The 71,716-nt window shown below is 44.3% G+C and overlaps 1 protein-coding gene and 6 non-coding genes across 7 annotated transcripts; 3 read left to right on the top strand and 4 right to left on the bottom strand.

The window, feature by feature from the left end:
- TRNAV-CAC lies at window positions 1,527-1,599 on the bottom strand. Its single transcript has one exon. It is a non-coding gene; the product is annotated as a tRNA-Val (tRNA).
- LOC102174525 (neuroblastoma breakpoint family member 6-like protein) lies at window positions 22,018-38,037 on the top strand. Its single transcript, XM_018046578.1, has 6 exons — window positions 22,018-22,224; window positions 25,639-25,741; window positions 27,880-28,115; window positions 33,575-33,626; window positions 34,502-34,663; window positions 37,645-38,037. The coding sequence occupies exons 1-5, from the start codon at window positions 22,047-22,049 to the stop codon at window positions 34,647-34,649; spliced, it is 717 nt and encodes a 238-aa protein (XP_017902067.1). The 5' UTR covers window positions 22,018-22,046; the 3' UTR covers window positions 34,650-34,663; window positions 37,645-38,037.
- TRNAN-GUU lies at window positions 47,653-47,726 on the bottom strand. Its single transcript has one exon. It is a non-coding gene; the product is annotated as a tRNA-Asn (tRNA).
- TRNAH-GUG lies at window positions 56,919-56,990 on the bottom strand. The gene has a single exon. It is a non-coding gene; the product is annotated as a tRNA-His (tRNA).
- TRNAN-GUU lies at window positions 57,638-57,711 on the top strand. Its single transcript has one exon. It is a non-coding gene; the product is annotated as a tRNA-Asn (tRNA).
- TRNAE-UUC lies at window positions 58,052-58,123 on the top strand. The gene has a single exon. It is a non-coding gene; the product is annotated as a tRNA-Glu (tRNA).
- Window positions 66,341-66,412, bottom strand: TRNAE-UUC. Its single transcript has one exon. It is a non-coding gene; the product is annotated as a tRNA-Glu (tRNA).

The raw sequence follows: 71,716 nt of genomic DNA on the forward strand, positions 1-71,716 counted from the left end.
TACTCCCTCTCCCTTGGACACGTTCCCATCTGGTTCTCTATTCCACCAGCCACAGGGAAGGACTTTTCACCTCTGTGTCCTTGCAGAACACTTTATGATCCCTGCAGGACACAGGGAGCCAGGCAAGAGTGGAGGGGGCAGCTGCACTGACCCGATGGGTTTCCAGCAAAGTAGCAGGAAAATCCCATAGAAAGAGGAGCCTGACTGGCTACAGTTCATGGGGTTGAAAAGAGTCAGACATGACTGAGCCAGTGGGGGTGAGGACGAGGTGGTTCCACCAATCAGATGATCAAAACACCGCTGACTGCCCACCAAAGCAACCTGCAAGAGGCCAGAGGGCAGCCAGTGCTGCGGAGGGCAGAGGATGAAAGCCTAGACCAGCCTCCAAGCACAGGGCATGACAGGCCTGCCTGCACTTGGAAATCAGCTGAATAAAACACCATCTAGGATATTCTTTTAAAAAGTCTCTCAGGAGGGGCGTTGGTTGTTCAGTGGTAGAATTCTCGCCTATCACGTGGGAGACCCAGTTTGATTTCTGGTCAAGGCATTGTGGTCATGTTTGTTTGGGGCTTCCTTGGTGGCTCAGATGGTAAAGAATCTGCCTGCAATACAGGAGACCTGGGTTGGAAAGATCCCCTGGAGAAAGAAATGACAACCCACTCCAGTAGTCTTGCCTGGAGAATCTTATGGACAGAGGAGCATGGTGAGCTACAGTCCAAAGGGATCTCAAAAAGTCCGACATGACTGAGCAACTAACACACATACCCTCTCTACATCCAAAAGAGACCAAATTCCAGGTTCCTGAAGGGCCAAGAGGGCCCTCTTCTGGACGGCCAAGCTGTTCCCGTCCTTGGAAGACAGGTCCCACAGAAGATAGCTTTGAGAGGGACACCAAAGTAAAGGAACGATCCTGAGATGTCGGCATGTTATTATCAAGTGATGTCATAACTCTTACATGAGGAAAGAATATGATGTTAACTGGTTTGGTCCCTTCTCTTTGAATGGAAACTCTGTTAAGTAAAACTCTGGGTTTACCATGCCAGGAGGAAAAAGTGGAGGCCAGAGCTGGCCAGCCCAGGCTGTTCACGGCATCTCAGCTCCAACAGCCAGCCTGAGGTCAAGGAACCTGAGGCCTGGACTCAGCGGCATTTAGAAACTCTGTGCAGAAATGTTCTGCACTGGACCTTTAAGCAAAATATAGTTCCGATCTGGGCGGGAAGAGAGTGACTTGTGTGCGTGCAGACCCTGGAAGAAAGAAAGTTTTCCTGACCGGGAATCGAACTCTGGCCGCGGTGGTGAGAGAGCGGAATCCTTGCCATTCAGTAGACCACCAAGGAACTGTAGAGAAGAGGTTATTTCGCTTCTTCAGGAGAAAGATGAGTGTAAGAATCGTCAGAAAGCAGTGTAATCGTCAGAATACCTCAGCGGCCTGCTGCTGAGCCTGCTGCCTAACCTCCTGCCTTTCGCCTTTGCCGATGCAAATGCAAATCTCCGCGGTTGGGTGGTGGGGGTAGGGGAGAGCAACCTGTTTCCGTCCGGTTTCGATCCAGGGACCTTCCGCGTGTGAGGCGAACGTGATAACCACTACACTACGGAAACGGGTCAACTCCGTTACTTAACACTGTATCCATGAAATCCCGGATGCTGCCACCAGCATCCACACCACCAAATTGTAACACTCAAACAGGAACCTTGAAGCCCTGCTTTAGGGTTCCTCATCTCCCCTCAAGAGAGGACCCTCGGGCCCCCATAGGCTGCATTCGGGGTCCCGCACCCAACGTAGAGGCCTCAAACCCGTAACTCCGCACCCGAGCTCAGGGGTCGCCCCAGCCGATTGCCGAGCTCCCGGAAGCCGCAGGAGGCGGGGACGGTGGGTGCGTCTAGGCCAGGAGACTCCGCTGCCCAGCGGTGTGGAGGCCGCCCCTCCCGCGCCGCGGGCCCGCGCCTCGGTGGCCCTCGTCATGGCGCAGGCGGTCAGCATTCTGGGGTCTCAGGAACGGTCAACGCTTCCAATCCCCCGGGACCCGCCCTCTCCGCTGCTCCTTTGTTCCTGACTCCTGTGCTCTTTCACTGCATGTCGGCTGGCCGCTGCACTTTCTGGTGTTCTCCTGGAGAAAAGGAGTCTCTTTGGTGGTCTCTAAAATGTCACCCCACTGTCCCTGGGTGGGCTCAAGCCACCGACCTTTACGGTTAACAGCCGAACGCGCTAACCGATTGCGCTGCGGAGACAGCAGTACCGGCCATTCCTGGAGTCTTTGGAGTGGACACTTCTTCCTAGGATAAGACCCCTGCCCCCAGGGAAACGGTGCCATTTCCGTGCCTTCTACTGACCACAGATGCCAGAGCCCCCAGAGATACCAGGGGCCAGGACTCCAATCCTGCGGGCTTGAACCGAAATAGATCCACGGACAGCTGAACACAGGTGGGCTCCCGTGATGGCTCTTCCCACTTCCTCGCCTACACCCAACGAGTGAGAGTTTGCCCACCCTGGCATAGGCCTCCAGGGCTGTGCTTAGGTCTCCCGTGTCCACCAGGGGATTTCCACCAGAGTGGGCTTCCCTGGGGTTCAGACGGTGAGAATTCGCCTGCAGTGGAGCACACCCGCGTTCAATCCTTGGTTTGGGACTGTCCCCTGGAGGAGGGCGTGCAACCCACTCCAGTATTTTTGCCTGAAGAATCCCCATGGACGAGGAGCCTGGCGGGCTAAGCCCATGGGGTGGCAAAGAGTCGGACAGGACTTAGCGACTAAGCACTGAGGTCGCGGGGATGGTCGTTCTGTGTCCGCAGGCCGGCGACAGAGTCGGGCACTCACTTGGGATGCTCTAGGACTTGGATGAATACATTGTCATCTTTAGCCCTCGTCCCATGAAGAGCGTTGAGAATGGAAATACAGAAAAGTTTTCGAAGTGAATGGTTCTTTTTAAAAAGCCTTTATCCCAGTTTTTGGAATCTGCAGCATCCAGTGGGGTGAGCATTGGAAAGGCCCCGGGAGCAGCCCCAGCTGAGTGGAGCTCCCGCATTCCAGCCTGGGTAGCCTGCATTCTGTGAGGTCCACCTGGGAGCGGGAAAGGGCGAAAACCAAGCTGGGAAGTCTGGTTTGGGAGGAAGGCTTTGAGACCTCCCAGGAGGCTTGGGCAGGAATCCTTAGAGCTGAACATTGCTTCAGTCTGGTAGCAGAGTGGGGAAGGAGGGAAAGGGCTGGTGCAGGCAAGAATCAAGGAGGCCTAAGGAGAGGGGAGGAAGGAGAGAATAAAAGAATTTGTGCTTCTACCCTTCCCCCCTCCCTCTCTTGCCTTCTCTCTTCTTGGTCTTCTTCCCATCCCTACAACTGAGAAATCTTGATACACCCACTTCTGAGAAGAGAGACCCAACTATCTGTGCTCGGGTGCACAAATTCTGGGTTGTAAAAATAGTTCTGTCCTTATGTGGCCTTAGACAAATAAAGAAAATTTCTTGTGCCTCCCTTCTTTCTGTTTTAAAATGGGAGGAATGAAAGCATTTGTTGTCAGATGTGCCTGGGTTTAGAAACTACTGGATGAATCATATTATCAGCTGTGAAATCATTTTGTGTCACTATTCTCAGAATCTTTTGACAAACTCTACCCTTATATATTTTACCTTAAATTAACTTGATACTTCTAGAAATTTCTGTAAACGGAATCAAGCCAAAGGCTCCCGTGATTGCTCTTGCAGTTTGCTCCGTGAGTGTTCTTGAAGTTTGCTCAGATGTAGCTGGACCACCCTTCATTGCCAGTTCTCTGCTTGCAGATCAGGACTTATGTGCAGGCTGGAGGAAATGGGAAGAACAAACATCTTTACCCATCCCAGTTCTAACCTCACCTGATTCTGTCCTTGGCCCTTGTGAGAGCCTGGTTTTCCAGGTTTCCTGGCCATTCTGTGATCTCTCAACATCCTTTCTATGGATTTATTTTCTTCCTATATGAGTCAGAGTCCATTTCAGGTACCTGTGCCCATAAACCTTGAGCTTTCTTCAATTTTCCTGGAGGAGTACTTTGTCTTATTACCACTCAACATCTTGATTTTCAAAAAGAAGTTTCATCTTTTCACTCTGGAGCTGTGAACTTCCTCCTTATAATAAGAGCTTCCCCTTTGCCTCCTTCCTCCTTGAGTCAATCTCTCTGTCCAGTCTTGGAACAAAATACATCTGCAGGCAATACTAGCCATCTTTCTGTTTTTTGGCCAGCCAAAAACTAGTGCTACTTTTTTCTGTTCTGCGTATTGGACTAGGGAGCAAACAGTTTTAGGATACAATGAAGAACTAAAGATTATTCTGAGCCCTGATAGGATTTATACCTATTATACATGCAAATACTTCATGTGGTGGTATTTTGGGTACATAAATACTGTCTGTACTGTAAGACAACTTGGATGTGCATCCTCTATGATTCAGCAATCAGTGTTCTTGGGTACCTTGATATTTGTATGCCTTTTTTTAAACTGCAATTTCTGGGTTTGATATGTTAAGAAATGGGAGAGAAACTGACTCCACTGACCTGACCAAAGTGTCTCTGAGTGCCTAAGTGTTTGTTAGAGCTGTGCCTCATGTCCTCCACGACATGCGGTTGATCTTCAGTCACCCCAGGTGAATTTGGGTCTTCCCTAGTGGCTCAGCAGGTAAAGAATCTGCCTGCAATGCAAGAGACCCAGGACAAATCCCTGGGTTGGGAAGATCCCCTGGAGAAGGGAATGGCCACCCCTTCCAGTATTCTTGCCTGGAGAATCTCTTGGACAGAGGAAGCTGGCATGCTCCAGTCCATGGGGTCACAAAGTAAGACAAGACTGAGTGAGGTTCATTTCACTTCTAGGTGAGTATAGCTGGTTTCTCTGAGTGTTTGATATAAATGGTTATTTTTACTTATATTGCAAATCTAACAAATACACACTTGTTGTGAGAAAACCTTACCCCTCCCAAATCAGAAATGTATGAAGAAAAGGAGAGTTCTCTTGCCTCCATTCCCGCTTCACTGCTGACACACTTTACATGTTACAGATAAGAGGTGGTGGTGGCGGCTTTGGAGTGTAATCTGTACTATGGGAAAACTAAGGGACCCAGGAAATCCCACCTCCTGCCCTGACAGCCATCTGCCCTCTTGGAGCAAGGAGAAAAGGGTGAAGGCAAGGAAAAGGCAAATAACACTCTTATTTGCAGAAATTTTACCTCAAGATGGGACACTCTGCTTAACCAAGGCAGAATATGTGGTTCAGGATGGAGAGCAGGGGGCTCTTCCCTGGCACAAAACCGGAAGTGGATTTTACCTCATTTTCTGAGGTGAGAGTGAACTGAGCCTATCAAAGGAGAGGAGCAGAAAGAAAGCAAAAGGGATGTGCACCTATGCGGGTCAACTGTGTTCAAGTCTTGGGAGTAGGAAGGGGACATACAGAGGCTGAAGAAGCAGATACCCTTTCTCTGGCAGTGGAGAGAAGGTAGCTGCCAAAGAGGTTCCATGGTGGAACCTCTGGATCCTACGATCTGAGTTCACATCTCGTGGGACCTTTCTGTTTAATTAGAAAGGTTGTTCTGTGAGTAAACGGTGACGTGGAGGGGCTGCGATGTCGCTGATCAGCCGGGAATCCCAACAGCTTTGGGGTCGAGGCTTCCAGACCTGAATGGGAAGAACTGTGTCTTATTCAAGTTCTCTATTCTTTCGAATTTTTATCGGCCCTGTCCCAGTTTATTATGATTTTATTCAGAGTTTCTCACTCTTAAGTCTCCGTTAGACACTCAAAGCCACTGTTCAGTCAAGATTCGAACCTTCACTCATTGAAATCCCGTCCTTTGGTCCCAAGCTCAGCCCGAAAGAGGAGCGCGCGTCGCGGATTCCCGCGTCTGAGGAGACCCCAGGTCCCTGACCCACGGCCGCCCGGCCAGGCTGCTCCGGGCCGAAGGGGAGACGAGCCGCTGGGACTCCGGAGCCGGGGGGCTGGGTTCCTTTCGTCCTGCCGCGACTCTGCTCCACCGAGATGTCTCACGACATGACCGGATGGAAACACTTGTGTCCTCTACTGCTCGGCAGAAAAACATGGATGAGGCCCGTGATGGACTGGCCTAACTAGTTAAAATTTTCCCTTGGCAGTGCTAAGAAGCATCACTCTCATAATTTGGAACTTTCAGCGGTTACAAAGGACTCAATGACGCAGCTGTCTTTGTAGGACAGGAAAAGAAAGGTGTGAGGCTGGTGAAAGGATCCAAGGAAAGGCAGAGATCAGGAGGGAACACAGGATGAGCCAGAAGGGAGAAAGGGATTGGAAGGCAGAGGAGTGGGCGGTCGCTGGGTTGGGGTGACCACAGCGCCTCACTCAGGAGTAGCTCCCACCCTTTACTGAAGTGTCCCAGGACCCGATTCACCCGAAATCGCAAAGCTGCTGGCATGGCACTTGTTCTGGCAAAGTTCCCTTTGCGGTTCCCTGTGGAGCGGTGAGGTGGGCTGTGTGGGTCTGCAGGTGAGTGGAAGTCCTGGCTGTTGCCTTGGAGATGACTGGCGGGCAGGGAAACACGCACATTCCACTTTCCCCTTTGCAGGCCGGTCTGCAGCGTCTGGGGTGGGAAACTGGAAAATCGGAAGGTCAATATTTATTTAGAGATAAGGAGCTATATAGCCAAACAGTCAGTGAAAGGGGTTATCCCTGGATAAAAGGAACATGAGAAGGGATCAGGAGACTACTGTTTTGGGGCATGTGTAACTTTGTATTCAGTTCAGTTCAGTTGCTCAGTCGTGTTCAGTTCAGTCGCTCAGTCGTGTCCGACTATTTGCAACCCCATGAATCGCAGCACGCCAGGCCTCCCTGTCCATCACCATCTCCTGGAGTTCACTGAGACTCACATCCATCAAGTCCGTGATGCCATCCAGCCATCTCATCCTCTGTCGTCCCCTTCTCCTCCTGCCCCCAATCCCTCCCAGCATCAGAGTCTTTTGCAATGACTCAACTCTTTGCATGAGGTGGCCAAAGTACTGGAGTTTCAGCTTTAGCATCATTCCTTCCAAAGAAATCCCAGGGTTGATCTCCTTCAGAATGGACTGGTTGGATCTCCTTGCAGTCCAAGGGACTCTCAAGAGTCTTCTCCAACACCGCAGTTCAAAAGCATCAATTCCTCTATGCTCAGCCTTCTTCACAGTCCAACTCTCACATCCATACATGACCACAGAAAAACCATAGCCTTGACTAGACAGACCTTTAGTCAGCAAAGTAATGTCTCTGCTTTTGAATATACTATCTAGGCTGGTCATAACTTTTCTTCCAAGGAGTAAGCGTCTTTTAATTTCATGGCTGCAGTCACCATCTGCAGTGATTTTGGAGCCCCAAAAAATAAAGTCTGACACTGTTTCCACTGTTTCCCCATCTACTTCCCATGAAGTGATGGGACTGGATGCCATGATCTTCGTTTTCTGAATGTTGAGCTTTAAGCCAACATTTTTGCTCTCCTCTTTCACTTTCATCAAGAGGCTTTTTAGCTCCTCCTCACGTTCTGCCATAAGGCTGGTGTCATCTGCATATCTGAGGTTATTTATATTTCTCCCAGCAATCTTGATTCCAGCTTGTGTTTCTTCCAGTCCAGCGTTTCTCATGATGTACTCTGCATATAATTAAAAAAGCAGGGTGACAGTATACAGCCTTGATGTACTCCTTTTCCTATTTGGAACCAGTCTGTTGTTCTATGTCCTGTTCTAACTGTTGCTTCCTGACCTGCATACAGATTTCTCAAGAGGCAGGTTAGGTGGTCTGGTATTCCCATCTCTTTCAGAATTTTCCACAGTTTATTGTGATCCACACCGTCAAAAGCTTTGGCATAATCAATAAAGCAGAAATAGATGTTTTTCTGGAACTCTCTGGCTTTTTCCATGATCCACTGGATGTTGGCAATTTGATCTCTGGTTCCTCTGCCTTTTCTAAAACCAGCTTGAACATCTGGAAGTTCACAGTTCACTTATTGCTGAAGCCTGGCTTAGAGAATTTTGAGCATTAAACTTTGTATTACATATATATGATATTTTCTAAAGTTCATTGCTTGTATTTTGAATTTAAATTTGTATGTAGTCATATGTATCACTTTTTAAAAATTCTGGGTCTTGTGTCATGTGTAGGGGAATATTTTTCAGTGTAAAACCATGATTTTTTTTTTTTTTAAGTTTGGCATTCTTGAAGCAAGGAGTTGGACCATTATTGCTGTTTTGTTGAGCTGATCAGATTAGCTGATAAACTCAGATCCTTCCAGCCCAGGCAATTACTGCTGATCAAACAGGATTGCTTTACTTTCTCTTGGAGGCTCCACAGACACTGCAAGCCATCAGTAACTTAAATAAAACCACACCCAGACTTTATGCAGTGTTGTGCCAAAATGTAAGAGCTTACACTCAATGATGACATGCAAAGTGCCATGTGCCCAGGCATGGTCTACATGTTTTACATGGGTGCACTCATTTAATCCTTTCAACAGGCTTGTATCGTATCACCATCCTCATTTCATATATGAGAAAACTGAGACATGGAGAGCTTACTGAACTTGTCCAATTTCTCATTCAGTGCGTAGCATCTGAAAGGAGGAATTTGATCTGAAGCCCACTTGGCTCCACAAGATATGCTGCCAATCAAAGAGAAACACAAGCGGTAAAAATGCTTGACAGAAATTTAAGCCTGAATATTTCTTTTGGTAAAACAACGAGGAGTCATGTAACAGCCATTAAACTGTACTAAATATTCTCATGACCCACTTGCCTCCCAAACATCTTTCTTATCCCAACAGCATGCATGCCTGCTAAGTCGCTTCAGTTGAGTCTGGCTCTTGTGACTCTATTGACTGTAGCCCCCCAGGCTCCTCTGTCCATGAGATTCTCCAGGCAAGAATACTGGAGTGGGTTGCCATGTCCTCCAGGGAATTCTCCCAATTTGGGGATCAAATCCATATGTCTTATGTCTCCTGCATTAACAGGCAGGTTCTTTACCACTAGCTCTACCTGTGAACCCATTCCAACAGCAGTTCCCCCCAATTCTCCAACTTAAACACAATTCCTGCCAGAACTAGGTTTTCTCTCCCCTTTATCTTTTCCTCTCACTTACCCCATACGTCTTTCATAGCTCTTCTGTTCTTTCACTTCCAGGTCATTCATTGTCTAAATTTAAAAATGTTAAATACATATAAAGAAGTAAACAAGTAGTCATCCATAGTCCCAATTCCTGAAACTAACTACTATTAACATCTTTATGTATTTTTCTTCAAATCTATTTTTAAGTTATTTATATTTTTTGCAAAAATTTTATGGGCTGATTATATAAAATTCAAATGCTACAGAAAAAACAAATATGTAAAGTTTTGAAACCTCTTAAATTCAAAAAAAGTTTTGTTAATGTAGGTAAATATTGATAGAGTTGTTTTCTTATATCAACAGAAAAGCATCTACATATGCTTTTATAAAATAGAGCTCTTACAGATTCTATTTCTATTTTAAAATATACCACTTAATAGTACATATATTTAATGGAAGAAAAACAAAAATGCAAAAATTAAGAAATAGTTGAACTTTCAAGCAAATTGTTTATCATAAAAGAGAGGTTTCTGTGGTGGCTGAAGTTGTGGTAATGGTTGAGGTGGAACCTTCACCACTCCTCAAGGATTTCATGGTGGATTGAGAGGAGGTCATGGAGGCAAGGAGCTTGCAGATTTTGAATATAGGAAATACAACAAAGTAGCTGCATAGTCTACAAACAAGTCTTCGGAAATAGATGGATTTCTAGTTCTTCTTGGTCCTAAGAATTGGTTTCAGTCTTTGAGTGGAATGAAAAGAATTTGCTGTATATTTGTCATTAGCACTAGGTTGTTTGTTTGTTTTTCTGCTTAATTTCAAAGATACAATGCAGTTACCTTTGGAGGTTGGGAGAGGCTCATCTTAAAACATGAGCATTAAATATATCTGGTATAACAGAAGGTTAGGTAATTTCTTATGTATAGAACTCCAGTGGAAGTTGAAAGTATTTTTTCATCACTGAAAGGATCTATCTTATCACTAAATTGAATTTGGCAGTTGCTGCAAGTTGCCTGCAAATAGGACTGCGAAATTGGGAAAGGAATACAAAGGCAGTAAGTATATTGTCACCCTGTTTATTTAACTTATATGCAGAGTACACCATGCAAAGTGCCAGGCTGGATGAGTTATAAGTAGGAATCAAGACTGCCAGGAGAAATATCAGCAACCTCAGATATGCAGATGATATCACTCTAATGGCAGAAAACGAAGAAAAATTAAAAAGCCTCTTGATGAAGGTGAAAGAGAGTGAAAGATCTGGCTTAAAAATCAACATAAAAAAACTAAGATCTGGAGAAGGAAATGGCAACCCACTCCAGTACTCTTGCCTGGAGAAGCCCATGGAGGGAGGAGCCTGGTAGGCTATAGTCCATGGGGTCACAAAGAGTCGGACACAACTGAGCAACTTCACTTTCTTTCTTAAAAAAAAAAAAAACAAAAAAAAAAAACAAAAAAAACAAAACAAAACTAAGATCATGGCATCCTGTTTGACATCTTTATGGCAAATAGATGGGGAAAAGGTGGAAGCAGAGAGAGTTTCTCTTCTTAGGCTTCAAAATGACTGTGGATGGTGACTGCAGCATGAAATTAGAAGATGCTTGCTTCTTAGAAGGAATGCTATGACAAATCTAGACAGTGTATTAAAAAGCAAAGATATCACCTTGTCATCAAAGGTCCATATAGTCAAGGCTATGGTCTTTCCAGTAGTCATGTACAGATATAAGAGTTGGACCATAAAGAAGGCTGAGCACTGCAAAATTGATGCTTTGAAACTGTGGTATTGGCGAAGACTCTTGAGAGTCTCTTGGACAGTATGGAGATTATACCAGTCAATCCTAAAGGAAATCAACCCTGAATACTCATTGGAAGGAATGATGCTGAAACTCCAATACTTTGGCTACCTGATGTGAAGAACTGACTCATTGGAAAAGACCCTGATGCAGGGAAAGTTTGAAGGCAGGAGGAGAGGAGAAGAGATCAGCAGAGGATGAGATGGATAGATAGCATCACTGATTCAATGGACATGAACCTGGGCAAACTCTGGAAGATAGTGAGGGACAGGGAAGCCTGGCATGATGCAGTCCATGGGGTTGCAGAGTCAGACATGACTTAGCAACTGAACAACAACAGCAGGGTTGTGATGATACTGTGTTTTGAGCTACAGAAGGTTGTGTGTGTGTGTGGCGGGAGGGAGGTTAGTCTGTCAATATCTTTCTTTTTTAGAAATCCTGTAATATCCCTTTTGAGGCAGCTTATTTTGTCAATTAATTAGGGTGCTGGATGGTAGAGAATTTTGTCAGTCAAGTATGTACATATAGTAAATATTCTTTCTTAGGTAAAGGTAACAGTTTTATATAGTTGTAAAATCCCATTTGGAAAAGACCCTAATGCTGGGAAGGATTGGGGGCAGGAGGAGAAAGGGACGACAGAGGATAAGATGGCTGGATGGTATCACCGACTCAATGGACATGGGTTTGGGTAGACTCTGGGAGTTGGTGATGGACAGGGAGGCCTGGCGTGCTGTGATTCACGGGGTCACAAAGAGTCGGACACGACTGAGTGACTGAACTGAATTGACTGAAAATTCCAATATATTCTATTGCCAAAGAAACATTAAGAACTTTGTACAGCTGTATAAAAAGCAACTAACTTTTTAGAGACTAAACATTTTAGAGTTAGCAAAAAATTAAAAAGAACCCTCTAAAGGCTAACAACAACAATAGACATTTAAACATAATTTAAGACATTAAGACTTGGAATGATTCTTATTACTTAAAAAAATTAATTTCTTAAGATAAAATTGGGAAATAATGACATTTTAAAAATTAATTTAAGACATTAAAACTTGGAACGATTCTTATTACTTTAAAAAATTAATTTCTTAAGACATAATTTGAAAATAATGCATCCATTTCAAGTTTGATGACTTTTGACAAATCAATGTACCCATGGAACCACTACCCTGTTCAAGAAAAAAGAACTTCCCCACTACTCCAGAATGTCCTCCTGTGCCCCTTTGCAGTCAATCTCCCTATCACTCCCTGTCCCAGGTAATCAGTGATCTAGTTCCTGTCACTATGGACCAGTTTTGTCAGTTCTCAAAATTCACAGAATATATACTTGTTCATCACTCAGCATGATGCTTTTGAGAGCAATCCATATTATTGCCAAGTATCAGGAATTCATTTCATTTTATAGAAGAGTAATATTCCTTTGAATGACTGTATCACAATTATATCCATTCATGATGGATATTTGAATGGTTTTCAACTAGGGGTTTAGAGGGCTTCCCTTGTGGCTCAGATGGTAAAGAATCTGCCTGCACTGCAGGAGACCCAGGTTGAATCTCTGGGTCAGGAAGATCCCCTGGAGAGGGGAATGGCCTGGAGAATTACATGAACAGAGGAGCCTGGCGAGCTACAGTCCATGGGGTTGCAAAGAGTTGGACACTGACTGACTGACTAACGTGAACAAAGCTGCATAAAAGCAAACCCCTTTTGTGGGCATATATTTTATAAATTTCATTTAAAACTTTTAATTCTTTAATATGAATTTAGTTTGTGAAGGATGTTACATTCACAAATACAAAAATTATTCAAATGTCCAAAAGTGAAAGTCCCTCAGTCATGTCTGACTCTTTGTGACCTCATGGACCATACAGACCATGGAATTCTCCAGGCCAGAATACTGGAGTGGGTAGCCATTCCCTTCTCCACAGGAATCTTCCCAACCACACTTGCAAAACTGGCCTATCAAATTGGAGTTGCCCAAGGTCAAACAGAAGGCAAATAGTAGCAAGTTCTGCCAACACCCCCCGCCCGCCGCCCCCCCCCCCCGCCCCCGCCAGATTGGGCTCCTAACCACAAACCCACCCTAACATCATTGTAATAACCTCAACCAATATCCAAGCAGGCCCTAGTCATGGTGTTATTTCTTGATCGGCTTTTTTTGGTCAGAAACTCATCTATTGGGGGTGCAGAGGATAATAGCATGGACAGATTTCCTTGACTGAGGAAATCTGTTAGAAACTAAAAACCTGTTTTCTAATCAGTAATGCACTGAAAGTTAACTTTGGTCTTGGTTCATATATTTCATATTTGAGCAAGGAAACTTCCCACTGTTGGGGATGAGTAGGATGTACAACTTTTACCTTCAATGACCTAGATACTCCATCTGCATATTGTGCTTTTAAATTAATTTCTTTGGACCTACCCTTAAGCATCATCCCACTCTCCACTCACACTCTCAGCACTCACTAGGATCTCAGAGGCTTCTGGGACTGAGCCGATCTATGAATGCCATCCCCGAGGTAGTCAGGAAGGGGCAACAGTCCTTCCCCCCATGCTCCTGTCTTTCCTGTTTGGCCCCAGTAGTTTCTATTTGCAAATGCTTTGTGGATCAGAACTGAGAGTGAAGGGACCGGCAAAATAGGCCACATCTGCCATACTGGACCTGAGGTTTTCCTCTAAACTGTAGATCAATATTTTCAGATAGGGAAAAAACTAAGATTATATTTGAATGAAAAAAAAAAAAAGCCCTGTAAAATTCTTATTGCCATTTAAGGAGAAGGGATGTTTAGGAAACTTCCTCATTTGCCAGTTACTGAAGCATGTCAGGTGCTCACTGGAAGCTTAGGAAAGAGAACTGCTGCTTTCTGTCTAGGGAGGTAGTAAGAGAAAGCCTAAGAGAAAAGGCGAGGGGAAGAGAGAACTGGATCTAGAAATACGAAGAAGCTGCTTGGGGTGCAAAGGATAAGTGGGGTGGTACTTAGGGAATTCCCTAGAAATGATTGGAAAAGGAAATGGCGGCCCACTCCAGAATTCTTGACTGGAAAATCCTATGGAAACAGGAGCCTGGTGAGTTACAGTCCATGGGGTTGCAAAGAGTCGGACACGACTGAGCACGCACACACTAGCAATAATTCGCTAGCGTTAAAAACAAACAAACAAATACCACTTACCAGTGCAGGAGACTTAAAGAGATGCGAACTTGACCCCTGGGTCAGAAAAATTCTCTGGAGAATGAAATGACAACCCACTCCGGTATTCCTGCCTGAGAAATCTCATGGACAAACCAGCCTCGCAGGCTATGGTTCATAGGGTTGCAAAAAATCGGATACCACTAAATCAGTTTAGGCCAGGACGGAGCAACTTGGTAAGATGTGAAAGTAAGTCAGCTGACAACTCAAGAAATAACGTCCTAAGTTAGAAAACAGAAAACCAGTATGAAAAATGGCTTACTTGCAGTCTCTCACAGTCAGATGAGAAAACTGGTCACATAACGCCCCCTTGCTCTTCTACAAGTCTGATTACAGTTGCGACCTCAGGAGCCTCCATACACAAAACATTCTCAATAGCACAAACCATCTTGTTACATAAAAATAAGGCACAAAACACATTTTTCAATGAAATCTGTCTTTGCACGCATGAAAAGCCAAAAGAAATCGCAAGTACAATCCCACAAATAGCACAATCCCCCACTTAGGAAAATCGCATCGGGATCAACACATCGGGAGTACAATTGACTAGTATCACTGTGAAAACACCACCTTAATAATCACACTTCCTACCAAATACATGCATGTCTTGGCTCCTCGACCTCACACGCCCTACACTCCTCACACATGCTCACTTCACTCCCCACATCCCTGAGCCTTCCTGGACCTTCCACACAGCGGATACACGCACTTCAAAGCAAAACTCCTCTCCACGCCACCGGAGACCATATCGTATTTAAGTACCAGAAGATGGACCAGTAGCCCCTGCGCTCAGATATCTACATACGACACGCCTCACCCGTGACGTCAACAGGAACCAGCGCTTCCCTCCAGCCCACGCCCCGCCCTAGTCCCCGCCTCCCTCCTCCCACGCAGTCCGGCCTGGCCAACCGGCCGGCGGGAGCCCTCTGGGGGAAGTGACGTCCGCCTCCAGCGCCTGTTCTCCCATCCCCCTGGCGCGCTCCCCTGCCTGCCTGAACTTGGTCCTGCCCAGCATCAGTCTGGCAGGCGGCTGAAAGAAGCCTGTGCACCTTTTTTTCAGATACCGGCGTTCAATGCGGAGAACAGAACATTTAGCAGTCCACGGGAAACCGGTTCCTTTAAAATCCAGTTGTCTTTGTGATGTAGTATTGTGTGTATGTCTAGTAAGACGCAGTAAGTATCACGACCGGCGGTGAAATTTATGGAATTTTTGAAAGTTCAGTTTCACTCATCAAAAATTTCGTTCAGTTTATCTTCTTCATTTTGACTCTTCGAACAGATTTTAACACCTATATTCTACCCTCTGTCCTAGGAATCAAATACATTGTTTAACACATGTTCATTTGTTATAACTATACAAGTTATGATTTTACCTTTTTCTGGAAAATTTTTAACACGTCTCCTTGCATATGATCCGTGCGTTAGGAGTTGCACATTTTTGGAAGTTTTTTTTTCACATTACATTTGGGCTAAATACTCTCTGCCCTTCCAGATTTCCTCTCTACCCTTCTCCCCTGATCTGTGTGCTTGAGGCTGACCCCCACAACCACCATTTCTCAGTTTTTCTTGCCCTCGGGAACCCGGTGGCTGCAGTCACAGGAAGGGTCAGAAGTGAGAGGAGAGAGATGTGAATGAAAAAGGTTGCCTGCCATAGCAGCAAACAAAAGATGCTGTGCCATCTAGCCACCAGCCACTACCGACCTTAATAAGGGCAATGAAAAGAATCCTATCTGTTGCGTCCTGGGAATCCTTCAAAAGCCGAGGGAGAGACAGACGTTCAAGTGCTGTCATTCTGGGGAGGAAGAGGGGCTGCTTACTGCCTGGTAGCCGGGCCCAGGTTGTCTGCTTTGGCTCCAGCTGCTGTTGGGAACTCCACTCATCTTCACCAGCGCAGGGAAGACCGAGTCCTTGCGGACGCCAACTGCATCTTCAGGGTGTCTTTAGATGAAGAAATCACCGAGGATTTCTTATTTTCTCTTAATCTATTTCCACCTCTCCCTCTGTTTCTTCAAGACCGTTTTTCAGTTACTACCCGCGGTGTTAGAACCAGGCGGGCAGTGGGCGCGGGAGAACCACGGAGTCGCACCGCGCACTTGCGCCTCGTGGGCTCTGGGCAAATTGAATCCACGCCGCCGCCGCCGGAAGCTTCTCCATCTGCGCCACCGGAGTGTGGAGCTCCCGATCCCGACCCCGGCCCTCGAGGACTGGCCCAGGAGAGGTCGATTTTCGCCCATGGATCTAAGCATGGCCCAAAACCAGGACCGAGCTTAAAGGTCTCAAACTCTAAAGTCTTGACGGAGCGACCGTCGTGAGTTGAATCAGTCTCCACGCCTTTATCAGGAGAGTTGAGGGCCTAAATCACACACGAAAAAGATTGTGTGCATCAAAGTGCACAATTGAAGAATACGCTTTTCTGACAAGTTGGAAGTGTGGTATGAAAGACTGGCGTCAAAGAGAAGTGTGTTTGGCCTGAGCAAACAGAACACCAGCTAAGGTGGGAAAACACCCTTGCCACAGGTTTCAGGGGAAAGATCTGGAATTTCGGAATTTCGTTTGGAGCCCTGGGGCCTTCCTTGGAAGTGTTTTTCATTAAGGCAGTCCCCTTTCCCGTCCGTCCGTAGTGATGTTTGGGAATCCAGATCTCACTTCAGGGGCCTCCTCTCCTGCCTCACTTATTTTGAAGACAGAATTCCAAAGATTTGCACCACTCTGATGTTTCCTTTTCAAGTATCAAGGTCTTGAAAGTATCTGCAACCACACTAATCAGAGGAGTAACTGACCAGCAGCAGTCCTCTGATGTGCCTGAAATTCAGACTTCTGAATTCATTCAGCTGAGTTCTCCAGAAGATGGATGAGGGCTACTAAAGATCCCTCCAGGCAAACTCGCTGGAGGAAATGTTACCCAGTTTAGTCTTGGGAAATTCTTAGTCAGTTCTCAGACGTGCCATTGGAGCATGCAGACCTTTGCACAGGAACTGTTGTGGACTCCAGAACCCAGCTGGAAATTTGTAGCCTTGAGGAGGAATTGTGTCCTAGTTGCAGTTCTCTTCCACTTGGTTCTTTCCAGACCATGTTCCAAACCTGAAGGGCTCTCAGTTCAGTTGGTGTCTGTGCTGTCCCCCAGGTCAGATGTAGTGGTTGCAGAAGCTGACCTATTGGGAGTGTTCTGAGCTTTCCAACCAACCTTGAATTTAGAACATTGGTGACTCAGTGGCAGTGTCACTCACTGCGGTTAGTGTGAGTCATTCACTCAGTGTGGTTTCATTTGAACCACGCTTCCCAGGTAGGTTACTCCTGGCAGGTTAAGAATCCTCCTGCCAATGCAGGAGATATGAAAGTCTGGAAGATCCCCAGGAGGAGGAAATGGCAATCTGCTCCAGTATTCTTGCCTGGAAAATTACATGGATAAAGGAGCTAGAGGGCTACAGTCCATGGGGTCACAAAGAGTCGGACAGGATTTACCAACTGAGCACACACACCCAGTTTTGACTCCTGACCTAGGTGTATGGTTGCTATTCACTCTGCCACAGTTCATTTTCTGCCTCTGCAGAGCATGTGTGGGAATCTTTATTGTGCATTCAAGATTAGAAGAGTCACCATTTTTACTGTCTCTGCTATATTGGTTATGGCACAGGTAAGTCTGTTCTGTGCAGAGATCTAGCAGCCAGAAGCAATGCTGCTATCAACTGAAGAAATGGTGGAGAACCCAGCAGTGATTTTGGAATAAAAGATATTAAAGAGTTTGTCTAAACAGTAGCTTGGCAGCCTTGGGGATCAGGTTGTGATCCTGGAGGGATTAGTGTTTGGCCTGAGGTATAACAACCAGTCCTCCAGGTTGTGTCTTCCATGGTGGAACATCAACTCTGCTGTGTTTCTGCAGTGTGGAACCTTCAGAAGTAACCTCCTTGGCATATTCACCTACACCTCTGGTGATCTAGGCAAAGCATCCTCAGGTCATTGTTTCACCCTAATTTGCAAGCTGGCCCTCAGACTGGTCACCTGGTAGTGTCCCCAGTGCTGTAGGGATGGAATAAGTGATTTTCTAAGAAGGGTGGGTCATATACACCAAAAAGTGGTAAAGATGTTAGAGACCATGGCCTTGGGTTGGGGAAGGGCAGTGTACTAATGTACTGATCTCTTGTGATAGGAAGTCTGAGGAGGGTGCTCTGGCTTTCCAGATAAGTGACTTTCAGAGTCTAGATGAATCGGAGCTTCCAGTAACACCAGGAGCCTGAGCTCAGCACCCTGCCTACAACAGAGTCAGAGAGCCACATACGTGTGAGAGAAGAGACTGAGCAAAACCTGTCAATAGTGTCCCCCAGTTCAGACAGCTATAGTAACGTGCAAGGACAAAGCAGAAGGATGGTCAGAAATAGTGGGAATCCTGAATTTGTACAGCACACGCAATAAATGCAGTTGTAAGTTGTCAGGATATATGGGTAGCAATAATTATGGAGCTGTAGTACTGAGGAGTGTGTTTCTTTGCCTCTGGCTCCATCCACCTTCGAAGCCCATAAAGACTCACTGAATTGCTGACAACTTGAACTCTCTCTGGCTCCCTATCTAGTCTTCTGACCTCTTGACCCAGATTTAAAGGGTTCCTGTGATTAGGTTAGTCCACCTGGATAGTCTCCCCATTTTGAGGTCAAATTTATTACATCTGCAGAGTACCTTTTGCCAGGTAACATAACATAATTATGCAAATAGCAACCATAAGGAAGCTGGAGAAGCTATACTAACACCAGAAAAAATAGTCAGGAGATTTTACAACAATACAATGTTACCAGAGATAAAGAGTGACATTTTATAATGATAAACGGGTTAATCCATCAGGAAGATAAAATCATTTTAAACACAATGCATCTAACAGAGTCTCAAAATACATGAAGAAAAACTGACAGAACCAAAGGGAGAAATAGACAATTCAACAATAATTATTGGAGATTTCAGTTCTATACTTTCAGTAATGGATAGAACAACTAGGCAGAAGATAAATAAGATTTAAACAATAAGACCTTACAGGCATCTGTAGACATTTCACCCAACAAGAGCAGACTACAGTTTCTCTCAAGTACACTGAGAACATTCTCAGGGAGAAACTATACACTAAGCCATAAAATAAGTCAAAATGCATTTAAAAGGGTTGAAGTCATATGCAATTTGGGACATCTCACATACCAGTACTAGAGTCTAGAAGGAGGGTGGCAAGGGGCTTGGGTAGGGCACTTATGGAGGAGGCAGTGGGCAAACGTATAGGCCACTAACCTGGAAAAGCTAGGCAACTAAAGAGATAGTATTTCAGGGAAGCTGCCCTACTCTCAGGCTTCCAAAGCCAGGGAGGAATTGGTATGTAGGAAGTAAGCAGAGGTCAGGGGATGACTTTCTGTCTTGCTTGTTTGTGCCTCTCTTTAAGCCTCAGCTTCTATGTCACTAAATCCCACTGCACAGGAGTGCTGTAGGTCACCACCAACCACCATAGACCCATGGTCTTGATGTTTACTATGCTCTGTCTGAGAAGACAACCACAGGTCAATAGCTTTATATCAACACAAATGACTGGCTTTCTATGAAAACTACTCTGAACATAAGTGATGTATTTGTGGGGCTTAGCTGGTGGTCCAGTGATTACGAATCTGCCTGCCAATGGACAACAGGACCTGTGTTTGATCCCTGGTCCTGGAGGATCCCACATTCCATGGAGCAACTAAGCCTGTGAGCCACAACTATTGAGCCTGTCCACTGGAGCCTGTGCTCCACAACAAGAGTAGCCACCACAATGAGAAGCCCACACACTGCAACTAGAGAGGAGCCCCTGCTCAACGCAATTAGAGAAAGCCCCTACAGCAACAAAGACCTGGCACAGCCAAAAATAAATATTTTAAAAATTTATGACATTTTGATTCCATTTTTTTGACTTCGTATGAACAGAATGCTGAATTTCTAATTTAAAAAAAGGATACACAACAAGCCACAGAGATTTTACTGTATAGCACAAGGAACTATGGGCTTCCCAGGTGGCTCAGTGGGTAAAGCACCTACATGCAATGCAGGAGACATGGGAGCTATGGGTTAGATTCCTGTGTCAGGAAGATCCTCTGAAGAGGGCATGGCAACCCACTCCAGTATTCTTGCCTGGAGAATCCCATGGACAGAGGAGTCTGGCGGGCTACAGTCCAAGGTCACAAAGAGTCGGACATGACTGAGTGAGTGAGTGCAGGCACACACACAGGGAACTATAGTCAATATCTTGTAATAACCTTTAATGGAAAATAATTTCAAAAATAATATATGTGTATATGTGTAACTGAAGCACACACAAAAAAAAGAATTCTACTTTTTGAAAATTTAATAATGTTTATCTTTTTGCTGGTTTTTCTAAATGTCCTATGGACATCTAATAACAGCATATGACACACAAAATTTTAAATATATTTGTGTAGGATATGATTAATATAAATTAAATATAAATCTATTATATTTAAATTATTGACACCACTCAAGATGCTTCTATTCTTATTTTTTCTGCACTTGATAAAATATTCTCAGAGAAATGTTGATGTTTCACTATGATTATATATTTTTTCTTTTCTCTTATGTTTCTTCTGATTTTTGCTTTATGTATCTTTGTTTCTTTGTTGTTAAGATGTCTGATGGTTTATGATGTCTGTCTTCTTTGTGAAGTGTGTACCTTTTATCATTAAAAATATTCATCTTTGTTTCATTTAAAATAAATTAAAAAATTCAAAATAAATATTTTTTTTTAAAAAGAAACAAAACCTATTTCAGTGACTTTGACAAGTTGGAAAAAAACCTTGTGGTGTTAGGATGATATTCACAAGTGACAAGCACAAAATCTTATATGCAGATTAAAACACAAAGCAACCCACAGGAGAAGAGGAAGATGGGGCTGGAGGCAGGGAGATCAAACCTAATTTCAAGTTTAATGAGAAGCCCATGTGCTTCCCCACTGAGGGAAAAGAAGCTACCATAATATTGGTCTCCACCAAGAAGGTAATTAAGACATAATCTAGTCAGTAATCCTTATAAGTTAGTTATTCACATACCAAATACAGTATTAAATTCAGGACTTTTTCCCCACAATATTAAAATATGTGGAAGAAATGAGAGAAACAAAGAACACCAAGACTATCTAAAAGTTTTAAATTTTTCTGATGGAAAAGTGACTTCATGACAGTCCTTAAGACAATGGAAGAATTTGGGAAAATATTGATTCCTTGATGTTTTCTATGCTTGCAAAAATAGAAGTACAAAATAGCTTTAAAGTTTACAAAGAGCTAGGTCTGTAATATCAGTATTGCTGCAGCTGCTGCTAAGTCGCTTCAGTCATGTCTGACTCTGTGTGACCTCATAGACGGCAGCCCACCAGGCTCCCCCGACCCTGGGATTCTCCAGGCAAGAACACTGGAGTGGGTTGCCAGTTCCTTCTCCAATGCGTGAAAGTGAAAAGTGAAAGTGAAGGGTACACAAATACTGGCCATTGAGGGAATGTCCCCATCAGTGGCGACCTTCAGAATAGACCAGGTGGCCTTGAGTATCCGTTTGGCCTAGTCAACTAGAATACAGGAGCTCCCAAGATTCCATGACACCCCCCACCTTCCAGTTCTGTTATTGCAACTCTACATGGTTACCTGGCATGCTGGGTCCTCTCTCTGGCACTCTTGTCAGAGCCTGACCTCTGAGCTTTGGCTTCTTGTGCCTCATTTTTACAGTTAAGGATTCTTAGAGTTGAGGTATGCTGGCAAAGTAGGCCCCAAAGTAAGTAATAAATTGCATCTTCATTTTAAAAACATGTCTAATACATTTTTTTCCACTGAGTGAAATCTTATTAAAGCAAAAGTGACTTAATGTAATAGTCATCCACTCATTATAATTGTATACTTTAATGATTTTAGTAATTTACCAGGCTGTACATTCATCACCACAATCCATTCACTTGTCTCTAATTTCTTGTTTCTTTGGGTTTCTTTTCCCCAGGTTCTGGCTCTGTTTCTTCCACCCTAAGCTTCAGCATGGCAGTATCTCACACCATTTTCTCTGGTTTGAGGACAGAAATGGGCATTTTGGAAACCAACCAGTACTTGCACTCCCAGCTGGAAAAAAGCAAACAGGAATTTCGAGACCTCACAGAGAAACTGCTCACGTCCCAAGCTACTGTTTACTCCCTGGCCAACCAGCTGCAGAAATACAGTAAGTCCTTGGGGTCACAGTCACCATAGTGATAACTGATTGTCTTCCCTCTAAGAAACAAAACAACCTCAAACTGTATTCTTTTCCCTCCTTCATCAAAGTAAATTGCATCCTTACTACACTCCTAGAAAGATGGAAGCAGGTAGTTAACTCTCACTTCTCAGAGGATGGAGACACTGAAGAACAAAGGGGTTAAGTTTGCAGTGACAGTATAGGGAGAAATAGAGGCTAAGATCTCATTCAGGCACTAGACTTTTTTTCTGTCTCAGGAATATATATTAGATTCTATAAACATATAATATCCTTGTTGGCTTAAACATCTCAGGATTTAATTCAAACTTTTTGTGAGCACCCATTTGCAAAGCAGTGTGCTAGCTGCACTAGGGAAGAAAGAAGTGACAGGATACCCTACCTACCTTAAAGGTCCTTAAAGCTGTCTATTCCCAACTGAACCACAGAGATCTGGAAATGAGAACATCAATAGCACACAGCAAGAGGAGAGGTGGAGCTGTAGTGACTGAGGAACATGGGAATGAGGACTGAGGGGGACAGGAATAAAAGGGGAGAATGCTTATGGATGCAGAAGTTGAGTTCGCTTTCAAATTTCTACCATTAGTTTTCAATAAACCAATGGGAGATAAAATTTGCTATCCAACTTATTGACTGCCAAGGTCCAGCCCCGGTGGATCCAGAATAATTCGAAGGGGAGACAGAGTAGGCGTCCTAAGAAAAAACTTATTTAATTACAGATATATATAGAGATTAGAAACTGATAGTGTAGTAGGAAAATTAGTGGAGAAAAGAGGCTGAATAACTTGGTTTACGTGGAATACCAATCACCACCTACGTAGGCCACAGGCATCTTTCCATTCTCCCGAAGGAGAGGAGACACTGAGGCCTCCCCCGTCTGATCTTAGAAGCCCAGGCAAAATTAGCAGGCTTGGTGAGTACCCACATTCCAGATGGGAATTCAGCCAGAAGGGGAAAGAAAGAATGACACGGGGGAATCAGTCTTTCCAGAAACTGATCCGATTTCTTTTTTTTTTAGGTTTGCTTATATACCTTTTGTTATACATAGGGATGAATACAGAGTCAGGCGGGGGTCAGCAGTCCTGACCTTTATCAAAATCAGGTGCTTCACATAAATGTATAAAAAAGGGTCTTAGGGGTTTTACATCATCTTCTGGCCATGAGACCTGCTGACATTTTATGATCCTTTCTTTCTGATAACCAAAATACTTATTTTTTCCAAGGGTGTTTTTTCTTAAACCAGGCGCCACCCTCTGAAGGTACCAGATAAAGTTGCTTTCCTCTAGGGTGAGAGTGTAGTGGGTTACAACTAAGAAAGGAATTTATTCAACCTAAGGTTAACATGATTAATCTTAAAGGGTAATACTTATTTCTTCTATATGCTTAAAGGTTAATACTTATTTCTCCTATATGCTAGTTATATTCATTATAAGGACAGGGAATATGGAGATTTAGCAGCAAACATCAGCCCAACAAATGAAAACCCTTCACCAGTATTCCGCTTAAGATTCATTTAGTCTTAAGATGGTGATAAAGTTACATTTTTACATAGCAAGGACACAGTGATTTATAACAAAGTACAGTGATCTATAACAAAAAAGAAAATTCATTAACTCAAAAAGTCTAGTATTGCTAACATCAAAAACTACTATATTTCCTTTTCTATATTCCAAATACATTGATTAATATATTCCCAGGTGCCTAAGGATATGGAAGCCTGGTGGCAATCATTGACTCAACAATGAGAAAAGCCCTATGCTAATTAAGACTTTCAAAATACTCCAAACTCTCTGTGCTGTTTATGGTTGAGAGGTTGTCACACAAGCTAGTCTGTCAGCAGAGAGGTTTGACCTGAGACACCCTTGTCACACCCAGGGCAGGGAATTAGCAGTAATTACTGGCACAATAAATGAAAAACCCTTCACCAATATAATTCCTAATCAACCCACTATACTATACTAATAATTTTATAACTTTCAAAAGAGTCTGTATAGAAAGTTTAAAGCATCTCATGCCTCTCACGTTTGGGAGGCTGTAAACAATCACATGTGGCCAGACGAACCCGCTCAGGCAGGCTAGAGAACCTTCAAAGGAGTTTGTAGGTTGAAACACTCTTGTCATGCCCAGGAATTTTTATTAACTGGAGCTGCAAGTTAACTCCTTCTCCGAGAGAAATGGTGATGGGGGAGAGCCCCCCGTAAAGTCAGAGGTATAGGTGAGAGCATAAAACAAACTCTGGTTTTGGGGGTAGATGCTCGGGAACAGGGGGTTTCCTGAGGCTTGATCCTGCCTTTGCGTATGCCAAGCCTCCTTCCTCATGACCTTTGCCAAGGGCAGAGTTCCTCACGCTGGCTCCGGGCAATTGACATGGATCAAAAAGTAAAAATTAAAGCCTAGTTATCAAAGAAGTGAAAAGAGCTTTCAGGTATTGGAATGTAAGGGTTTGTTTGTTTACATGTTTTATTATGATCATAATACAGCTTTTTTTAAAACTGGAGAAGAAGAAAGATGTCACCCAACATCTTCGTGTATAGGTAACACAGTGTAGTAATTAAGAGTGTGTGCCCTGGGGCCAGACTTGCTGGGTTCAAACCCAAGTTGTTCATCTTCTCCATGCCTCAGGTTCCTCATCTGTAATGGTAACAGGAATAGTCTCTACCTCCTTGGAGAGAGGTGATGATTTCAAGTTGATAATTCTTGAAAATCTATTAGAACAAGACCTTGGCTGCTGCTGCTAAGTCACTTCAGTCATGTCCGACTCTGTGTGACCCCATAGACGGCAGTCCACCAGGCTCCTCTGTCCCTTGGATTCTCCAGACAAGAACACTGGAGTGGGTTGCCATTTCCCTGGCAAACACTGTGTGTTAGTTCTCCCGCCAACCTAACACAGCACCTGTTAGCATTGAGCATGTCTTTCAGGGTTTTTCCCCTTCGTGTGCATTTTTACATAGTTGTATCTAGATAAACTTTAAAATCTTGGAAATATTGAGGGATTATCGAAACGTTCAACATGGGAGGACTGTCAGCCCTACAAGGAATTGCTACTGTGTGCCCAGGTTCGTATTTTCCTTGAGAGGCTGCAAGGCTTGGTAAAGTGGCCCAAGATTTGGAGTCACAACTCAGAGTATGTGAATTCTGACTTTGCTTCGTTCTGGTTGAATCATCAAGTTATTTTACCCTCTATGAGGTTCTCTCTCCCCAGCTCTAATTTGGGGGGAATCAAATGCTAGTAGCTGGGAGGCTGAGGAATCAGATGTGGGATTCCCTTCATGGAGCCTGGTACCCAGGTGATATGTGTCCTGGGGTGGCCCCTCCTCATCCCTTGAAGGCTGGACCACAGCAGCAGGGCCAGCTTCCCCTGACACAGTGTCTCTGTTTCCCCAGAGTGTGAAGAGTACAAGGACCTCATTGAATCTGTGCTGGAGGAGAAAGTGCCCTTTGAGGAAGGGGAGCTGGCAGAGAAGAGAAGACTGGCTACACGGCTTGGGTGAGGAGGAAGCTGTGTGGGAAGTGTGTCAAGTGGGGAAGCCCCAGGTGGTAGAATAAAGAGAAAACAGAAGGGCAGAAATGTACACGCAGGCACAGAGCTAGACAAAGACAGCCTGTGGGACTGTGGGAACAAATGGATGACTAGTTAAGTCTCTGGATTCTCCCTGAAGTAATATATGAATAAAATGAGCTCTCATGCTCATATTGGAATTCTGGCAATGTGGCTTGTGAATTAGCAATGGGCAAATGAACTCAACTTTCCGTATGTCTCAGCAACCTCATCTGTGAAATAAAAATACTGACAGTGTCTGCCTCAGAGGGTTATGGAGATTAAATGCATAATGACCAGCGGTTAGAACCGTCTCACGCACATGTGGAGTTTTCAACAATATTAGCTGTAATTATTATACCTGTTCTTGCTTTTTATAGGCCTAGTACTTATCATCTTTTAAAAAATATTAGATTTGGTTTTTATTATAGAGCCTACATGAAAACAAAGTGCTGACACAAAACTGCAAGTCACATTTGGGAAGTGAGCTAAAAATAACCTGTAACTGTTTTAGTTATACAGTCCTGACTGGAGGAATCCGTGGTGGCAAAAGAGCCCTGGCTCTTGAGAGGGGTTTCTTGATGACGGCTGCCCCAGGTTATGCTGCCTCAGGCCTGGGCCTCTGTAAGACTAGGTCCCTGGCAGGTGACAGCCTGGGGACCAGGATGACTTCTGCCCTTAAGCCTGGGGCTTAGCCATGGCTGGGAAGGGACACTCCTAATTTCTAATGTCCCCCAGTGCCTTTCATGATAATAATGTTTCTCTTCCCCACCTTTGATTGATTGATTTATTTCTAAAAGTATCAAAAATAAACAAATAAATAAGTAAAAGTATCAGACTATGTGGAGTGTTAGCTGGTAGGGCCACTGGGTAGACAGGTAATTGAGCAGTCGTTGCCTGGAAAATGAATTTTTTTTTTTTAATTTTTTAATTTTAAAATCTTTAATTCTTACATGCGTTCCCAAACATGAACCCCCCTCCCACCTCCCTCCCCATAACATCTCTCTGGGTCATCCCCATGCACCAGCTCCAAGCATGCTGTATCCTGCATCAGACATAGACTGGCGATTCAATTCTTACATGATAGTATACTGGAAAATGAATTATTAATTTGCAAGGCCCAGTATTGCTTGTCGTTAGAGACTTTCATAGATAGGGTAGATTATGGCATTGAAGACATCTTCTCAACCTTGGTTAATGAAATCTGAGAAGCTCAGATGTGTAAGAGCCACTAAAGGAGAGATGCTTGACTGAGGAGGCCTAGGTCTGGAGACCTTGTTTTTCCCTGATCTCTGCCTTCTACTCTTCTGACACTTTATAGGAACTCTAAGGAATAGAGTTTTAAAAGACAATCTGTGGATGATTACCTAGTATTGAGGAGATTTAAGCATTGGATGGGGTAGATGACTATTACTATCTAGTCTAGCATTAGGATTATGTGGTTTTAAGTATTAACTGATTGCCTGCTCAGGTGTGTATGCTCCACTATGTACTGTACGCTGGGTCATATGGACTGTCTCTAGCCTCACAGAGCTCACATTCTAGTTGGGAAATCTATAAAAAATATTTGTACAAAATTAGAAAACTGTGAAATCCCAGACAGAGTCATGTAATTGTTACTCAGAATTTTAATTACTCTTGAGTGCCTCCTTACCTGTTATAATAGCTTATCTTCATGTCATTCAGAGGAATGCTCTTAATCTTGACCCTCTCACTGATTTCTCTTTTCATCCTTTCAGTTAATACCAGATGCACCTATCCAACACTTCTGTACCTGGCTTCCCCACCCACAATTGGCTACACTTTCTGTATAATGCTTGATGATGCATATGACATTAAAATGGATGTGGACTGAAGTGAGGAACTGAAGGGGCTTTTTTTTTTTAAGTGAGGTTAATGAAAAAGAAAGAAACAAATCCAGTACTATTTCCTCATTCTTTCTGTTACAGGCAAGTCACACAACCTGTGCAAGTATTCAACTTGGGAAATTCCTTACAAGTAATCAAAGACACACCTCTGCTGAAATTTCCATAACTTTATCATTCACGACATTCACTTTTACATTTTACTTTTCTTTGCCACTTTAGGAGAGATGATTACCTGATTGAGGCTCAGGCCCGAGAACTGACCTGCTTACGACAGAAGATACAGGAAGGGAAAGGTGTCTGTCATCTATTCACACAGCATGCAAAGAACACAATCAAGACTTTTGAGAGTTTCCTCAAGGGCACTGACATGACCTACTACCAGAGACAGAGATTCTGTGAGCTCCTGGCCCAAGGAAGCCAGCTGGCAGAGAGACTTGCCAGCAAACTCTCCACTGGTAAGTTATCTTATAGGCTCTGAGAACACTTAGCTCCTCCAGAGGTCCTAGCCTCACATGAGACTCCACACCTTCACAACTCCCACAGTGACGTTGCAGCCAGGTGTCCTGCGGTTCTGTGGTGTTCTCAGCTACAGGACAGCTTCCCTGGTGTCTCAGCTGATAAAGAATCTGCCTGCCAATGCAGGAGATACAGACGTGGGTTCGATCCCTGGGTCAGGAGGAATCCCTGGAGAAGGAAGTGGCAACCCACTCCAGAGTGAAGCTATCAGCTAGAAATACCTGGGAGTCCAACCCTGGGCCCAAGGTGAGCCTCCACAGACATATTCCAGAAAGGAGCCAGTGTTGTCACTGGACTGGCCCTTGTGGTTCTTATGATTGCAAGATATACCTCAGCTACAACCATCAGGGAACTTAAACATGAGGTATATTATTCACATTTCCCGGAGGGTACACGGCTCACCCAGGGCTACCCAGTGAGGTTAGAGTCCGCTTACCTGTAAAAAGAGGGAGACAGCATAGGACTGTGGTTCTGCCTAATTTGGGTTGAGGGTGGGGTGCCTAGGATTTCATAGGTTCACTCTTTTATCGGTGATTAAAGTGCAGGAAAGAAAAACAATCAGTGATCTAAATCAGCCAAGGATCTCTAAAACAAGAGAAACTTCAGACATGGAGCACCTTGCCTCTTCATCTGGCCCTGTAGCTGCCCATGTGTTCCTTCGAGATAGCTGTCTGTGAAGTGAATGCTTTCAGAACCAATAGCCTAATATCAGCACTTGGGTTACAATTTTAAAAGAAGAGGACTGTCAGGTGCTTACAGTATACCTGCTTCTCACCCTGTATTCTGGGGACCATGACAAGTTAAAACTGTTTTCATCATCACAGGCTTTTGGAGCAGGAGGCAGCAACCATCCAATCATTTTTGGTTTTCAAGATACTTGATATGCAGTAAACTGACCCACTGTAGAATCAGTTCTATGAGTTTTGAAAAATGTATACAGTGTTACAGAAAAGTACCACCACAATCCAGATGCAGAACCGCCCCATCACTTGTAAAAGTTCCCTTGTACCTCTTTGTAGTCAACCGTTTCCTCCAAATCAAGTCCCTGCAACCGCTGGATCTGTTTTGTGTCCCTTTAGATTCTTTTTTAATCTCCAGAATGTATCAGTAGTTTGTTCCTTTTTATTGATGAGTGCTATTTCATGATAGAGGTGTACCACTTTTGTTTATCCAGTCATCCACTGAAGGACATTTGGATTGTTTTCAGTTTGGGGTGATTATGATTCATAGTTAAGATTCACATGCAGATTTGTGTGTGAAAATACATTTTCACTTCACTTTGCTTGGATAAATATCTTAGAGTAGGATTGCTGAGTCATATGGTGAGTGTACGTTTGTGTGTGTGTGTGTGTGTTAGTCACTCAGTCATATCTGGCTCTTTGTGAGTCCATGGACTGTATAGCCTGCCAGGTTCCTCTGTCCATGGAATTCTGCCGGGGTCCAGCCCCGGTGGATCCAGGGTGATTTGAAGGTGGGGACGGAGTCGGCGTCCTGGAAAAAACTTATTTAATTACAGATATAGAGGGAGATTAGAAACAGATAGTGTAGCAGAATTAGTGGAGAAAAGAGGCTGAACAACTGGTTTACATGGAATACCAATCACCACCTATGTAGGCCACAGGCGTCTTTCCATTCTCCCAAAGGAGAGGAGGCACTGAGGCCTCCCTGGTCCGATCTCAGAAGCCCAGGCAGAATTAGCAGGCTTGGTGAGTACCCACATTTCAGATGGGAATTCAGCCAGGAAAACAGGGAGCGAGAAAGAAACGACACAGGGGAATCAGTCTTTCCAGAAACTGATCCGATTTCTTTATTTTTTAGGTTTGTTTATATACCTTTTTGTTATACATAGGGATGAATACAGAGTCACGTGGGGGTCAGCAGACCTCACCCTTGTCACAATCAGGTGTTTCATATAAAATTATACAAAGGTCTTATGAGTTTCATCATCTTTTGGCCATGAGGTCTGCTGACATTTTATGGCCCTTTCTGATACCGGTCAGTTAACCAGAAAACTTATTTTTCCAGGGGTGATTTTTTCTTAAATCAGGCGCCACCCTCCAAATAAAGTTGCATTCCTATAGGGTGAGGGTGTAGTAAGTTACAATCAAGAAAGGAATTTACTTAACCTAAGGTTTAACATGATTAATCTGAAAGGTTAATACTTATTTTTCCTATATGCTAGTTATATTCATTATAAGGGCAGGAATATGGAGATTTAGCAGCAAATATTGGCTCAACAAATGTAAACCCTTCACCAATGTTCCTCTTAAGATCTATTTTGTCTTAAGATAGTGATAAAGTTACATTTTTGCATAGCAAGGACACAGTGATTTATAACAAAGTACAGTGGTCTATAATAAAAGAGAAAATTCATTAACTCAAAAAGTCTAGTATTGCTAACATCAAAAACTACTATATTTCCTTTTCTATATTCCAAATACACTGATTAATATATTCCCAGGTGCCTAAGGATATGGAGGCCTGATGGCAATCATTGACTTATCAATGAAAAAAGCCCTATGCTAATACTCCAAACCCTCTGTGCTGTTTATGGTTGAGAGGTTGTCATACAAGCTAGTCTGTCAGCAGAGGGGTTTGAACTGAGACATCCTTGTCACACCCAGGGCAGGGAATTAGCAGTAATTATTGGCAGGACAAGTGAAAAAACCCTTCACCAATATAATTCCTAATCAACCTACTAATACTATACTAATGATCTTCTAACTTCTCAAAAGAGTCTGTATTTAGAAAGTTTTAGAACATCCCGTGCCTCTCACAGTTGGGAGGCTGTAAACAATCACATGCGGCCGGACGAGCCTGATCAGGCAGGCCAGAGAAATTTCAGAGTTCGTAAGTTGAAACACTCTAGTCATGCCCAGGAATTTTTATTAACTGGAGCTGCAAGTTAACTCCTTCTCTGAGAGAAATGGTTATGGGGGAGAGCTCCCTGTAAAGTACTCTGGTTTTGGGGGTAGATGCTCAGGAACAGGGGTTTCCTGAGGCTTGATCACGCCTTTGCTGATGTCAAGCTTCCTTCCTCATGACCTTTGCCATGGGCGGAGTTCCTCACACTGGCTCCCAACAGAATTCTCTAGGCAAGAATACTGGAGTGGGTTGCCATTTCCTTCTCCAGGGGATCTTCCCAACTCAGGGATCGAACCCATGTCCTGTATTGCAGGTGGATTGTTTACTATCTGAGCCCCAAGGGAAGCTTAAAGAGAGTGTACGTATCCTTAAAGTATACATTATAAGATTGTACATTTAACTTATAAGAAACTACCAAACTGTTTTCCAGTGTGACAAAACCATTTCACATTCCCCTGAGCAATGAGTTAAATTGCATTTGTTCCCAATACCAGCTCTTGACATTATCAGCTTGTTGTTTCTGGGCTTTTTGTCTTTTAATAGGTGTGTGGTTGCTTATTATTGTGATTTTTAATTTGCATTTTCCTATTGACTAATGATTTTTAAGATCTTTTCATATGTCTACTGATCATCCGTATATCTTTGGAAAAGTGAGTGTCAACTATATTGTTCATTTTGAAGTAGTTTTTCATATTATTGAGTTGGGAGTTCTTTATATTTCTGGATACAAGTCCTTTATTGGATATTTGACTTGCTAGTATTTTCTCCCAGTTTATGGCTTATCTTTTCATTCCCTTAACTTTCTTTCAGAGTGAAGAATTTCTTAATATTGTTGAAGTCCAACTTATTGGATCATCATTGTCTAGTTTTATCTAAGAACTCTTTGCCTAAAACAGGGTTCTTGGCCTTTCCATATAGATTTTACAGTCAGTTTGTCATTATCTAGAAAAAAATCCTATTGGGATTTTGAGTGGCATTGCATTAAATCTGTGAAAAGTTTAAGGAGAATTGACATTTTTAATAATATTGGGTGTTCTAATTAATGATCATAATGTTTTTCATCAGGTTGAGCTAGTCTTTGTTTTATTTATTCATATTTCCATGAACAAGCAAACCTTTTTTAATTGTTTTATGATGGTGACTGCTGACAATAGAGAAGAAATTTTGTCTCCTAACACAAATATGAGCAGGCCGTGGTCCAGCTAAGTAAAACTCCCAACTTATTTAAGGAAGTTCCTTATTTGCTAAGAATTCTATTTTGAATTGATGTTGTTTTGTCAAATGCCTTTTTGTTCATCTAAAATATGAACAAATGATTATATACATATTTTTTATGTTATATCCTTTGGGGTTGTGCTCTGGACATTTTGAATATTATATTGTGAGACAGTGGGTCCTATTAAAGCCCTCTGGATTATTTCTTAGCAGGCAATCAACCACTTCTAGGTTTAGACTGCAAGTTCTGTCTTATGTTTTATGGGTAGCAGTTCCAACATCAGTTTAGTGTTCAGGGGCTTTAATGTGTTGTTTGGGTCAGTTCAGCAAGTATGCCACTAGGTTTAGTCTGGACTAGCTGATGGTTTATATGATAATTCAGTTCTCTAATCCTTTGCCATGATTCCTTGTCTCTGTTCCACACAGGCTGAGTTTGGGGATGAACCCTAATATTTTTGACAGTCCGTAGATTGTTTCCCAGCCTCTCCCCTCTCTGGCATTTCTTTTCTACTTTCCAGTTCCCAAGGGGCCTCTCCCACATTCCTCTGTTCAGAAAGATTGGGTTCTCCCAGTCATTTCTCTTGTCACACTGTCCTGCAGAACTGCAGGGGGCTACTCTAAGATCAAAGAGGCAAGAAAATTGAGACAGAAAAAAAAGGAGGGGACACTCTTCACATGTTTCAGACAATTAGTCCCTTTTGGACTAGAGCAGTAGGTTTTCATTTGTGGTTAACATCACTGCTCAGCTGCCTCAACAACACAGTTCCGCAAATGGGCTGGTCTGTGGGCAGGGTCAGGAGAGGAAAAAAGAGAAATGGGGAAGAGTCTCTTGACACTCATCAGCAGAGGTCCCCCCGTCCAGTCATCTAGATAGAACAGGGGCTTTCTCCTGTTGTATTTGCTCCTCTGTGGTTGCTGGAGTATCTGTGTGAGAGCAGTACTGGGACTCACAGCCATGGTCCATCAACCAAGTTTGTGGGAGAAATGAAGGTTGGAGCTGAAGGCATGCAGAAGACAGCCAGCCAAGTATCCTGTGTACTGGAGAGCAGGACATTGTGAACTTTTTGCCTTGACTCAATAGCAGACATCCTGGTGACGATTCAGCCAACCAGCAATATATTGTTCACCGTTGCTCAGGAAAGCCTGCCAGGCTGCTCCTCTAAAGACGCAACTTTAGCCCTCCTGGAATAATTCTCCCAGAGCATTCTGAACAAACATATAGAGTATTGTATCTCTGGTCAGATAGGCCCTTGTATTTGTAAGCATGAGATGGGACCTGCTCAATTTCCCACTAGCTGTCTCTATTTTTGGTTCACAGAAAATCACCATGATAGGAAGGATGAAGAGGGACAGGAGTCACTGGCAGCCAGGTAACTCTGAGTGATGGAAGGGCTGGTAATGGAGTGGTGAAACCTAGAGAGGAGTCCTGAAGCAAGAGACCCAGAGGCCAAAGGTCCCAGATCCAGGAGAAACCAGAAGCTGCTGATTGTTTCTATTTCATTCATTCATCATACAATGATGTGTCCTTTAACCCGTGTTATCTGTTCTCATTGAAGTTCTTGTGTTAGTTGCCATTTCTTAGTAATTCTTCAAGTTTAGTTAACTGGAGTCATTCTGAACTAAAGGTAAACCAGCCAGAGAAAACTGGTCTCTATTTTCTGAAAACCTGTATGATTAAAAACTGAAGTGAAATGCCTGTTTCTGCCCAGTTGCCCTGAGATATGTTGGCCAATGTTTCATAGCCAGAAATATCTTGAAAAATAAAGCCAATAATGTCATATATATAAATATACATTCATATATATATATGTGTGTATATATATGGAGAGAGAGATCTAAAAGCTACAAGAGTCCTAGGAAGTTACATTCCCTCAGGAGCTAGTACTCAATGGACCCCTTCACATATTCTTGAATAAAATTTGTCCATAGCATTTTAATGTCTGTATTATAGGAGTGTCCTGTGTGTCAGAGTATATTTTAGAGAAGTCGTTGGGTCTCCTTCCTCGTCCGCATTTAGAGCTCAGTGCACTGAACACATGCTGCTCTCTCTCCTACCCCTATTCTATGCACACTGAAATCCCAGTTAGAAGCGGACTGTTAATGTTTTTTCTCTCTGAGAGGATAGGCCTTTTGGTTTCTGGTGTCTCTTCCATGAGCTTCAGATGAGCACCAGCTGCCAGGTTGATGCTGGTTGCCTTATTTTCACCTCCTGTCTTGTCTGCCTCCTTCTCCATCCCTTACTCAGGCTCAACATGGGGCTCCAGGAGGAAGAAGTGAATGAAGTCCTGGAGGACTCACTAGATGAAAAGTATCTGACACATTCCAGCCGCCATGACTCCCACCAGCCTCCCAGCAGCATTGCCTCTGTGTGTGATGTGCAGGACCAGCTCTGATGTAGACTGAGCCAGTGAGTATTCCCAGTACCGAGAGAATAACCCCCAACAACCAGAAGACTGAATAATGAAGCTCTGGTAGCTTCTACCTGCGCACCATCTCTGTCTAGACTGATTGAGATCATCTCTGAAGTGATTAGGCTGAATTCAGTTCTGGGACCAAGTTTTATGTCACTGGTGTGTCTGTTCATTTGCATTCTCCCTGGTCCACACCTCACCTCCCTTTCTCTGGCCCCCACTGGCATATGCAAACTGAGGAACCCCGGGCAAACCAGAGTGCAGAGAGTGAAGGGATCATGAGAAACTCTTCTGCCACGTTTCAGCACAAATAAACTTCATTATTTAAGATGAAGCATCTTAGCTTTCCTGAAATGTTCTAGCTAATTACAGTTTCTCAATGGTGCCTGTTAGGCTTTTCTAGCTTTCCGAGAATATCATCAGTCTTGCCCATATTTGGGGTCCACTTATCATGGTTCCTCAGTAATGCAGGAGACAAGGCAGGTTCCTCATGAACTCATGGCTCCTGAGTTTAAGCACCAGTGTCCATCCCCCCTCAGGTGGCTTCTCTCCCCATAAGTTTCCATCTTAGTACAGACTATCAGGTGGTGAAAGTTAAGCTTCAGCCCCATCACACTGAAGCCCCACCCTTGAGTCCTGGTTTTGTACTGGGCTGAGGCGGAAGCACAGGATAAGGAACTGCAGAGAGCATCCTTGGAAGCAAATGTGTGTAACTCGACTCAGTGGTAATTATTTCCTGGAACAGGATGCACTTCTCACTTCTATAGGCAGATCTTGGAATCCACCGCCCAGTTGTACAATGAAAACACAGATATCAGGGGAGAAAATCAGAGCCTTCCACCTCACCTGAGTCATATTCCAGAGATAAGCATTCAAAACCCACAGGGAAAGACCACCCTCAGATCACTCTCTTCTCTTGCCACATCTGGCTATCAAAACAAAAGATGTGGAGAACAACACTATTACACAATCCATAATTCTCACAGTTTTCTCTATCTGGAAAGATGCTCCCTCTACAGGTCCCCAGACTCCAGGCTCCAGGAATGGCTCTAGGAAACCCACCATTCAGTTACAAAATTCACCCTATTATTGAAGCCTGAATTCCAGGCTCAGGTTTCTCAACTTACAGGTCATGTAGTTTAGTTGCTACTTAACCTCTTGACCTACTGTTTCCTCAGGGGCAAAGGAAGTATCCTTGAATATATTAAGATTCTAGAACCAGTTCTGACATGGTAAGGGAGATTTCCCATTCTACAGGTTAAGGTTAAATGTTCAGTCATACAAGATTATCCCACACCTCCACACCCTATCCATTTCTGAGGGCAGTTGAAAGCCCAGATTGTTACCTGAACTCCTGCCTGATTGGCTAGAAAGCAGGATAGCACCACCCCCTCCTCAGGTTCAATTAATTTCCTAGAGTTGTTCCTACAGAACTCAGAGTAACATTGTACTTACTACACTATCGGTTTATTATAAAAGGATATAACTCAGGAACAGCAGATGGAAGAGGTGCACAGGGCAGGGCATGGGGGAAAGTGTGGAGCCTCCATGCCTTCTCAGAGAAAGCCTAGCACCTAGTACTCTCCTAGTACCTCCGTGTGGTCACCAACCCAGAGGCTCTCATAATCCTGAAAACCTTTGAACTTTATGGAAACTCATTACACTGGCCTGATTGATGAAACCACTGGCCATAGTGATTGAACTCAATCTCCAGCCACTTTCCCCGTCCATAGGTCAGGGGCTGGGACCGTTCCAACCTTCTCATCACAAGATGGACCTTCTTGGCCAGAAGCCCCCCCAATACTTGCTTCCAAAAGTTGCTTTGTTAATATAAAGACAAGTACCTTTATCCCTCCATTGCTTAGGAAATTACAAGGATTTTCAGAGTTCTATGTCAGAAACAGGGATGAAGACCAAGTGTGTATTTCTTATTATAAGTCACAAGGCACTGATAGTGTCTGAGGACCCTCCTGGTTTCACAATAGCACCACCTTTCTATTTAAAGGGGATAGGACATGGATTTAGGAGCCAGATTCCCATTTAAAACAGCCTTTCTTTCTTAGAACAGACTGCCTTTTTTGGTTTTTTGACATGTACACACTACTTTATTTATTTATCTATCTACGGCTGCGCTGTGTCTGCGCTGCTACATGCGGGCTTTCTCTGATTGTGGTGCCTGGGCGTTTCGTTGCAGTGGCTTCTCTTGTTGCAGAGCACAGGCATCAACAGCTGCAGCACCCAGGCTCAGTAGCTGTGGCTTGCTGACTCTAGGGCACATGGGCCCCAGGAGTTGCAGCATAGTGGCTCAATAGTTGTGGCTCGAGGCCCTAGTGTGTGCAGGCTTCAGTTGTTGCAGCTTGAGGGCTCTAGAGCATGGGCTCAGTAGCTGTGGTGCACGGGGCAGTTGCTTCCTGGCATATGGATCCCAGACCAGGGATGGAACCCACGTCTTGTGCACTGGCAGGCGGATTCTTATCTATCGCGCCAGCAGGGAAGTCCTAGAACAGACTGTTTCTGAATGTGCATGCTTGAAGCTAGGCACCTCTCTCCTGAGAGGTGTGAAAGGTCTTCCTTTTTTCTCCACAAGAGTAGAATGGAGAGTAAACTGATGCTGAGTGGGGTGAGTGGGGGTGGGGAGTGGGGAGGTGGAGGTAGTTGGGGGTGGGGGGTGTTAGGGATCTGGCTAAACCACACGCAGCAGTTTTGAGCAGGGCCATCAATGTTTTGGGGTGGTAGAGTCCTATGTTCCACACCACAGGGCAGATGGTATATTTCAGAGGACTTTCCTCTCATCTACTAGCACAGCTTTCTCTTTCCAGATTGTAACTGACTGCCACAGTTTATCCTCGTAATACATTCAGGTGGCACATGGCATCTTTCCTCTCTTAGCTCTCACTGCGACCTCAGTTAGGTATCAGCAGAATCTGACAGAAAATCCTCACTTTTTTTGTTGTTGTTGTTTTGTTTTCTGTTTCAGGTGACAACGAATGCTGGAACTGTGTGAAAATTTTTATCTTATTTCAATAGAATATAGTCCCCAATTGATGAAAAAAAACAACAAAACAAGCAAAATCCAAATCTGAGAGGAAGAGCAAGATTTCACATTACTTTAGATTTTTACTCCAGTTTGCAGAAGTCTCAGCCCTTTAGCCTACCAATATAACTGCCCAAGGGACACCAATGCCTATATTCACAGATAATCTTGAGAAAAATCTAACCCTTTTCCCTCCCATCTCCCGCCTGTGGATAACTAGAGTCAGCAGCAGCTAGAAGAAAATGGCAAGGACTTGGATGAAGAACATGTCAGAATAATGTCACTGCAGACCATTCATCAGCTCTTCAGCACATGTCCCTATTCCTGGGAGGTTGGGAGATTATAAAGATCCTAAAATAAAGCTTATTTTATATTCATTCTGTTGGTTATCATCTTTTTGTACAAATCAAAATTATAAAACGTTTTTTCTTTAGCCTAAAGCAGAGAACTCAAACGTTAATGTGCCCACTACATTTATACCCCAGAGTGATAGAAACCAAGGCTGAATGCATACTTCATGCCAAAATTACACGTTATTGAGCACCTAATATTACATGTGAGTTGGACTATAAGCAAGGCTGAGTACCGAAGAATTGATGCTTTTGAACTGTGGTGTTAGAGAAGACTCTTGAGAGTCCCTTGGACTTCAAGGAGATCCAACCAGTCCATCCTAAAGGAGATCAGTTCTGGGTGTTCACTGGAAGGACTGATGAAGCTGAAACTCCAATACTTTGGCCAGTTGATGCGAAGAGCTGACTTATTTGAAAAGACCCTGATGCTGGGAAAGATTGAGGGCAGGAGGAGAAGGGGATGACAGAAGATGAGATGGTTGGAGGGCATCACTGACTCAATGGACATGAGTTTGGGTAAACTCTGGGAGTTGGTGATTGACAGGGAGGCCTGGCGTGCTCCAGTTCGTGGGGTCGCAAAGAGCTGGACACAACTGAGCGACTGAACTGAACTGAATATTACATGGAAATATTCATTGTGTCCAACTGTCTGGGAACCAAGGTACTCAAGCAAAAAGTCCCCCCTCTCCCACCCCAGGTTGGGCATCTGCAAGCAGAGCAGCAATCTCATACATATTCACCTGACAGGGGACCCAAGGACACTATGATAGAATTTTTGCCAGAGAAGGATCCTGAGAGTCTGCTGTTCACTGGTATACTTCAGCAAAAGTTCCATCCTAGAGGCCTGTGTTTAGGACCCACAGAGAGAGATCTAACATACCTAGATGGAATTGCTGCTGCTCAGTCACTTCAGTTGCATCTGATTCAGCAAGAATAGTAGAGTGGGTTGCCTCGCCCTCCTCCAGGGGACCTTCCCGACCCAGGGATTGAACCCATGTTTCCTGGCATTGCAAGCGGCTTCTTCATCCCTGAACCACCAGGAAAGGCCTCCTAGATGGAACTGGCAGCTTTCAAATTACTCCAGTCTCATTTGGAGTTTTTTTTCCTGAAAATAAATTTCTCATACCCTCTGTTTGTCTTTTACTTTTCAATACGAAATCAGGACATCTCATTCAGAAGCTGTAAAACATGTAAGATAGCCTCCAACTTACCAGATTCCCAGGTTAGAAAGCTGATTCTTCTAAGGAGGGCAAATCCTGGGTGGCAGGAAGGGACCTTTACATGGGTTTGTACCCTACACCAGTGACTTATGTTTTCTTGTACCAGTAAGTGGCACTGGTCACTGTCACACCCTCTGCAAGGGAGGGACCCATTGAGAGCCAATACTTAGTCCAGGACTCAGCTCTTCGCAACTTCCTGTGTTTTATAATCATTTCTGACCCCTCTCCCCCACAATTATTTACCTTGAAAATTTTCAAACCAACAGAAAATTGGAAAGACTCATACAACAAACATCTCTATTCCGTTCCTCTAAATACAGCAATTAACAGTCATTTTTTCCTTTTCTCTGTCTGGGCTGACACATACACTCATATCACTCTATTAAATGCAGACAAAAAGCCTGCTTCACTGCTAAACACTTCAGCATGTATTTCCTGATATTAAGGGCATTGTCCTATACAACCATAATCAATGATCAAATTTAAGTACATTACCATTATTTCGATAACATTACCTCATATATGCTCAAGGTATAAATTTTCCCATTTTTTAAAAACTGTCATATCTACATGCTTATATGTGTATGGATATAGCTATTAGACACATTTAACATATGCCTCTATATTATACATATGTGAGAGAGGTGAAGCATTGTGTGTGTTGTGGTACTGATATTTCCCCATGTTCCAATTAAAGTTTCTAAATTTTGTCCTTATTACCTGGAACTGTCTCCTGGCTGGTATGTTTTTGTTGTTTCTGAAGTCTTTGAATTTCTGAAGAAATTATCTAATTATCTTGTTTAGTGTTCTACATTCTGATCAAACTAAACCTTTTTTGCAAAAGATCAGCACATCCCATTTGTGCTTCCTACTGCATCCTGTCAGGAAGCAAGCTATCCAAGAACAAAGCTACAAAATATTGAAGGAAACATACCATCTGTCAGCCAGGCTAGTAGTCTACATTCTCTGTAGTCCTTCGATCCAAACTGCAATGTCTGCCATCTAACTTGATAGGAACTGAGTCTAGGTTTGCTTTTAATCCCTGCACCAGCTGTGATTATTACTGGCAGCCACAAAGCAGGATTTACCGCTGACTTACCTGCGCAATGTGATTTGGAGAAGGGAAGGAGAACCCACTGTGAACAAACCTAGAGCCAGGCCATTGGGAACACTGGATGTGCCCCATGTCTGAGCATGCTCAGAAGCTACTCCCAAATGTGAAATTCCTGCTGTCAAGGCGGCTCTAGCTTTCACTAATGAAATGGTGCTGTAATAGACATGTTTTCTGGGTGAGATATTGTAAATATTGGGATTCTAGGGACAGATGAGAATGAACTTAGTACATTTAAAATAAAATCAAACTCTTTGCTATAGTTTACATCGGCTTATCTCAATCACCCATACTCCTTTTTTTTTTTTTGCTTGACATAAGAAAAGAAAACCCAACTCTGCACCAGGAAATGGAGCCAAAGATAGGTAGATAAAGAACTTCAGGCTTCATGAATTGAGTTGTTGGTGTGCAAAAAGGAGGCAGTACCTGTGGGCTTATCAGGAGAGGCTCCCAGAGCCAGGTCAGAGGAAGTAGTGAGGCCCTGCCCCAGGCTCCTAGGTGTCGCCCAGGCTGGAGGGGCTGAGATGCCAGGGTTGAGCAGCCATTCACCTTCATTCTCCCTTCATCTCAGAAATTTAATGTCTTGCTTTCATCCAATGAGAAACTGGAACTTGAGTTCCCAAAACTCAATAGAAAACAAAAACATAAAATACTTGAAACATAACAAAAAAATTGAAATACTAACGTCATATATTCTGTACTCCAACATGCATAGTCAACATTTTCCCATGTTTGCTTTCTCACTCTGCACGACTGAGTGACTGAACTGAACTGAACTGAACTGATGTATGACTTGCTCCACCATTTGAGAGTCACTTGCAGATGTCTCAACTCAAGATCACTGATTGGGCAGCTATTGCTGCCTTGGCATCTGTTGGCATTCCTTGGTGTCTCCCTCAAAACCAACTTCTGCAAGACTTGTCCTCCAAGGCCAGGGAAAGGCCTTGTGCTGGTGGAAAGGACCCCTTGCCCCTTCAAGAACATGAAATCCATTCTCTTCAGGCTGTAGAGAAGCTTCAGACACTGTTCTATGACCCTCTCCCCTAAGTGCAGGGCAGGTGCGCCCTGGGCTTGCAGGAACATGCTAGGCTGTCAGCCCTCACCCTCCGCAGCACCGTGGGACTCCTTCGGGTCGTCTTGGTGGGCAGTGGGGTCTTGGCTCAGCCTGAGCCACCTTCCTTGAGAGAGACCCATAGGAAAGTGCATCTGCCCCATTGGCTCTTGCCTGGCTCTCTGTGCCCTGCAGACAGCAGAAAGGGTTCTGACAGGACACAAAAGGGAAGCATCTTTTCCTGTGGTGGGAGGATGAAGGGAGCTGGTGGGTCATAAGTCAAAGAGAGGGGAAAGTTCTCAAGAGCTTCCCAGAATTGTCTGCATCAGTGCTGTCAGTGGGGTAGCTGCCCTGTGATCATGGCGCTTAGTCTTGTCTTGTCTTGACCCAGTTCCAGGTCCAGTCTGAGTCCAAAGACAGAGGCATTCTGGTTCGCAGTACAAATGCCATAGTGTGTCTTTCCAAAGTGGAGTAGTCACTGAGCTGCTTGTCCCAGGAGCCCACTGGGTAGCATCCATGGGGGTTTCTTGAACTTTCCTTCTTGTCTGAGAAATTTCTTATCTCTCCTTCAATTCTAAGTGGCAGTCTTGCTGGGTAGAGTATCCTAGTTTGTACATTTCCCCTCTCAGCACTTTAAATATGTAATGTCATTTCATTTTGGCCTGAAAACTTTCTGCAGAAAAACCAGCTGGTATGGGGGTTTCCTTGTGTATGAGTCATTGTTTTCCTCTTGCTGCCTTTAGAATTCTGCCTTTGTCTTTAACTTTTGCCATTTTAATTATGATATGTCTTGGTATTGGTCTGTTTGGGTTCATCTTATTTGGGACCTCTGTGCTTCCTGCCTGGATATCTGTTTTCTTCTTCAGGTTTGGGAAAATTTCAGTCGTTATTTCTTCAAATACATTTTTGACTCTTTTCTTTCTCTTCTCCTTCACAGATCCCTGAACTTTCTTTCTTACTGAAATTTAAATCAGGGGAAAATTAAAAAGGAGATAAGTTAGTGGTCTAGATAATTAGTGGTCTCTGTGCCAGGTATAAGAAAAAATTTTAAGTTGACAATAAGGAGAAATCTTGAATACTTTTAAAGACTTTAAAGACTTATAAAAATTGACATATAATGGCATGGAGAATATTTATGTTATATTTCTAGAGATGACTCCTTTTATGCATCACACTGGTTTAATAATTTTGATCTAAAAATTATTTTTGCTGTCTTTCAGATTTTTCTAATAATGAAGAAAATATTGGTTGCAGAGTATTCTAGTTTATACATGCCTTGGATTTATGTTCTCTTCAAAATCCTCATGACACTTCATTGCCTAAGCTTCTTTTTCTGGTTCTACTGATCCAATAAAATAACTTTATTTTCAATACATATTTAAGCTTATAACACTTAAAATTATGTGTTTCAGTAAGTTAAATATACCATCTAATAGCTTTTAAATAGAAATTTACTTTTATAATTTCAGAAATCATTGTTATCATTATTCCACTTACAGTTTGGGGGTGACTGTTTTTAGGTATCATTCAATATATTAATCCAGCATGCATTTCTCTATTATGATTCAGCTCAAGTTGCATTTTTAAGATCTATCATTAAGTGCCTAGACTGACGCTAAATTCATTAATGTATAATTTTGCCTGGAGAATTTCTAATTAAGGTGGAAATTAAAAAACCTTGTTTTTACATAATGCTCATGCATATTTTTATAGATTATAGAGTGGCCATAGATTAACAGGTTAAAAGGAGGTATGGGTACAGGTTAAAAGGAGGACATTGGTGGACACAGCCATCACGTCATTTGAAGAAATGTAAAACACATGGAATATGTGGGGAGTTTTTAATCTTAGTTACCTCCCTTCTAGATCTGGTTTCATCAATTTTTCTATTGTTCCTTATGCTTCTTTTGTCTCAAACACTGCTAGTGCCTCTAGGCCCAGGTGGGCAGAGGAGCCAGGAACCACAGCCCGGACACTTTCTGATGCCTCCAGAAGGGGGAGCCACAGGCAGAGATTGGGTTTGCTGAGGATGCAGCATCTCTCCTGGAGCAGGGCCTGACACTAGAGTGCTCAGTGATTGAAGGAATTCTAAGGCAAGATCCTAGAAAGCTGAAGAGGAAGAAAAGAATGTGGGTGGATGGGGCAGTTTAGTGTGTGAGGGACAGAGGCAGATAAAAATATGCATGAACAGGGTAGAAAGAATGATCAAACACTGGTTATAAAAGCCTAGGAGCTCATGAATGCTTGTGAAATTCAGCAGAAGCAAGAGAGGGAGGGCCAACAACTCTTGGTATCCAGGTCTGCACAAGAAGCGTTGTCAGGTGCAGGGTTCTGTTGCTTCCAACCTTTGGTCTTGAATTGAACAAGTGTTTCTTTTCTTTTTTCAGAAATAACCAAGCCCTGTCAAGAATTATACAGAGAGAGCTATTGGATTACTAACCCAGCTTTGGATAAGAAGGTGACCAGTCCATAGATGGTGAGCATCCAAGAAGGCAAAAATGCAATTCACAAAAGGAAGGGAAGAGGAATAAATGTCTGGCACCAGTGATTATTCCCCTCAAATTGATCCGCTATTTGGTAGAAAGGAATCCAGGGTCATTCTGGTCAGTCTTTTCTGGACTCGATTAAGTAGGTCACCATAAAACCAGTAACAATTATTGAAAGACTTTCTAAACATTTTGGAAGTTATTAGCTGGACATATGCAATACAGTATCTCTGAGTAATGTCTACACTGTCCTTCTGTCTGTCATACCTCCTGCTTAGTTGAGTCAGGAGGCCAAAAGCCCTTGTAAGAGTGTCAGATAGACATAGAGAAAGCTTGTTGTACTAGAAAAAATGTGAAGAAAAAGGATTTTTCATAGAGTTGGACAAATATATTGTTCTGTAAAAATGGTACATCTCCTTCAGAAATCAAACTGGGAACGCATGAAGAGATGCCTTCAGCTTCTGGTAAAGGTGGAGTAACAGAAATAAGATTGGCCTTTCTGCCCCAAAACTCACCCTAGCCTTCTCCCCTGCCCCCAAAGAAAAGAAAAAGATAAAAAGCATAAAATATCAGTTTTCAAGACACTGGAAATCAGGCAGTGTGAGATGAGAAACAAACAAGGTGAGACCTACCATGGGCCCAGCTTACTGCTTTCAGAGTTTCCAGGCTGAGCACAAGGAGGGAATCTGAGGCCAACTCCTTGGATCGTGGAGATGCTGCTAAGTGTCCATGGAAAGCAAGGCAGCTAGAGTTCATAGGACACATTTAGTGATGAGAGAGATGAACAGAGAGAATCCAGGCAATAGGAAAGCGTTTCTTTCGGGTAGTCAGCTGAGTTCTGATATGAGCATGTTTGTGGAGAAATGCCCAAGACTGAAAAGAGAAACTTTGGAAAAGATCATGGGACAGTGCCTGGTCTTCACATGGTACAGGCAATTGTACTCACTCCCCAAGCCAGACAAGACTACTCACAAGGGACATTAAGAAGAACACTCAAAAAAGAAGGTTGTGCCTTACTACTTGGATTAATCAGCCTTAGAGTGACTTACCTTAAAAAAAATCATAAAACCCAGACTTAAAGAAATCAAACTGTTTACAAGTCACTTAATTCTATGCCAGAACAAAATTCAAGAAGATTTATAGGAATACCAAAATAACCGGTACGTAAGAAGGTAAAGTTTGGCAATATCTGGCATCCAATCAAAGAAAGTCAGGCATGCAAAGAGGCAGGAAAATGTGACATAAGGGGAAGAATAGTTAGTGAACCAAACTGAACCAGAACTGACGCCATGTTAAAATCAACAGAGTGGACTTAAAACAGTTATCATGACTGCATTCAGTTCAGTTCTTTTCAATCGCTCAGTCATGTCCGACTCTTTGCAACCCCATGAATCGCAGCACGCCAGGCCTCCCTGTCCATCACTAACTCCCGGACTTCACTCAGACTCACATCCATCGAGTCAGTGATGCCTTCCAGCCATCTCATCCTCTGTCGTCCTCTTCTCCTCCTGCCCTCAATTCCTCCCAGCATCAAAGTCTTTTCCAATGAGTCAACTCTTTGCATGAGGTGGCCAAAGTACTGGAGTTTCAGCTTTAGCATCATTCCTTCCAAAGAAATCCCAGGGCTGATCTCCTTCAGAATGGACTGGTTGGATCTCCTTGCAGTCCAAGGGACTCTCAAGACTTTTCTCCAACACCACAGTTCAAAAGCATCAATTCTTCGGTGCTCAGCCTTCTTCACAGTCCAACTCTCATATCCATATCTGACCACAGGAAAAACCATAGCCTTGACGCATTACATATGTCCAAAGAATTGTAGAAACGTGGAACATATAAAAATGGCCAAAATAAAACTTTAGAGATGAACAAAAACTATAACTTCTGATGTAATAAAGTCACCAAATGGAATTAAAAAGACATGACTGACTGAAGACATCTGAAATGAAAATCACAGTTTAATGTTTAATGCATAGCATCATTGAATGCTAGGACAATTTTAAGAGGCCTAACATGGGAGTGTTTGAAGCTCCTGAACAGAGCTGAATGATTTTTGAAGAAAAAAGACAGAAAATATTCTAATTTTAATAAGAATTATAAAGCCACTCGTCCAAGGAGACAAGTACAATTGCCTATACCATGTGAATACCAGGCACTGTCCCATGATCTTTCCCAAGGTTTCTTTTTTTCATCTCAGGCATTTCTCCACAAACATGCTCATATCAGAACTCTGCTGACTACCTGAAATAAACCCTTTCCAAATACCTGGGTTCTCTCTGTTCATCTCTCTCATCACTAAAGCACAAGGAATATGAAAAACACACCTAGCACATTACTATTAAAGTGCTTAAATCCATATAAAAAGAAAAAAAAAATCTCTAAAGCAGCCGAAGCAATAAGGTGTGCTAGATATAGAAAACAAAAATAAAGGCAGTAGAGCAACATCTTTAAAAAACTGAGGGAAAAAAGAAAGTCAACATGGAATTCTATTAATCTTCCCTCATGAAATATCTTTCAAAAATAAAAGATACGATGAATAATGTCACTTACAGACATACAAATGCTGAAAGACTTCATCACCAGCAGACCCACAACATAAGAAATGTTAAAGAAGTCCTTCAGGAAAAAGGAAACCCACACCAGATAGAATTCTGGATGTATGTAAAGGAATGAAAGACAAAATATGGTATCTGCATGGAAAATATATAAGATTATTTTTTATCAAGAAAATCTCTTTAAAAATTTGGGACAGTTTAAAGAAGGGGTTTATAATATATGTGAAGTAAAATGCATGACAATGATAGCATAAAGGCAGGTAATGGAGAAATGTGAAGAGGTGTGACCACTTGAGGGCAAACTGGGGTAAGTTACAGATGTCTGCTCTAAAGCCTAAAGCAGTCACTGAAATAACAAAAGAGTTATAGCTAATCAGCCAATGAAGGTTAGAGAATGGAACCATAGGTAAAACCATGTAAACTCTCTTATTGAACAATTGTCCCTCTGGCACTCTACCCATATGCCTGTGTACAAGAATTATGACTGCAGTATTGTTTGTAATAATAAAAGCATAGAAGCAAATTCATTTCAAAGACTTGCTCGTGCTAAATTACTTCAGTCGTGTTCGACTCTTTTCATCCCTATGGACCGTAGTCCGCTAGGCTCCTCAGTCAATGGGATTCTCCAGGCAAGAGTACCGGAATGGGTTGCCATTTCCTCCTCCAGAGGATCTCCCCAACCCAGGGATTGAACTCGTGTCTCTGTATTTCTCTGGCGGTAGGCAGGCGGTTTCTTGACCAACAGCACCATCTGGGAAGCCCTCAAAAAACAATACACTTTCCCTGACTGGGAATTTAACCTGGGCCACAGCTGTAAAAGTGACAAATCCTAGCCCCTAGACCACCAGAGGACCATACTGTAAATGGGGGTCAATAAATACTAGTACAAACAATAAATGAACCCTCACTGTTAAAAGGAACTCAGAGGGTAACGATGAGATGTTGACTCTCCTCTCTTTTCTCAAAATCCTGGATTTCAAATGACCTGTTTTCTTCAGGGGCTCTTTTGTGAGGATAAGATCAGTAGTGAACTTGACTTGGTTCTCCTGTTGTGGACAAGACATGGGCAAGAAGGTTAAAGAAGGAGAGGCCTTCCTCCATATTTACGTAGAAAGGATGAATTAATAAGCAGAAATGAGAGCAAACGCTTAAACTATATCTAAAAACATCATAGAGGCAGTCGTCCCTGGGTGGGCTCGAACCACCAACCTTTCAGTTAACAGCCGAACGCGCTAACCGATTGCGCCACAGAGACTCGAGGAACAATACCTTGCTAAAGAGTAACTGGTCCTTGCATGCCAGGAGCAGCCACTAGCCTTTCGCAGGACAGCGGCTCCGGTTCCTAGCCTCAGACAACCCGAGAGGTGGAGTCGATGCAGCGTGTTCGTTCCCGCGGAGAAGCCGGGCGTCAGGCGAACTCGAAGGTGGAAGGGACGCCGAGCTTCCCCGCCTCCCCTTGCTCCCCACCCGCAGCAGATGCAGCGTCCAGGAGACGCCCTAAGCCTGAGCCGAGGGGGTACCGAGGGTGTCCCGAGGGAAGCTGACCCCCGCCCCCACCCCCTCGGTGGGCTCTGTGACGGCTCTGCATTTGCTCCGCTTTCAGTCGACCATAGGAGAAGGCAATGGCACCCCACTCCAGCACTCTTGCCTGGAAAATCCCATGGACCGAGGAGCCTGGTGGGCTGCAGTCCATGGGGTCGCTAAGAGTCGGACAAGATGAGCGACTTCATTTTCACTTTTCACTTTCATGCACTGGAGAAGGAAATGGCAACCCACTCCAGTGTGTTCTTGCCTGGAGAATCCCAGGGACGGGGGAGCCTGGTGGGCTGCCGTCTATGGGGTCGCACAGAGTCGGACACGACTGAAGCGACTTAGCAGCAGCAGCAGCACTCGACCATCTTCGCCTGTGGGCAGCTCTTTAGTAGATGTGGTCGGTTTGGCTGCAGCAAGAAAGAGATCAGGTCTAAAGAGGACACGTGAAAAGGTGCGAGAGCAGCTGGCAAAAGCATGGATGAGACAACCCAGAAAGCCTGAGGCACAGGCCGTATCCTGAGAGATTAAAATTGTTTTTATTAAGTAGGTGAATAGGGAGGCAGAACCAGAGAAGGGCATGAAGGAGAGAAAAGCATGAGCATGTGCGTCTAAGAATTAAACAGCAAAAATGGTGTGGATATGTTTACGTCAAAGAAATTACCTGTGGGCTTCTGGTGCATCATGACTGTATAATGGTTAGTGCTGTGTTGTGGCTTCATTACTGAGAGGGTAACAGGCAGGAAGGCCAGGGGTCTCCAGACGGAGGAAATAGGCTGCAAGTGTCAGACATTTTTTCCCTCTCTCTCTTAAGCGGCAGGAGGAAACAAACTAGTGTTACCTCCCCCACCCCCTTCTCTAGACAAATTTGAAAAGAGGTTTCTCTTAAAATTCTGTGTTGCCATAATGACACCTGGTTCCACCTGAACTTAACTTTTCTCAAACCTTGAGCTAACCAGTGCATTCTTCTTATGGAAATGTTTGTCTTAAGCTATGTTAATGTAGTATGTACTTACCTTAGACTCAGAACCGACTTGACAAATCAGTATGTTATACATTGTTCTCCTAATCTGTGTTAATGAAACTATATATTTTATGGAAATCTGCCTTTCTCCAAGATTCATGCCAATCGTTTTATGGCTCAGGATGACTCACCTGGTGCCATTCTCTGAGTTTTGAGACATTTCCTTTCTTTAATTAGCAGACTGCTACAGAGTCGGACATGACTGAAGCGACTTAGCAGCAGCAGTAGCAGCAGTAGCTATATAACATCCAGCTAAAGACTAGCAAGGCCGGGTACTTCTGCCCCCTCCTGATGTCTATGTCAGAAGCTTTCTCTATCTCTTTTATACTTTAATAAAACTTTATTACACAAAAACTCTGAGTGATCAAGCCTCACCTCTGGGCCTGGAATGAGTTCTTCTCCTCCAGAGGCCAAGAATTCCAGCCTCTTTCGTGGCTCAGCAACAACCTTTCAATTACCCTCAGTACAAATCCAAGTTACAGCAACTAGACCCCTTAAGAAGCGGTCAGAGAGCAGAGTTTACTCCTGGCCACACAGCGCAATGCCAGGAGAAGAGGAATAAGTCCCAAAGCGCACAAACCTGCTAGTGGCTTGTCAAATGGAAACCAAGGAAGATTGCTTGTCTCACTGTTGAGCAAGAAATGCCCTTAAGGGTGAAATACCGCCTCTTAAGGGGCCTTGTCTGAGCTTAGCCGTTTTGCTGTTAAAGATAATTCAAATACCAGTGAGGGTTTTTACACTAAATGAGAACAAGTTTGTATAAAATGCAAAGTAGTTGTCATGGTCTACTTGGTTTATACCTTTGTCATGCAAAGATGGGCTCGATAAAGGACAGAAATAGTATGGAACTAACAGAAGCACAAGATATTAAAAAGAGGTGTCAAGAACACACAGAAGAACTGTACAAAAAAAAAAAAAAAGATCTTCACGACCCAGATGATCATGATGGTGTGATCACTCATCTAGAGCCAGACATTTTGGAATGTGAAGTCAAGTGGGCCTTAGAAAGCATCACTATGAACAAAGCTAGTGCAGATGATGGAATTCCAGTTGAGCTATTTCAAATCATGAAAGATGATGCTGTGAAAGTGCTGCAGTCAATAGGACAGCAAAACTCAGCAGCGGCCACAGGACTGGAAAAGGTCAGTTTTCATTCCAATCCCAAAGAAAGGCAATGCCAAAGAATGTTCAAACTACCACACAATTGCACTCATCTCACATGCTAGTAGAGTAATGCTCAAAATTCTCCAAGCCAGGCTTCAGCAATATGTGAACCGTGAACTTCCTGATGTTCAAGCTGGTTTTAGAAAAGACAGAGGAACCAGAGATCAAATTGCCAACATCCACTGGATCATGGAAAAAGCAAGAGTTCCAGAAAAACATCTATTTCTGCTTTATTGACTATGACAAAGCCTTTGACTGTGTGGATCACAATAAACTGTGGAAAATTCTGAGAGAGATGGGAATATCAGACCACCTAACCTGCCTCTTGAGAAATCTGTATGCAGGTCAGGAAGCAACAGTTAGAACTGGACATGGAACAACAGATTGGTTTCAAATAGGAAAAGGTGCACATCAAGACTGTATATTGTCACCCTGCTTATTTAATTATATGCAGAGCATATCATGAGAAATGCTGGACTGGAAGAAACACAAGCTGGAATCAAGATTTCTGGGAGAAATATCAATAACCTCAAATATGCAGATGACACCAGCCTTATGGCAGAAAGAGAAGAGGAGCTAAAAAGCCTCTTGATGAAAGTGAAAGTGGAGATTGAAAAAGTTGGCTTAAAGCTCAACATTCAGAAAATGAAGATCATGGCATCTGGTCCCATCACTTCATGGGAAATAGATGGGGAAACGGTGGAAACAGTGTCAGACTTTATTTTTTTGAGCTCCAAAATCACTGCTGATGGTGACTGTAGCCATGAAATTAAAAGACGCTTACTCCTTGGAAGGAAAGTTATGACCAATCTAGATAGCATTTTCAAAAGCAGAGACATTACTTTCCCGACTAAGGTCCGTCTAGTCAAGGCTATGGTTTTGTATAGCCTTTGGTCATGTATGGATGTGAGAGTTGGACTGTGAAGAAGGCTGAGTGCCGAAGAATTGATGCTTTTGAACTGTGGTGTTGGAGAAGACTCTTGAGAGTCCCTTTAACTGCAAGGAGATCCAACCAATCCATTCTGAAGGAGATCAGCCCTGGGATTTCTTTGGAAGGAATGATGCTAAAGCTGAAACTCCAGTACTTTGGCCACCTCATGTGACGAGTTGACTCATTGGAAAAGACTCTGCTGCTGGGAGGGATTGGGGGCAGGAGAAGGGGATGACAGAGGATGAGATGGCTGGATGGCATCACTGACTCGATGGACGTGAGTCTCAGTGAACTCTGGGAGTTAGTGATGGACAGGGAGGCCTGGCGTGCTGTGATTCATGGGGTCGCAAAGAGTCAGACATGACCGAGTGACTGAACTGAACTGAACACCAACTTGTCTTCATTCACCAGCCACTAATTTTGAACTATATAGTTCACGTACTGTTAAAAGCACAAATCTGTAAAACACAATTTGTGGAAATTTTAGTAAACATAATCATCACCCAGATCAAGTTATAGAAAATAGCCATCATCCCAGAAATGTCCTCTGAGCCCCTTTCCAGGCACTTGTTACCCAATCTCAGTTAGTTAATCGCTATTGTGAAGTCTGTTGAAGAGGTTACTATTGCTACTGAAATTTAAATGAATGAATGTACATTTTTTTTGTATCTGGCTTTAAAAATATTATTTTCATTAAGCATATCTGTATTATTGTGTATGTGTGTGCCCGTGCTAAGTCAGTTCAGTCATGTCCAATTCTTTGTGACCCTGTAGATTGTAGCCCACCAGGCTCCTCTGTCCATGGATTCTCCAGGCAAGAATACTGGAGTGGGTTGCCATACCCTTCTCCGAATATTACTATGTATATCACTTCTTAATTTTGGTACTGTTGTATTAATTTTGGTGTTATTGTTATTGATGAATATTGTTGGTGTTTTGGTGAATATTCTGTACCAGTCTTTTTTGTGTACTTTTGCATTCACAGAAGTACTGCTACTGCTGGGTCATGGAGTAGCTGCAAGTTTAACTTCATTAGAAACTGATAAACAGGGCCCTAGAATGGTTTCAAACCAGCAACTATGGTTGCAGTTGCTCCATATTCTTGTCAGCATTTGGTGTACTGATTCTTTAAAACATAACTGTGCTGGAGGCTGTGTGATGATACCTTCTTATAGTATTAATGTGAATTTTTCTAATAAATAAAAATATCAAGAATATTATCTTATAACTTAGGGTTATTAAGATATCTTCCTTTGTGATCCAGTAAGACATCAGCTTAGCCTTCCCAGAAGGAAACCGGGTGAAAAAGTCCATCACCACAGTACAAGTAGGTCCTCCCCAGACGTCTCTTGAGACAAGAGACCCAGACTCCTGGTGTTTGGAGCAGCAACAGGCACAGATCAATGACTAGCACAGCACCAGCCTACCCACCTGGCCTCCCAGGTCTTTGCCATCTCCATGCACTTGTCAGTCGAGCGAGAGCAGAATATATTTTTAAACTTGCCGGGGTCCAGCCCCAGTGGATCCAGGGTAATTTGAAGGGTGGACAGCATCGGCGATCAGGAAATAATTGTTTAATTAAGTATTAATTAAAGATATAAAGAGAGATTAGATAAGAACAGTGTAGTAGGAAAATCCAGTGGAGAAAAGGGGCTGAATAACTTGGTTTACGTGGAAAACCAATAAAACTCCAAGACAAGGAGTTTGCACCACCTGCATAGGCCACAGGCATCTTCCCAGTCTCCCGAGGTAGTGGAGACACAAAGTGCCTCCCCGTTCCCATCTTAGAAGCCCCGGCAAAATTAGTAGGCTTGGCGAGCCTCCATGCTCCAAATGGGAATTCAGCCAGAAGGTGAGAGAAAGAACGACACGAGGAGACCAGTCTTTCCAGGAACTGATCCGTTTCTTTATTTTTCAGGTCCGCTTATATACTTTTTGTTATACATAGAGATAAACTACAAAGTCACGCAGGGTCAGCAGTCCTGAAGTTTATCAAAATCAGGTGCTTCATACAAATGTATACAAAGGTCTTAGGGGTTTTACATCATCTTCTGGCCAGGGGCCTGCTAACATTTTATGACCCTTTCTTTCTGATAACGGTCAGTCAACCAGAAAACTTATTTTTTCCAGGGGTGATTTTTCTTAAACCAGGCGCCATCCTCTGAAGGCACCAGATAAAAAGTTGCATTCCTCCAGGGCAAAGGTGCAGTGGGTTATAATTAAGAAAAGAATTTACTTAGCCTAAGGTTTAACATGATTAATATCAAGGTTAACACTTATTTCTCCTATATGCTAGTTATATTCATTAATGTGTATAAGGGCAGGGGATATGGAGACTTAGCAGCGAATATTGGCTTAACAATGAAAAACCTCCACCAGTATGATTTCTAACCAACCCACTAATACTATACTAATAATTTGCTAACTTCTCAAAAGAATCTGTATTTAGAAAGTTTAAAGCATCTCGTGCCTCTCACGGTTGGGAGGCTGTGAACAATCACATGTGGCCGGACAAGCCTGTCAGGCAAGCTAGAGAACCTTCAGAGGAGTTTGTGGATTGAAACACTCTTGTCACACCCAGGAGATTTATTAACTGGAGCTATAAGTTAACCCCTTCTCAGAGAGAGGTGGTGGGGAACAGCCCCCTGTAATGTCAGAAGTGTAAGTGAAAGCATAAAGCAGTAAGGTAGGCAGACTCTGGTTTTGGGGGTAGATGTCGAGAATTTCCAGGAGGACCCCTGAGGCTCGATCCTGCCTTTGCATATGCCAAGCCTCCTTCCTCATGACCTTTGCCATGGGCGGGATTTCTCACGATGGCTCCTGGCATAAAATATTCTCTTTCGTTCAATTTATATTGATTTCCCTGAGTAATTTGACTTTTCAATTCATCTCACTACCACAAATGCAAAAGTATTATCAGCACCATAATCAGAAGTTGGGTATAAAGATCGATGCCAGAATACCAAAATGATGGTGATCTAGGCAACTTCTCCAACTGCTCTTAATTCAACTTCCCATGGTCTCTGCCCTGCAGAGAGGATGTTTTCATCTTTCCCTTGGACGCTCAAGCTGAAGACCTGTTGGGACAAATGTTGCTTCCACTGTAGGGCAAGAGGAGAGCCAGGGAGAGGGGAAGGGGGGATGATGTTGACCAAGGATGCAGAGGCAACAGGTGGAGTACGTGAGACAGTGCTGAGGCTGTGGGTCCATCCTTCTGGTGGGTGGGCTATGGGTTCTCCTATGTGTGGAGAGGGTGTGGGGCTTGGTGGGAGAGATTTGGAGGGCATCCTCTTGAATTCGTTTGGGGAAAGCAGTTTAGAAGAATAGCGAAAGGCAGGTGGAGAGGAGGGTTGTGACCCGCAAGTGAACCCTGGAGGGGACAGGGGCTGCACTGTGCCTATAGGTTTTGTGGCCCTAGTTACCTTGCAAGAGAGATGCCATGGTCTTGAAAGTGTTTTCCCAGGGTGTAAGCCTTGTCTGTTGCACTTGTGAAAGCTGATGGCTGTGATTTCCCCACCTGTGGGAGGGATGTGGTGCTAGCGAGGGGTTCGAGTTGCCGCTGTCTCCCGATATCCCTTGGTTCATGGCAGATGACACCTCTTCCATAATGCTTCTTTGTGCTATGCTGACCCAGGGCAAGAACCACACCACTCTGTGTACTCAACTGCCTGGGAATTAGGGTAAGCACCTGCATTTTCATGGCCCTCCTGTTTCATGACCAACGTGTATAGATGGGTCCTACTTCATTTGCCAAGCCTCCTGACTGTGCTGTCTATGGGCACGTGGGTTCCCCACCCACTGGGCTTGGCACTTGCCTGGGGAGGCCTTGAGGGCTGGCTGGCAGGCACCAGCAAGAGAGAAGCCACACCTCAGGGGTTGTGGAAAGACATGGGAAATGTGGCCCAGAGTCCTCATACCTCTGGGGCCAAATGGGGATCAGGTAGGGGCAGTGGAGGCACCCCTTCCAGGAACAAGGAGGCCAGAGGCTCTCCGGACCAAGGGGCACTTTCCCTTCCAGGCCTAGCCAATTCTAAGGCCTCTCATATGGCTTTCCCTTCTCCCTTTCCCTTTTCCACACCAGCTGTGTTCTTGGGGAGTATAAGCCACGTTTCCCAACAAGCAGAAATCTCCCAACAAGCAAAATGTCCCAACACACCTCTAGTGCTTGGGGAAGGAGTTGGATCAACGTTTTCTAACAACAGGAGGACAGAGAACTTGTGGTGGCTGGAAGCAACCTCTTGCTTTGTTGGTTCTCTTGGCTGACACGAGGGCCCAGAATGATGCTCCTCGTTGAGGGCTTCGGTGGCACAGCCCAGGGGCTTGACCAGGCTGGTGTCTCTCCTACTGTTTCTTAGGGAACAGCAAGAAATCTGTAGGTCCACTCTTACAGAAGAGATGCCCAGAGAATGCTCCTGTAGAGTCCAGACTGTGCACGAAACCACTTTGGAATGATGATTCCATGGGCCATTCTTCCTTCAGTGAACCTTGGAGAGTGGAGAAATGATTGACGATGCTACGCCCTTCATTGGCAGTAAAAATTCCACTTTCCTCTGACTTGCCTCACTGTTCCCTTCCACTCCCTTACTCCAGCATAGAAGGTCACTGGTGTTGCTTTCCTGAACAATTTTTTGTCCTTGGCTCCATTATCTTTAATAGACATTTATTCTCAGATAACTTGTGAAGTTACACAAGAAAGTTATAATAGAAAGGTATTCATATTAGCCTTTCCCGATACTGTAGCTTGAAATCACCCCAATGTTCATCATATATGAAGTAGTTTTACGTTAATGTAATGGCTATCATTAGTATCAAATTAAGGTGTGAGAAATGCAAATACACACAGATACATACATACATGTATATATATACATAACATAATGTTGGCTGATAATAGCTAGATAGAAAACTGTACACACATTCACTTGAACTTGAAGAAAGGACAAAGCCTAATTTGCGATAGTTGACATTAGAATTGTTTAAAGTAGTACAGGATGGGTGGGCATTATCTGGTAAGTGTATCAAAGGGGCATGCTTGAATGACAAAAAAAATTTCTCTGTCGTGATTCTGGTAATGATTACACATGGCAATATTCTAATAACCGCCCTTTATTGTTTTGTGTATTTTGTTCTGTGAACACCTTTTAATAATTTCCTTTTAGGATAAAAATTGTGGGTAAGATGTCAGAGAATCCAGTGAAGACAATGACTGGATTGGAGTATATTATAAATTCTTTATTTAAATTCTATTTCGTTTTGTGTAAAAAAGCCTCACTGCTGTTTGAAATATTTCTGCTGCTGCTAAGTCGCTTCAGCCGTGTTGCGACCCCATAGACGGCAGCCCACCAGGCTCCCCCGTCCCTGGGATTCTCCAAGCAAGAACACTGGAGTGGGTTGCCATTTCCTTCTCCAGTGCATGAAAGTGAAAAGGGAAAGTGAAGTCGCTCAGTCGTGTCCGACTCTTAGCGACCCCATGGACTGCAGCCTACCAGGCTCTCCCGTCCATGGGATTTTCCAGGCAAGAGTACTGGAGTGGGTTGCCATTGCCTTCTCCGAGAAATATTTCTACACACACACAAAGATTCTTGTCTGAGTACACAATTTCTTTTGTGGAAGCTACACACAAGACTTATTTAGAGTTTGAAACTGATCTTTAGATATTTTCTGGTAAATGGTGAGACCTGGATCAAGTCCAGAGTGTTTCAGCCTAGAGCACCATTGGGTTGACTTCCGTTCTCCTGAACTTACTTCGTTTGGTGACTAAAGAGTTGTTATAGATACAATGCAAAAAAAAGGAACACTGCCGTGACTCGGATTCGAACCGAGGTTGCTGCGGCCACAACGCAGAGTACTAACCACTATACGATCACGGCGCGCCACCGTGCTGGCAATAAACTGCGTCTTTGAACTCCTACATTTTAGTATTGCGGTTTCGTTGAACAACCGTCAAGTACTCCTGCGTTTCTGTCACGTCTTCCGTTATTCTCTTCCCATTCTGATGCAATTTTCATCTCTTTCAGCCCGCGCCTCAAAACAGGTGTCCTGGGAAGTATCTTTGCTTTGACCTTGCCTCTCCTCCTCGTTACATTTCCCGATTTGACCGATCCTCCCCAAAGCCTCCTTCCGGCTCACGCCCACCGACCGCAACCTAGCGGAGGGAGGGGAGCGCCAACGGCTCAGGAGGTCAGATAAGGCGGAGAAAAGAACCGAAAGAACCACTGCTGAGCCCAGCGGGCGTCAGCTTCCCTCGGGCCCTCCTCGGCTCAGGCCCGGGGCGTCTCCGGGGCGCTGCATCTGCCTTGGGTGGGGAGCCAGGCGCGGCAGGGACGTTTGGCTGGACTTCTGCCTTCGGAATGCCCAACTTCCGGCTTCCCCACTGGTTCCTCCCGTTTTCATAAGCTTCGGAACGGGTACTACTGTCCTGCTCAAAGCAGGGAGCTCCCCCTAGAGAGGAAGGCGTACTTGCTTTCTGCCGGATGAAGTTGTGGGCGAGGTAGGAGACAAACGCGATTGTCCCAGAGTCTCTGTGGCGCAATCGGTTAGCGCGTTCGGCTGTTAACCGAAAGGTTGGTGGTTCGAGCCCACCCAGGGACGCCCCTTCTCCTATTTTAGGACGTAATCTGAGGATTTGCGGTTATTTCTCCTTTGTACATTCTTTCTTGAAAATTTGGAACTAGGACTCCTTTACCCTCTTTGTCACCTATATCTTCTCAACAGGCTAAGCTAAGACATGATTATTGCTGATCTTCACAAAAGAATGTTGGCTCTGGAGGAAAACAGGTAGGTCACTTGGAAACCAGGATCGAAAGAACAGAGTCATTTCATCGTTGCCCTCCGGGTTCCTTTCAACGGTGGGTTCCGTCCATTGTTTGTATTGATATTTATTAACCCCTTTACATACACCTTTAAAATTAATTCCTCTTTATCGTGAAGTTCCCTGGTGGTCTAGTGGTTAGGATTCGGCGCTTTCACCGCCGCGGCCCGGGTTCGATTCCCGGTCAGGGAAGGTGTGCTTTTTATTTATTTATTTATTTTTGCGGCTTTGCAGGTGGCACTAGCAGTCAAGAACCCGCCTGCCTACGCAGGAGACATAAGAGGCGCGAGTTCCATCGTCGCGAAGTTCCTCCGGAGAAGGGCATGGCAACCCACTCTAGAATTCTTGCCTGAAGAATCCCATGGACAGAAGAACCTGGTGGGCCACAGTCCACAGGGGTGCAAAGAGTCGGACATTATTGAAGCAACTTAGCAGCACGAGTTTAAATTAAATATAAAGGCGTTCATTTTTCATAGCTTGGAATGTTGCCATTTTACTCATTTGGAGCTATTATATAAAGACATATTCTTTGTGCCACCTTTACCCACACATTTGATGTTTTTATCAGTTCCTGCAAAGGCGAAGAAAGCAGTGTAGCTCTGCTGTTGTTGTTCACTCACTAAATCATGTCTGACTCTTTGTGACTCCATGGACTGCAGCACGCAAGCCAGGTTCCCTGTCCTTCACTATCTTCAGGAGTTTGCTCAAATTTATATCCATTGAATCAGTCATACTATCTAGCCATCTCATCCTCTATTGCCCTCTTCTCCTGTCTTCAATCTTTCGCAGCATCAGGGTCTTTTCCAGTGAGTTGACTCTTCACATTAGGTAACCAAAGGATTGGACCTTCAGCTTTAGCATCTGTTCTTCAAATGAATATTCAGGATTAATTTCCTTTCAGATTGACTGGTTTGGTCTCCTTGAAGTTGAAGGCACTCTCAAGAGTCTTCTCCAACACATAGTTCAAAAGCATCAATTCTTCGGTGCTCAGCCTTCTCTATGGTCCAACTCTCACATCAGTACAGGACTATTGGAAAAACCACAGCTTTGACTATATGGACTTTTATCATCTTTTAGGCTTTTACTTTCACTTTTCACTTTCATGCATTGGAGAAGGAAATGGCAACCCACTCCAGTGTTCTTGCCTGGAGAATCCCAGGGATGGGGGAGCCTTGTGGGCTGCTGTCTATGGGGTCACACAGAGTTGGACACAACTGAAGTGACTTAGCAGCAGCAGCAGGCTTTTAAATAGTTCAGCTGGAATTTCCATTACCTCCACTAGCTTTGTTCTTAGTGATACTTCCAAGGCCCACTTGACTTCACACTCCAAAATGTCTGGCTCTAGGTGAGTGACCACACCACTGTGGTTATCCTGGTCATTAAGACCTTTTTTGTATAGTGCTTCTGTGTTTTCTTGCCACCTCTTATTCTCTTTTGCTTCTTCTGTTAGATCCTTACTGTTTCTGTTCTTTATCATGCCCATCCTTGCAAGAAATATTCCCTTGATCTCTCCATTTTTCTTGAAGAGATCTCCAGTCTTTCCCATTCTATTTTTTTCTTCTAGTTCTTTGCATTGTTCACTTAAAAAGGCTTTCTTATCTCTCCTTGCTATTATCTGGAACTCTGCATTCAGATGGGTATATCTTTCCCTTTCTCCTTTGCCTTTTACTTCTCTTCTTTCCTCAGCTATTTGTAAAGCCTCCTCAGACAACCATTTTGCCTTTTTGCATTTCTTTCTCTTTGAGATTCTCCTTTCTATAGGAGGCAGTTTTGCTCGCTGCCTCCTATACAATGTGACAAACTCCTATCCATAGTTTTTCAGGCACTCTGTCTATCAGATCTAACCCCTTGAATCTATTTGTCACCTCCACTGTGTAATCATAAGGGATTTGAAGTGGTTTTCCCTATCTTCATCAAGTTAAGCCTGAATTTTGCAGGAAGGAGCTGATGATCTAAGCCACAGTCAGCTCTGTGTCTTGTTTATGCTGATTGTATATTGCTTTTCCATCTTCAGCTGCAAAGAGTATGGTGTGAAGTCGTTCAGTCGTGTCTGACTCTTTGTGACCCCATGGACTGTAGCCTACCAGGCTCCTCCCTCCATGGGATTCTCCAGGCAAGAGTACTGGAGTGGGTTGCCATTTCCTTCTCCAGGGGATCTTCCCAACCCAGGGATCGAACCTGGGTCTCCCGCATTCCAGGCAGATGCTTTAACCTCTGAGCCACCAGGGAAGCAAGTCAATCTAACTTCAGAATTGACCATTTGGTCATGTCCTTGAGTAGAGTCATCTCTTGTGTTCTTGGAAAAGGGTCTTTGCTATGACCAGTGTGTTCTCTTGATATAACTGTTAGCCTTTGCTCTGCTTTTTTAGTTTATTAAGGAACCTCCAATCTGTTCTCCTAAGTGGCTATACCAATTTACATTCCTACCAAGAATGTAGGAGGGGACCCACTCCACTTATTATCACTCAATTCTAACCAAGGGTATCACTACAACAATACTAAACACAGTAGAACAATGGCACCATACAAAGATGACTAGGAACTTCAGCATACTGGAAAGTTATGGATTTCTGGTATCATATCACTTTCTTGTGCCCATATATACAAATTAGAAAACATTTCCTCCTGCCCACGTATTAATCAGGCATTTATTTTTTCAGTAAAAACAAAGCAAGACTTAAACTACCTTGGAAGCCTCAGTTTTCTGTCCCACTTGCCTCACCATTCCTCTGCTTCTTCTCATTAGATTTTCATTTATTTGTGCCATCCTGCAGCATTTCCTACTTCAAACCCCGGGCCCCCTCTCTCAGGAACAGAGGTAAATGGAGAATTGTATTATTGTTGACATTACAGACTTGTTCCCTGGATAGAAATAACTCAAAGAATATTTTTTTGTCCATCTCAGGATTTTTTTTTGTTTTAAAAAAAGAGCTTAGAAAAGTAACACTTAAATATTTGCTTTTCTGACAAAGAGAAATTTGAAGTAACACTGCTGGCATCTGGTTATTAAGCTAAACGGAAGCTTTTACATTCACCATGGTGCCGAGGAGAAATGACAGTCAAAACTGGTTGGAAGGAGGCTTCTGAGTCCATAAGACATGTCACTTCCACTAAAGGGAAGTAATGTTTTCACCTCTCCATTTATAGTTGGAATATGCAGAAGCTTTTATTCTGAAGGAGGTAAGGAGCAAGTTATGGGAGGGCAGTTGACTCAGTCTGGCCTTGAAATCATTTAACTAAAGGTGTTCCTGTGAGCCCCCAAATTGTTCTGTGACATGACTTCCTCAGTCATGTCTCCAGTGTCTGAAGCCTGCTGAGACCTCCAGAGCTAGAGTGGTTTGAAAGAGCAAAGGATGAAAGAAACACTAGCCTAGGTTCTCATAAAGCACATTCCAGAGTGCGGTGCGAAGACCTCCAGTCCCTTGGGCTATCAACTAAGTGGGTTTGGAGCATGAACCTACTTGGAATCAAAGCTTCCTATTGAGTCTTTTCAGGTAGATTCCCTACATGGTTGACTTTTGCTGTCATTTCAGCAGTGATCTCATCCTATTTGCCCTTACCATTTAAATCAAATAACAAAAAGCCCTAATTAGTAGAGTGTTGGTGGACATAAAAGAAATATTTTCATCCAAAGCTCTGGGAATTAAAGGTAAAATTTGCCCTCAAAGTAATTTTCTTATGTTGGCAGAATTTAGTTCTTTGTAACTGTGTATCCTTGGAAGGCTGATTGGTGTGCTCCAAACCTGTTTCCAGCTCTTGCTTAGTTCAGTGAGCTTAGATCTATCTCCAGGGTTCCTTTGGGATCCAAGATGTCTTTATATTTCTTGTATTTTCAAACAAAACCTTCTGAAAAGAGTACATCAGTGTCTTTCCAAAAAAGAGATGATTCTACCCAGTTTTTGAATGCACATTTTTCACATTGAGGCAACCGGTCCACTGTAGCGCCCCACCCTCTCCTGAATTCAGTGCTCCAATTTCAGACTATGTGATGTCCTAAATTCAATTGCACCATATACCATGAGCAATATCTCCAGAAAGAATTAAGACAGTGCTTCAGTGGAAGGAGAGCATAGGCTTCTGCTTGGGGCCTGTATTGCCTTTCCCTGGAAGCAAGGACCCAGGATTTTCACATCTGGATTAGGAACCCACATCTCAGTCAGGAGTCAGAATCTCAAATCTCCTGATTTGAAAACAAAATACCAGTTGAAAGTTTTCACCCCTTGAATCTGAGAGCTCCTGGATGTTGCCTGCGGGAGTTAGAGCACATGCACAGATCAGAGGCGTGAGAGAGCTCTGTGCAAGTCAAGATCAGTGGGACTCCTCCCATCCACCACCCATTATTCCCCTTCATTTCATTGCTCTGCCAGCTCATTTCTCTTAAGCTTCAGTGTTTCTTTCTTGCTTTCCCTCAGAAATGGGAGATCCCTCTGGCTCTTGTCACTTTCCTTTGTTCTGTTTCATCAGATTTCAAGTCTAATAGTCTAACCAGGTCTTCATGTTTTAAACAGTGCCATAGCCAAGCCTGAAGGTCTCAGGGCATTTGGCTGTTTTGAAATGGTAAATCTCTTATCCAAGTCAGCTCTTGATTACATGCTTGAATTGAGCAAAAGACCAGCCATGAGGCCAAGTGTGAGCTATTCACATCACTGGGCTACCACCTAGCGGAGGACCAAGGTCCAGAAAACACAGACTGTCATGGTGACTATACTTCTTTTGACTTTAGGTTCTTTATCCCCTTAGTCGGTTCTTGTTGCCCTAATGGCCTGGGAGCAAGTGACGAGAATGAAGACAGAAAACGAAATCTGGTGCAATGGGTCAGGGGACCTGCAGCCTCTATTGGACTGACGTGCAGAGTCCACTCTGAGTCCAGCTTTTAGTCCTAATTGCAGACTACAAGACTTTCCCAGATCTTATCTTTCTCAAGACACATGCTGTGTTAATCATGTACCCCTAAATGTCATGGACTACACCGACCTAGTCCAGATCTCCTTGTGTTTACCCCAGGCCGTTCCCTTCTGGGCTAGTCTTTGGAACAACTAGCAAGTGCATAGGCAGCGTTCTGGAGAAGGAAATGGCAACCCACTCCAGTGTTCTTGCCTAGAGAATCCTGTGGACGGAGGAGCCTGGTGGGCTGCCATCTATGGGGTCACACAGAGTCAGACACAGCTGAAGCGACTTAGCAGCAGCAGCAGCAGCAGCAGGCAGCGTTCATGCCTGATGCCAATCCAGTGTTCCAAGGTCCATGCTTTCATGATCCCAGTCATACTCCCTTCTGGGTCTGGCCTTGGGGTTTGTAACAAGGAGATTATTCTTAAGAAAAACATGAAAGATAATTATTAACATGATTTCTTAATATATGCTGTTTTTCCAGATGATCAACCCTGGAATTTCTTTGGAAGGAATGATGCTAAAGCTGAAGGTCCAGTACTTTGGCCACCTCATGCAAAGAGTTGACTCATTGGAAAAGACTCTGATGCTGGGAGGGATTGAGGGCAGGAGGAGAAGAGGATGACCGAGGATGAGATGGCTGGATGGCATCACGGACTCGATGGACGTGAGTCTGAGTGAACTCTGGGAGATGGTGATGGACAGGGAGGCCTGGCATGCTGCGATTCATGGGGTCGCAAAGAGTTGGACACGACTGAGCGACTGAACTGAGCTGATTTCTGTGGAATTTCTCAAGGCTGTGAAAGTATATTATTAGGAATTCCCACTACAGGTTCTTCTTATAGGAAAGTATCTCAGATGGAAAGCAGGTAGAAACTGCTTTTGTGAAAGACTTTCATGTCTCCTTTTTTTTTTCAACGTCTATGGAAGGGCAAGAAAAAACCCCATCAAGTGTGTCTCTGGATTCCTCTGGAATCCTGGCTATAGAAGCTTGGTCACTAACCTATGTTGGAGAGAAGCACAGTTGAATATGAACCACAAATCAAGATACCTCAGACTGGGGGCCAGGACCATTCAAGACCAGGACAGGACAGGGCCAAGCACCGTTGTTTCTTGGGTTGTTAAATCGTGAGTTCAGTAAGTAAGTGTTAAGTAATCTAAATATATGAAAATCCTTTAGCAGTTCCAGGGTGGTTTTAGAGTAGAACAATGTTGCATACTGCCAGATTCTTAAAAAAGACATTCCCAAAATATTTTTAAAACATTTAATGAGATTATCTTTAAAAAAAAAAAAGACTAAGCACCATTATTACAAGGTAGCCATCTACCTGACAACAGTGATTCAGACAACTCTGGAAACTCTTGAGAATTATCCCCTACTTTTGAGGAGATAATTTGCCACTTGCTCCCTTCATCCTTCCACCACAGGAAAGAGTCTTCACTTTTTTGTGGCATCAGAAGCATTTACAACGTTGGTAGGAATTAAAATGGTGCATCCACTATGGAAAAAGTGTAGAGATTCCTTTAAAAATTAATAATAAAACAGCCATATGATCCAGCTATTCCACTTCTGGGTCTTTACCTAGAAAATACAAAATCACTAATTGGAATAAATATATACACCCATATGTACATCACAGCATGATTTACAATAGTCAAAATATAGAAACAACCCAAGTGTCTATCAACAGATGAATGGATAAAGAAGATGTGGCGTACATACACAATGCAGTACTACTTGGCCTTAAAAACAACACAATCTGCCATTTGCTATAATGTGGATGGACTTGAGGGTATTATGCTAAGTGAAATAAGCAAATAAATACAAATACTATGTGATTTCACTCACATGTGGAATTTTAAAAACGTTTTAATGAATGAACAAACCAAATCATACAAAAACAAGCACATAGGTACAGAGAACAGAGTCATGGTTACCAGAGGGGAAGAAGGAGGAGGTGCGGGAGGGAAGTGAGTAAAGTAATTTGTTATAAACATAAAATATTCTAGCAGGACGCAGAGAGCCAGGCTAGAAGCGAGGAGGCAGCGGCACTTTCTTGTCTCTCCCAAGGTGAGTGGTTCCAGCACTCAGTTGAACCCAAGACCACACAGCCCACTAAAGCAACTAAGCAGAGTCCGCAGGGCAGCAGGGCTGAGGGGGTACTAGCCTCGTCCTATTCCTTCTAAAAGCTCTAGGCCTGCCTGGCCTACACTAGCAGAAGAGCAGGATAAATTTTCACCTGAAGCTTCTTATAGCCTATGGAGAACAGGGTGAAAGGACAAAATCTCCCCCTGGCCTTGGAAAACAGGTCCTGCAAAAGCTGGTTTTGAGGGACGTGCCAAAGGAAGGGAGCAACAGTGGCCCAAAGAGTGATCTTGAGACGTCTGCAAGTTACTTTCAAATGGTGGAGTAAATCATGTATATGGAGAGGGAGTGAGAAAGCAAATGTAGGAAAATGTTAACTGTACACTTAGGTGAAGAATGAAAGTGAGAGGGTTGCTGCTGCTGCTGCTGCTAAGTCTCTTCAGTCGTGTCCAACTCTGTGCGACCACATAGATGGCAGCCCACGAGGCTCCCCTCTCCCTGGGATTCTCCAGGCAAGAACACTGGAATGGGTTACCATTTCTTTCTCCAATGTAGGAATGTGAAAAGTGAAAGTGAAGTCGCTTAGTTGTGTCCGACTCCTAGCGACCCCATGGACTGCAGCCTACCAGGCTCTCCTGTCCATGGGATTTTCCAGGCAAGAGTACTGGAGTGGGGTGCCATTGCCTTCTCCAAAGTGAGAGGGTTAGCAGTGTCCAACTCTTTGTGACCCCATGGACTGTAGCCTGCCAGTCTCCTCTGTCCATAGAATTCTCCAGGCAAGAATACTAGAGTGGGTAGTCATTCCCTTCTCCAGGGGAACTTCCCAACCCAGGGATCAAATCTACGTCTCCCACATTGCAGGCAGATTCTTTACTGTCTGAGGCACTGGGGAAGTGAAGAATATATACTATTAATATACTTGTAAAATTTTATAGGTTTCAAAATTGTTTTTCTTTTTCTTTTTAAAGGAGTAATTGATGCTCAGTAATTCTTTTTAAAGGTTAATTTGTGCTCAGGTCCCAAGTTGTCTTTTGATGGACACTCAAAGTGAGATTCTGGGTTCCTGAGATGAAGGGAGGAGTGGAGGTGAAGGGCTGTCCAGACTGCTCCTCACATTTCCCCCTACCACTCTGGGAGATGCCCTGGACCTGTGGCCCGACCTCACTGACTTAAGGATTCAATGCAGAAATTTTACTGCATGGGGACACTGGGGTGCATCACACTTGTGGAAAATGAAAGTGTTAGTGGCAGACTGTAGCAGGCCAGGCCCTTCTGTCCTTGAAATTTTTCAGGTTGACATTCCCAGCTCGAGGATATCTCCCTGACCTAGGGATAGGAACTCAGGTCTCCCGCATTGCCGGTAGATTCTTTACGGTCTGAGCCACAGGGAGCAAGTGAAAACTCTGTACGGGGAGATGAAAGCAAAAGACTTTATTTTCCCTGACCGGGAATCGAACCCGGGCCGCGGCGGTGAAAGCGCCGAATCCTAGCCACTAGACCACCAGGGAACTACGTTCTAAGGTCCTCATAAGTGAGAACAGGAAACCGGAAAACAGTGTGTGGCGTCTCTCGCCCTCCTGAGTCCCGCACCCTCCTCCAAGGAACTGTACCCAAAGAACGTTCCTTCCCTGCTTTCTCCAAATGAGGAGCTCCACACCAAAGGCCGAGCGCTCTGCGTGACAGTGGACGCGCCCGGAGGTCCACTTGATCCTCACGTCCCCACGACTTGCCCAGTCCCAGCGCACTTCACAACTGCCCTGGAGACGCGCCCTTTCCCGGCGAGCGCGCGTGGACAGCAGGTAGCCGGGGCGGGGGCGGGAGAGGCTGGAGGGCAGCCCCGCGGGTGAGACCTCGGGATCCCCAGCGACACAAAAGACTCCAGGCGGGTGCAGGAACCGGGAGGGCCGGATGCAAAACGCTTGCGAACAAGGCTCCACACCCAGACCTGGATTCCGTCCGGTCTTCCCCCGACGACCTGCTGCCCTGCGGTTCTCCCGCCTTGGATGACGCCATCTCCAGCTCCCTGGGCTCAGACCTCCAGCTGTCCCTGACGCCGCGCTTTCCTCAGACCCACATCCAAATAGTCAGGACTTGGCGTTTGCCTCTCAGTCCCACACAGTCCCAGTCCCTCCTTTTCGCGACTCTGGACTTGGACAAACGACTCTCCCGAGAAAGGTGGTCCGTCTCCCCGCCCCCCGCCCCCTCTGTCGGGGAAAGAACCACCCCCCTCGTCCAGTCTACATGGAAAGGCAGCGCGCTGGACCGGACCGAAAGACCGCTAATCCGCTCCTCTGGCTGGACGTGAGAGGTGAAAACTAGGACCTGGATGGGAGGAAGGCAGGGGAATTTCATGTAACGTCCTGATCTAAAGCAATTTTCAAGTCCGCCTCTGTGGGGACTCAGGCTCCAGCGCTGGTGAGGGTGCTGCCGCGCGGTCGCACCCTCGACCGCACTCGGAGTCCACGCGGAACCAGGCGGAGCCCGGTAGCCTGGGGGCCGGTGCGCACGCGGCCCGCGCCTCCCTCGGGGTCGGAGCCCCGTGAACCTCACGCTGGAAGGAAATGGCTGTGACTGCCGCACTAAGAAAAGAAAAACCACTGCAGGAGAAAACGCACCTACATCCCCAAGCTTGTTACCTTTTACTTCTAAAGGTAACCAGAGGCAGACAGACACACAGACAACACTGCATTAAGTTTTTCAGCAAAAAGAAACTGCCTGCTGTGAGGTGAACACGGAAACCCCTCCAGACTCCAGCTTTCTGGGAAAATTGCCTTGACCTCTGCCGTCCTAGGTTAAAATTCTTACTTCATGACCTGTTGAACTGGAAAATTATAAAAGGCGTTTCAGGCATTGTAAAAGGTAAAACAAAACTGTTTCTCAAGAAGAATCTCAAGTACAATAAGCGAGGAATGAACGACCTTGAGATCTGTGTGGACCGAGCCTGGCTCCCCCGCGGCTTTATGTGGGGCCTGGTCTGCAAGTGAATTCAATACAGGCGGGGGAGAAAGTCTCGGCCTACGTTGATACTCGCTATTTTCAAACAGACAAAAGACCTGAGCCTTCAGCCTTTGCTGCTCTTCATGCAAAACGTGAAAGCGTGGTGAAAGTCTTGGATTTGAACTATATTGGACAACTAGAATAAGCCATAGCAGCAGTAACCTGAGGAACGCCGTTTGCCGCGGACGTCGGGGGAGAAGCGCTGCGGCCAAAGGGCTGGCAAGGCAAGAGCGCGCGGAGCTTGGGAGCGGAGGGGAGGGCCGGGCCTCGCGTTCCCGGGTGAATTCGAAACACCGCTCATTTCCGAGAGCCAAGAGCGCTGACCGACCACCTGTGCCGTCTGCAGCCGGGGACGGGCGGCGTCTACACTGAAGGGCGTCCAGGTTGCTTGCGGCTCAGACGCGCCCATCACTCCCAGCTCCTGCGGCTTCTGGAAGATGGGGATTCAGTGGAGCGATCCCTGGTCTCTGGCGCTAGGCTGAAGAATTGGAGACTCAGTTGGAGGTGGGGGCCCCAGGGACCTCGCTTCGCGGGAGGCGAGAAACCCTAACCTTAAGGAAGGCCTCTCGGGAACTGCAGTCTACGTGCTTGGGAGATCGAAGGTGCTCCCAGGATCCTTTTTCTTCAAAAATTTTTGGTGGGCCAGTCTTGGCGACAAGTTCATTTCTTGGAGCTGTCATTAGGCGTTGGTACCCACGGGGTTTCCGTAGTGTAGTTGTTATCACGTTCGCCTAACACCCGAAAGGTCCCCCGGGCGAAAACAGGTTCCTTTTTTTTTTTTTCTCCCTGAAACTTTCCCCCTGAACCCCTGTTTTTTCAAAAACGGGGGCAAGTGGGGTGGGTTATGGCAAAATGTGTAGCTGCATTTATCTCCCCCCAAACCCAGAAGTTCTACTACCGTAAGCCAACTCAGCACTAGGAACCAGGCCTCCTTTCTTTGCTCTGAGTAAGCTCTTTAGAGGCCAGGGCACAGACATTCCAAGGAAGACACAGGAGAAGGCTTGCCTTCAGGTTATCTTTCCATCTGAAAATCCCCACACCTTCTCTTCAGGGGCCTAAATCTCCTCTACACGTTGACAGGGATCATGTCTCAGAAAACCAAGAAATGCATCCCTGTGAAGCAAACTTGGCTTTCCCTCACCCCAGCACACTTGTGAAACAATTTTATTTTCACGACAGAAAAATAGAGAACGAATTCAACTCTGCATGGGGCTCAAACCAAAGACACAAAGATGAAGAATTTCATGCTCCACAAATTGAAATGGATGGGGGGCAAAGGAGCCAGTACACGTGCTTTTAACCAGGAGAGGTGCCCCGCAGTCAGGTCAGGAAACAGGAAATAAATGAATCTGCTCATCACCCACTGAGAACCAAGTCTGCCCCTGATTCAAAAGGCAACTGAGGTTTGAAAGAGACCATCACATTGGCTCCCCCAGCACACAGCACTAAAGCTAGAGTAGGATGGAATCCATCTTGTGGCCTGGCCTCTGAGCCCAAAGCCTCACTCAGGAGGGAGAGGGTGGTGAAGGGTGATGAGCAGTGAGGCAAAGGCTGGGAGCCTTGCACAGCTGCATTCAGCCCTGGGCTCTGAGAATCACCTTTTTTTCTGCTCTCTGTATCTCTGAAATCTAATCTTTTCTGGGGTAGACCGCCTGCTGTTGTTGTTCAGTTGCCCAGTTGTGTCCATCTCTTTGAGATTCTGTGGGCTGCAGCATGCCAGGCCTCCCAATCCCTCACCATCTTCTGGAGTTTGCCCAAGTTCACGTTTATTGCATTGGTGATGCCATCCTATGATTTCATGCTCTGACGCCCTCTTCTTCTACCCTCAATCTTTCCCAGCACCAGGCACTTTTCCAATGAGTCTGCTGTTCGCATCAGAGGACCAAAATACCGGAGCTTCAGCTTCAGCATCAGTCCTTCCAACGAGTATTCAGGGTTGATTTCCCTGAAGATTGGCTAGTTTGATCTCTTTGTTGTCCCGGGGACTCTCGGGATTCTTCTCCGGCACCACAGTTTGAAGGCATCAATTCTTTGGGATTCTGCCTTCTCTACGGTCCAGCTCTCACAACCATACATGACCATGGGGAAGACCATAGCCTTGACTATACGGACCTTTGTCTGCAGTAATGTCTATGCTTTTCAACACACTGTCTAGGTTTGTCACAGTTTTCCTGCCAAGAAGCAACCATCTTCTGATTCCATGATTTTGGGCTGTTTTTGTGGTGTAATCTGTTAACTTGTTTGGCTGTTAACTGAAAGGTTCGTGGTTCGAGTTCACCCAGCGATGCATCTTTCCTGCTATAGACTGCAGCTCTACTTTTCCCCTTCATGAATCACTGTCTTGTGGGGGTGAAGGGGCTTGCCATAACTCAATGAAGCTATGAGCCATGCTATGCAGGGCCACCCAAGATGGACTGGTTATAGCAGAGAGTTCTGACAAAATGTGATCCATTGGAGGAGGGAATAGCAAACCATCCCAGTATACTTGCTGTGAGAACCTCATGAACTAAGTAAAAGACTGCCTATCTCCACTTTACTTAAGTTTGGAGTTTTATCTTGTTCCTTCATTTGGAGCATGACCTCATTTGCTAATGCACTGTTTTTATTTCTCCATATCTGGTAGGGTAGTTATGTATCCTGGGCTTAGAGAAGTGGCCATTTGTACGGGACTTCCTGTGGATCCCAGCAGCCTGCTACCCTCTCATCACCAGAATGATATGCTCTAGGGGTGCCCTGTATGTGGGCTGCATGGGTCCTTTGGTTGTGGCTGGCTGACCACAGTGCATGGGCTGGCAGGATTAGCTGGCTCCAATCTCTTTGATTGCTAGGCCCTGCCTTGTTTGGAATCTCCAGCCGCTGGTTAGCATGGCAGGGTCAAGAGGCAGCTGGCTGTGGAACCCCTGGGTGCTAGGGCTAGTACTGGCACACTGGTGGGCAAAGCCAGGTCCTGAGGTCTGGTCTGGCTGGAGGGCCCAGGAGTCCCCAAGCTGGTGTCTAACTGCTGGTAGATGGGGCTAGTTCCGGACAAAGGTGACTCTGAGGGGTCCAGACACTTCAATTGGCTGGCTAATGGGTTGGGCCAGAGTCTAGTCAGTTCCAGGGCTGGTGAAAAAATAGGACAGTTTAAGAAAAGTAATAACTTTGGATTGTTGTTACTTGGATAGTTATAAACTCTGGGTTTATAACATATGCAAAGTTAAATGCAACAAAACAAATAAAGGCAGGAAGGGGAGAAATGTGAACTGGTGTGACTTCTCTTGAAGGTGGACTGTGGTAAGTTGCAGATGGATGGCATAAAGCCTAAAGCAATTGCTGAAATAACAGGTTATAGCTAACAAGTCAACAAAGGGAAGACAATTATATACATGGACTTATATACAAAACCATGTATAATCTATGATAGAGCATTTGCTCTTCTGGCATTCTGTCCTATGGATATGTGTATAAGAAAGATGACCGCAGCATTATTTGTAATGATACAAACATGCATGCGTGCTAAGTGGCTTTAGTCGAGTCTGACTCTTTGCAAGCCTAGGCTCCTCTGTCCATGGGATTTTCTAGGCAAGAATACTGGAATGGGTTGCCTTGCCCTCTGAGCTGAACTGCCGGTGGGCTCACAGGTGGCTCTGGGTTTGCTCCGCCTTCATTCTACCAAGTTCGCCCCTGGGCAGGAATTTGTAGATGTGGCCCTTCTGGGTGCAGAAGAATCTCTCTGGAAAGAGATCAGATAAAAAGAGGAAACATGAAAAGGAGCTAGAGCAGGCAAAGGCAAGAATAAGATAACGATACCTCCCACAGGAAGCCTGTGAGGAGGA

This window comes from Capra hircus, chromosome 3 (genome assembly GCF_001704415.2).
Source record: "Capra hircus breed San Clemente chromosome 3, ASM170441v1, whole genome shotgun sequence".
In the NCBI taxonomy this organism is placed as follows: domain Eukaryota; kingdom Metazoa; phylum Chordata; class Mammalia; order Artiodactyla; family Bovidae; genus Capra; species Capra hircus.

What these genes read in the sequence shown, in the direction of transcription:
- LOC102174525 (XM_018046578.1), top strand. Translation starts at nt 22,047, where the DNA reads ATGGCAGTATCTCACACCATTTTCTCTGGTTTGAGGACAGAAATGGGC. An exon ending in CAACCAGCTGCAGAAATACA is followed by an intron (nt 22,225 to 25,638) that starts GTAAGTCCTTGG and finishes CTGTTTCCCCAG; the next exon opens with AGTGTGAAGAGTACAAGGAC. An exon ending in AGACTGGCTACACGGCTTGG is followed by an intron (nt 25,742 to 27,879) that starts GTGAGGAGGAAG and finishes TTGCCACTTTAG; the next exon opens with GAGAGATGATTACCTGATTG.